Here is a 56,993-nt window from a genome sequence, read left to right on the forward strand (position 1 = left end):
CCACTATCGCGGTATCAGCTGCCAACTGTTGCATAACCTGAAACGGTCTGAAGGCTGAGGCTTGACCTTGGCCTCAGACGGACCAGAATGTAAAATCACGCCAGAATCAGAAACAGAAACACTTTAAATCAGCTTTATTCTTATTCATACAGGTTACATGTGCTCTCAATTACAAAAACACAGTATGTACAAGAATATACTAAAAGACAGAAAGACACAGGTATATATGAGAATAAAATGAACGGAAAAACAAAGATAAATATTTACCAACTATATATATTCTATGTTAATATTATTTATAAATACAACAACATTGTGTATATCGGAAGAAAGTGCACATGGTGGTCATAGTGCAACTTAGGGGCCTTCGATCTGCTTAGATGTTCATTAGAGAGAGGGCCTGAGGGAAGGAGTTGTTCCTGTGTCCGGTGCTTTTGGCCTGCAGTGCTCAGTAGCGCCTTCCAGGTGGGAGAAGTTGGAAAAGGTGGTGTCCTGGATGTGAAGGGTCTGCCGTGATCTTTCCCGGCTGTTTCCTGACCTCGGAGGTGGACAGATCCTGGAGGGAGGGCAGGCTGGAGCTAATGGTTCTCTCCGCAGACCTGATGATCGTGGTAATCTGTTCCCGTCCTCTTTACTGGCCGATCCAAACCACACAGGCCTGGAAGAACGGAGAACAGACTGTCTACTACATTGTCAGGAGCTACCTGGATTTTGAATTTCCCCTCGGGGATGAATAAAGTACTTCTATTCTATTCTATTCTATTCTCTATGATGGCGGAGTACAACAGGACTGGCAGCTTCTGAGGAAGGTTGAACTTAATGAGCTGGCGCAGAAGGTACAACCTTAGCTGGGCCTTTTCCCAGATGGTGTTGATCTTGGAGGTCCACTTCAGGTCCCGGGAGATTCCAGAAACCTGAAGGTCTCCACAGCACACAGTATCATTGAGTATAGTGAAGGGGGGCAGTGTTTTTTTTGGGGGGGGGGTTCATCCTTCACAGTTTTGAGCTTGTTCCCTGGAGGTGATTTTTCCCTGACTCACCACTCCTGTCTGTCAGGAAGTTAGTAATCCACCGTCAGGTCGAGGCTGGCACAGTGAGCCCACATGGACACCCCCAGGATGGGGTGTTAAAGTGGGCAAATCGAACCTGCAGTAAAAATCCCTTGTTGTCAGCTTGTTGGTGGTTCTCTACGAGATGATGGTCTGTAGTTAGTGGGTACTTGTCTACTACAGTACAATTGCAAGGAATTGAGCCAATGAAAAAAACAAACAATCAAATAAACTACAATATTGTATAAAACAATATGGCTAGTATTTCATAGTTCATTTTTTACTTAATAGAAAAGTTAAGACGTGAAGACACATTAAAAAAAGTCTACATATATGTATGTATATTTTATATATGCGTGGATACATTTGCCAACAGGAACATATATAATGCCTGGATTGGGAAACAGAAGACCGTGGGAGGTTATTGGACGGGATATAATCCGCCTCGTTGAAAAGTAGACTGTGGTTCTTCTTGAATTACCGTAAGTGACTACAAAAGCAAAGGGTGCGAGCAGGGCTCGGCCGTCAGACCTTCGCATCCACTTGTTGTGTTTGCAACATTTCACCGTCGCTCCATTTAAAGAGACAACAACATGGCACGCGCCGGTCTGGTCAGGCGGGAGTCAGTGGAAACCGAAATGCACAAGTCCGAAGACAAAGGCAAAACCTTCGTTTACACCAAGAAGAGGGGCTACGATGTCACCCGAAACCCCCTCTTGAACAAGGTCAGTGTGAGATTGCGTTGTGTGAGTTTCCGGTTTACTTGCATGAGACCCGAGCTGCTGCCTTCACGTGGTGTAGGAAATATTACAAGCGTCAACGTCTCCCCTCAATGTGCTTTTAGAAACAAAGTCATGAGGCTAACTCGGCTAACTTTAAAGACACGTAACAACATTTAGCTGTTAAGTTACTACAGTGGTAATGCTAAAGATTGACACATAGACACTAAAATGTCATTCTCTTTACAAATTGTAAAGTTCTTATCTTCTTCACCACAAAACCGGCAGCCATCAATATTGTTTGTGGGGTCTACCATATCTATGTCAATGATTTTTAAGCTGTACAAGTCGTATTTGTTATCGCCGTTAATTACACTCCAGAAGTAAGTGAACGCAACATTGGCGGGAGGTTTAGGTATTAGCTTAACACGCAGTTATATTTAGATTTAAAGAGACCGGTTACGGTGAGGGAGATCAACGGAGAATCAGGCAGTCCCCCAACAAATGACAGGCAAAATGTGATTCAGCACATATACTGTTACCAGCCGCTGTGTGCTCACTGTGGAAGCTAATATCTTTTCTTAAGTTCAGGCCAAATGCTTTAATATTAAAGGTTGATTTCACTTTATCTTCTTTAAAATGAGGAACAGAGTATGAAGTTTCTCAACACAAATAATGCTGAGTAGCTTCCTGGTGGTTCATGAGATATGAGGAAGACTCTGGGCTGCTGAGGTTTGCTACATTGAATCAGTCGGATGTGTATCTTTTTACCTTGCTAAACAATAAAGCGCTTCTAGCATTTCCAGTGTTTTCTCTTTGTGGGGCCCCCACGGGTCAAACTGTGGTGACGGCGTCTCTGTCCATGGTGCTGACTGACCATCCAACAACAACTGGCCACACTCGGGGGGGGCGCTCTTATCTTGTACCCAAACCGAGCCGGGTCTGACTGCTCTTTATCAAAGTCAGACTAATTTTAGAACACTTGAACTTTCTATTTCTTCCCTCTGGCATGTTTTTCTCTGTGCGCTCTCACCGGCCAAATGTGTTCCCCTCTCGGGAGCTACAGGAGAAGCCTCGGCCCCATCGACGCCTGATCTTTATTCTACTCTGGTTTATTTCACTGTGAGTTCACAGTCTGATCCCTACATATCTTCCAAGCTGCTCCACTGCAATAAAGGCCGTAGTCAGTTTTCCACAGTTGGGAGTTGTGTCGATTAGTGAGACAGTCGATTTTAAACAGGCCAGTGTCTGTGGAGCGAGGAGTGGCGAGCTGGTGGCGGCACAGAGACGTGCTTGTTAAGCAAGTTAATGACCCCTCTCTCTCGAGACTGCCACATGCTGCACTTCAACCCCGTGTGTTGGTTTTCACATGTGCGCATGCATTGTGAGGTGGTGTGTGTGTGTGTGTGTGTGTGTGCACCAATTGCTTTATGACTCATAAGACACAGGTTACGGCAGCCTTTGCATTCAATAAGTGACACTAATGTCACTTTTTGTTACTTTGAACATTGATATGAACGTGCTGTGAGAAGAAATATAACAAATAATCTGGAAGGAATTTACAAAAACAAAGTAGACTGACTGAAAATACTTAATGAGATGTCACTTAAGAGGAAGTCTTTTGTGTGCAGTAAAGTAACATTGTCTTTTTGACACAAGGTAATGGTTTTCGGGGAAACAGGACCCTAATCAGGAGACACACAAGCACTATGATTTATTACATAATGACACATCCTGAACAAGCTGATGATTACCAGCAGCAACACTTTTCCCCTGAGTGTTGGCGCTCGTCATCATGTGGAAACGTGGTGCTAGAGACACCACCACCACCACCGGTTTTCAATACTTTGCTAACAGCTCATATCTCTGTCTGTGGACAAATTTTGTTCACGTTTTAGCGTCATAGCCGTGCACAGTGTTACTGAATTGAATGTGTTGAGAGCACAAAGTTCAAAAATGGGTGTGGTCCGAGCAAGTGGGAAGAGGGAAATGGGGAATGACTTCACAATCCTTTCTGTATTTGTCGTGATTTGATTATCTGAACATCTGACAAAAGTCACCTAAAGAGAGATTGTGAAACAGATGATAGAATTTATTATTCGCAGTATTACTTAACCACAGTGTGTTGACATGACCCGACACTATTTGTTCTTAAGCGTCATTGATTAACTTGCCATTTTTGATTTTGTGCAGATTTATTTTCTTCAGAGCACTGTGTTTACCCAACTGAACTGATTTCAATTAGTTTCCTTTTTTCAAAAGGAACTCTGCAGGCTGAGGTGGTGGCGGCTGTTTGTTACAGAGGTCAAAGGGCCAATTAGGTTTACCTAAAATGTGACCGGCACTTGGGATACTTTGATTCATTTTGTGTTATTTTCTTTAAAGGTCTGTTGAGAACAGGGCGTCAGACATTCACATTTTGAGCCTTTACTAAAACAGTAAAGATAAATAGAGACACACGAAATATCATTTAACTCAGTTTTATGAGAAAAACTCCCTCATCTGTTGTACTCCCTGTTCTCTCTTTTGCTCTTTCCTCTCCCTCTTCATTTCCTTCATTTTTCTGTGAGTTCTGTTAAGAGTCAATGTTATGAGAGCCACAGTTCTTTGTTCCTCTGTTTAAAAGAAGGCTTAGTATGGCCAACTTTAAAAGGGAGGAGAACTCCCTTTTTAATGTTTGCCACACTAAATGAGCTCACAGTTTGTTACATTGTTCCGGAAAAATAAAAGTGGTATATTGCAATTAAACTGGGCTTGAAGCAACAAGAATTTGAGGAGCCAGTATTATTCATTTGGACTGGACTTGATATCTGGCTATACTGTTGATAGCATGCACCTTTGGCCAGTGGAGACACCAAAACACAAGTATTTCTACCTGCTGAGCAGGCATTTAGCCATTCTGGGTTGGTAGTTGTAATCAACCCAAGCCTCTCATCACTTGGTTAAAGTGACACCAAAACACAAGCTGGCTCAAACACACACACACACACACACACACACACAGGTTTGGGTCACAGGAAGGCGGGGGAAAAAGGGTTTCTTATGCAGCCAGGTGACTGTCCACTGTAGGCCCTGTGCATGAACCAGGGCGAGGAAATTGGAGGAGAAGCGAGGAAATGACTGCTGAGGAGAGTTAGTGGCTAGGCACAGGCAAGCCACTGTGGCTCAGGCAGTGGCACATTGTGCTCCCCCCCCCCCCCCCCACAGCCCCCTCTATAATTTCAGGGAGACCCTTAGGGACCCCACTTCACCCCTAACAGTAGCCAGTCACAGCTCAACCTGCAAATTGATGCTCTGGACGCGGCGCTGAAAGCAGCCTGTCCTCACATCTGCAGGCTTGGATGTCTTTTTAATCCCACCCACTCCCACGCTTGTATGTTTTTTGTTCTATGCTGATGTGGCTCACACAGCCACTCGCGCACGCGGCCTTAGCCTTGCTCTGTGGCCCGGCGCTCCCTACCCCCCCCCCCCCCCCTCTGGTAGCGGGGCCGGATACCATAGGTGTGTTTTGTGCGCGTTCACCGGGCAATAAAGAGATGAAGTGGGGCGCTAGATTGCAGAAAGAGTTCTCTGTGGGGAGGAGGAGAGCGCCGGCCACGATCCACAGAAGTCCTCTGTCTACCGGGCTCCATCTCGCGTTAATGAGCCGTCTGTGTGAATCCCGGCCCCTCAGCACGTCGCTCTGACGCTGGTTCCGCCTGCCAAGGCCTACCAAAAAAACAAAAACAACAACAACAACAACAACGACAACAGGCTCCTTAAATATGCTCTCAGCGCCCAATCACGGACACTGTTTCACCTCAAATGCTCGACTGAGCTGCCGGTGTGTCCAACCCGGCGGGCCAACAGATGCCCATTCACGTGCTCTCTAGGCGAAAGTCACCGTAAAAAGTGCAGTCGGTCATAAAGGTTTAGGAGAATGAGAACCGAGCCGCAAGCGGTGAATGAAACTGGGAGCTTGTGCCAAGACGGAGCTGCGATTAAACGCACCATTTGCAACCACAGGCTCCGCATGTCAACTTTGCCCAAGATGGCCCCCGAGATGAAAGGCTATGAGTTCTAATCTCTGTTCTTGGCGAGCACCGAACTGTCTGATTGGACATGGAGGATGTGCTGGTATGCCAAATGGCAACGGTCCTGCTGACCTTTTGCAGCAACTGGAAGTAATTAGGCTCTCATTAGATTTTTTCAGATACACTTTCTTTCTCCTCCCCAGGTTTGTATTTTCTTCTATCGCTAGGCCGAAATAAAAAGAATTAGCAACAAGAAATAAACGGCTTCAGATATGCTCAGCTTTTAATTCTAAAATGGAAATCTATAGTTTCTTCGGGGCTCTGAATCCCTTTTCCTTTGGTGTGAATCATGCTTTGTTGGTGGCTGCACAGCGTCTCCTCTGCAGAGTTTTCCATGGGAATCGTAATGCGCTCCAGCCGGTCTTTCTTTCTAGCAAGGGAAGGGTTTTATAAGGCTTCTGGCATGCCAACAGAATACTGTCAGGAATTGGTCAAAGGTGCCGGTGAGAGAAGAGCTGGATGACTCGACACTGACCTCAGCCGATGCAGTCTGGAGCTTTGATTCCCACTGTGTCGGCGTGACACAGGGAGATTGTTTGTTTTCTACCCAGTCAACACTTAAAGCTTGATGCTGAGAATTATTGCTGGTGAAGCATTACAGCAATGCTTTGTTTATGCCGATAGCCAAGGTTCCCATGGACCTTTGTAGTCTCTCAGCTTTCTGGACCCTATCCTTCATAAGATCAACCCTTCACATCTAAAGTAAAATCTTTTGATGGATCTGTGAAGAAATGAGCCCCAAATTATGCTAATTCTCTCTAGTTTTAACCCGTTGATGTTAAATATTTTGACATTTTGGAAAAAAAACAATTTACGGCTGTTTGGTGTTTATCACAAATATTTTGTTTAGTTTAGTTTCACAGTTTAAGTTAAATGCATCAATCTGGAGCACTTTCAGGCAAAACGAAGAGACTAGAGAGTGTCTGGATTTTGTTGTTTTCATTATAAGGAAATTTGACTCTTCAAAACTCAACCAAGAAGTGATTGTACATAGCTGCCTCTAAACCAGCAAATTCTTCTTTTGAACATTTTTAAGATATCACACATCCTTACTGATAATAAGAGAGGCAGGCCGAGAGACCTTTTCGGCCAAAATTTAGCCAACTTCTAAAATAATCCTCAAATTTTTATTAGTGCTAATTCACAAATGTTAGCATGTTAAATTTAAGACGTTGAACGTGGGAAACGTTATATCAGGTAAATACCCATATGTTAACATGTCACTATGACAACATTAGCATGCTGATGTTAGCATTTAGCTCAAAGAGCCACTGTGTCTTAAGTGTAGCCCTACAGAGAGTCGAGCATAGCAACTATGCAAAGCTACATTGCTACTCACATTTTTTAACTCGGTCAAGGTGGTGGTGGTTACGTTAAGGAGCAGGAATCTTTGTGTTTCCAGTTAGAAATGTCTCTGTGCCACTGCTCACAAACTCGAAATCAAAGATGGCTGCTCCCTGAATCCAGAGTAAAAAAGCTGCCAAAGCCGGATGTGAAGGTTGGAGCAAACCCCAGATTTTTTGACTTGTTTTACTGGAACGCAACCAATCCCTGGCGTGACGTCATTCACAACTCCTAATTCCAATTCACAGGTGCATGGAATTCAGGGTAAAAGTCACTTTTCCGAAGGCCACTGCGCGGGGGAATTCTGACATCACTACACTCCGGGTTGAGCAGAATTGAACTGAAAACGAGTGTGTGTGTGTGTGTGTGTGTTTGTGTGCGTGCGTGTGTATGTGTTACAGCGGTTGTGTGAGGTTCAACTCGATGTTGGCAGAGAGATTAGAGGCCTTCATTTAACTGAGCGGTATAAATTGAACAGACCTTTCTCTGTTCAGTTTCGTTGCAGAGCCGCTGCACTTGTCTATACTGTATATGAGTAAGTAAGTGAGTGAGTGAGTGGTCCCAGGTGTGGCCAGGTGTTCCAGTTTGACCGCACACATTACCGGTGACCAGACATTCCTTTGATGGACTGGACTGGATCGGCTAGACAGAATGAAAGTGCACCTTCGTTCCCCTTCAGTAGCCATCCCGAACTTGAGGCTTGCTCACACACACGCCAACGGGCACAAGTCGACACAAACACACACCAACATCTTCATAAACCACTTCATGGGGCTTAACCCGTAGTCCCATAAGTGCTTTTATCAGTTTTTTCTTCAGAGCTGCCTTCAATAAACTGAGTATAATGTGATCACACTGTCAATTCAGCTGTCTCTGCGCGCGCGCACACACACACACACACACACACACACACAAACAATTGCGATGCTGTGTTAAGCCACCAGCATGTCCCTCTAAATGGCCCTACCTCATCAGCTCACTTTTGTGTGATTCCTTTTTTTTTTTGTCAGGTGATCCTCATTCATGTGAGGACAACAGAGGGGCCATTAGCTTGTCCCAAACAGACAGAGAGGGAGAGAGTAGGAGACAGTCTGAGCCTCATCACCTTCACATGAAGCTCATCTCAAGCATCCCCCCCCCCCCCCCCCTTCTACTCTGCTCTTCAATGCTGCTTTTGTCTGTTATTTTAGAGCGAGGGTGCCGGAGGTCTTGTTGTGTCTTCAGCGGCAAGAAATTTAACAGTGGTGTTTGGTTTCGTTGAAACTGAGTGAATATATGGACGTGGTACAAATGCACAGAGGGGTAGCCATCATTGGACTGATGCTGTGTTGATTGACAGGTTTTGTGTGGATGTTCCAATCAAGGTGTTCCAATGACAGGATTTGCTCACCAGAGGTCCATGAAATAGATGAGTGCATATAGAGAAGAGGCTGCCAAGGGGGTGGTCATTTGTTCAGAATAAGTTTCTATTGTCACAGAAAGTAGCCATGACGACAGGAAAATACAGTGGGGCCCTCACGTTATGCTGGACCACCATTGGTGAAGTCACTGAGGTGAAAGGGGACACTGGCTCGCTGCTGTTTCACAAAACACTAAAAGCTGCTGCTTCTCCCAACCCAAAGAGGGCTGTAATTGACCTGTTTATTTATTTTTTGTGCCAAACTGTGAAATTGGATTTGCTCTGTGTGGGACCAAAAAGTGATCCATTTGATATTTTGTCTGTGAATAAGACCACTCACCCAGCGTCAACATCACTGTGCATGTACCAACATGTTTTTTTGTGCATGCGTTGTTTGAAGGAATTGAGCATAACGGTACAAATGGCATTTTACGAGGAGCGAGTGTGAAACACCTGTATAAAGTTACACATGGCTGCCGAGGCCAATACTGTCACTCGGACGTGACCGATGAATGCTGAAGCCCAAGGTGAATGGGCACTGAGGGCTTGGACGCTTTCCCGGCAACACTCAGGCTCCTAAGGGACCTGCACGGTGCAGCATAAAAGGGCTGCCTCAAGGGGATCGGTCTGCGTTTTGGAGAACCCTGCATGTCCGCTGCCTGCGCCCACTCGAGGCTGCCCTCCCTAAGTCAACATCGGCTCGGTTTCCAAGGCTGTTTGACCAAAGAGCGTGTCTGTACATTCACGAGTTGACACCTTCTGATTTAAGGAGCTGCTGTACTTTTATATTTGCTTAGGATGAGGAATATAAGACACTCCTTTCGGTCTCCCTCAGAGCGCAGCGCTTCTGCCTCGGGATCAGGACTCATGAAAGGGAAAAGTTAATTAGAGTGACTATTTGCTCTCTAATGGCAGATCAGAACAAGGCATGTTCAGCTTCATAATAGTATGTAACCTTTTTTGGACACTCTGGACTCCAAAGTTATTGTCACCATAGTTTTCTGCCTTATCCGTTGAAAGCTAAACAAAATAACAATGTCTTCAAAAATAGTCTAGATTCTCCAGAAGGAACTACCAAAAATGTAGTTGAAAACACTACTTATCCCTCCGTATAATGTAGTTGTCCCTTGCAAACAGAGTTTTGAGTGCCATAGTCAAAGGGCCTGGTAATGACCGATGATCTGTTAAGGAATAAGAGTGCACATGCCTTACACGGCACATTTGTTGAGAGGCATTCATTGGAAAGCTTAGTCAGGCAGTAAGATCCTGAGAGACGGGTCAACGCTGACATGGGCTCTTTCTGTCCCTCCTGAGAGGAAGGGATGGATTTAAAGAGCTTTACTCGCAGGGCGATCCTCTTGAATCCTGCAACGGCTGCCATAACGCTGATGGGGTGGGGCGGGGCATCTGGCCTTGGTATGTGGGGAAAAATATGATTTGGACACAATAAAGCCATTTGGTAATCAATACCGTTTGAATACAATTGTAGGCATAATTGAAAGCTTACATGCACTAAAAAATGACAGTGACCAGGCATCTAGCTTCAAATTCATATTTTAGAAGTCACAATATGGCAGTTCGTTGTCATGACTCTTGCTTCAAGTAATTTACTCTCAAACATTCAGTGACGCATTTCTGCTGAACTTTACTGGTATCTTTTCTCCAGAAGGAGATTGAGCCATTGTTAGATCTACTGTATCAAAGTACAAGTCCAGTCAATAATAAGTACAAAATGATAAGCATACTAACTTGTGTTTTAAGCGTTGTACAAATCACTAACAGGTTTTGTGTGACGTCTATTTTCTAATACCTTTCTGAACTTCTTCCTTTGTCTTTTTATGAAGGATGGATCAATAGCACATGTAAAGATTGGACACGGGCCATCAATTTGAACCTTCCTGTTGCAAACAACCTTTAACAGCCAACAGGCTATAGTCCTAGACGTATGATGATTTACTTAACTGGTTTTTAAGAAGAATTTAAAATGACATTTGTAAATAAATGCTGCTGAGGATCCTTACGTTCCTCATGTCATCACGGGACAACGTGGTGCTCAGACGTGATAAGTGCGCGACACAACGAATCGAGGAATCTGGGAATGAGCTGGCGATTGGACACAGGAAGAAACGGAGAGACGGCAGATAATCCCACTTTCAGGAGAAAACACACCAGAGCAGGAAGTAAACCCAAGGACACAAGGGGCAGGAAAATACAAAAATTAAACAGTAAATCAAACCAAAAACCGTTCAAATACATGATATTTTCCCTCTTCTCCTGGGATGATCAGCCTCAGTGCAGTTGTCTCGCACTGAATGACGCTGTTGTCTAGTGTTTCTCCCTCAGGCCGGTTTATTGGGCTCGGTGTGCAATCCCGTCTGTCACTGAACACTGACGGAGGAGAGATACAGGAGATAATGAGCAGTCTGGTTGGCTGTAAGAGTCCCTACAGCATACAGGAGAGTACAGTATGTTATTATGGAAAAGATATAGAATAAAACCCGAGCAAAACTCTTGAGACAGGAACTATACACGCATTAGCTAATCAGATTAAATATGTTGTGGGTAACTGATATCTTAGTGATTGTTTTTTTGAATAGTTAACTGCTTCTATTCATGCTGTAGGTTGAAGATTGTAAATGAATGGCAGCCTCAGAAAGGTCACGTCTCCCCTTTCATGTGCAGGTCTTTATTGCACTTTTTTACATTTGCTTTAACATGAAGTTGTTACAAGAGGTTCATTGTGGCTATTTGATATGGAATTTCTCTTTTTTAATACACCATAGACGGCGGACCTTGAGGTAGCTCTGGAGAGAACAAACTCTCTCCTTTACCGTCTCTGACACACACACACACACACACACACACGTGCACATGCAGTTACACATACATGTACACCACTATTTTTTCTATTCTTCAGTGCTACACCTGCAGCCAAAGCCCATAAATAAACCTCCCATTCAATCCCTGTGTGCAATTAGAATCCTTTAAGAAGATCTTCACTGTTGCTTCTCAATGACAGAGAATACGTGAAGTAGACTGCCATAAAATGTCAGTCGAGAGTTTTTGTAGGGAAACACTGTAGCACCTGTCATGTGTTGAACCGGAAAGCAGTACCATGCGTCAGAGGGCAGAGGCTGTCACAGTTTGGGCCCTCTGCTTGTCTTATTTTGTAGCTTTCTTGTGTCTCGTGTCTCTGGGTGAGCTTCACTTCCTGTCCTGTGATTGCCTGATTGCTTCCACCTGTGTCCAATCACCTGCACCTCCCTTGTGTATTTAAGCCCTGTGTGCCAGTTGTCCTTTGTCGCGTCATTGTCTTGTCAACCGTCCGTTGGAGCACGCCTCTGTCCCTGTTTCTGTGTGTTTAATAAAGAACACTTCTGTTGAGAATCCTGCGCCTGAGTCCTGCCTGCTTCCGCCCGCACCTCCAGCACCGATCCGTGACAGAGGCCACGACCCGCTGGATTCTCTGGAATGTGTTCCAAGCACTAAAAGGGTCATTTTAAGGCCTCTATCTCTGGAAATGAGCACTGACATCTCTGACCTCCATTGTCACATTGCTCCAGATCGCTTGACTGAAATACATTCAAGCAAATCACTATTGAAAAGAGACTTTTCTTACATTCTAGGCGCACTGTGATCCTTTCACCTTGTTTTTGACTTCCCGTGGAGATGTGCCAAGCATGTGCCTGCACCGCCGAATAAGTAAATGTGTTTTACCCGCCTCTGGTTTCAGAGGAATCCCTGATTGAGCGGTTTCCAAAGCAAAACCACATATGATTCTGTTTGTCATCCATGTCCCAAGTCTTAAACATGAGCAGATATCAGACCAGCTGTGACTAGGAGACTCTCATTTGTACGGGCAGTGGGTCAGAAGACTGGATGAGGAGGAGATACAAATAGATCCAAAGCTGGTTGAAAGCACAGATGGAAATAATGACAACTGTATATTGACGAATTGGTTGTTGAGGTCAGGTCGCGGCTGCAGGGCTCGGGTTACTGTTACTGCAATTGTCACCTCAGGAAATGAGTTAACCTCCACTCACTCCAGGGGCTCTACAACCTGAGTGCTGCTGCACTGTCAAACTGTGAATTCTCCTTCAGGAACCTCTATGAGGTTGTTATTGATGGCAAAAGGGTCAAAAGTCAAGATTCAACAATGTAACTCAATTAGTCAGTTTATAAGTTGACACAATGCACACAATCACTCTTGTTGCAGTAATGGATTTTGTGCAGTTTGAAATGTGGTCTCTGGTACGATTAAAGACATTTGTATAGTTTCTACTACAGTAAAATATTGTCAATCTTTCATTGATTTTATCAAGTATTTATTTTATCTAATATTTAATAACCTATTAAGCTATTGCTTTGTTCTTCTCCTCCATCATTCAGCAGGGCATTGTGGGAAAGTAGCATCATATGTTCTACAAGTAAGCTAATTTTTTTGGTGTAAAAATAGTAGATAAGGCCTGATTATTGTCCTTAAACTAATACAGCTACATTTATTAGATGAAAAGTTACATTGAATGAAATGACCAACCCTTCATTTTGGGTTTACTACAGGTTGCACGTCTGTGAGGCCATGCATTAGCTTGTCCGTAGCCACAGCATTTCCACCTGATCGCTGATGCTTATTATTCACTGTAGAATGCCCACTACGGCCATTCGGGACGAGTGCAGTGCATTCTTGTGCAGCGTGGGCCCAATAAAAAAAGACGGGGATTAAGGGTTACCATAAGACATGTAGAAATGTTTGTAACCCAAGAATACCTCTGGACTGACTCCATATGGATGTATTACTTGATTGATTTGCCACAGGAATTGATCCCAGGACCCCCCCCATTGTATGAGACACGTCCCATTATCTATTGCAAAAGAAAAATGTGGTTAGTCTGTAGTGTTAAAGGGGACGGGTCAAAGGGTTCGCCAAAAGGCACTTTTTATGATCGAAGAAGCTAAATGCATATTCACTTAAGATCCTTTTCTAATAAAAAAATTTATGGAAAAACATTGCAAAAATCAAGGTTTGGTGACTTGGTGCCCTGTGGTTTGATAATGATGTATATATTGGAGCGTTGTTCTCACTGATTTCAACTTAACTGAGTGTTTCCACTTCCCATTCCCACTGTTGTGTGTGTTATCCATGGTGGATATTTCATGACCTACTCTGTATAAAGGTCTGTGAATGTCTTTAACCAAACACCACTCGTCTCCACTGGGGTATCAGTGTTCCAAATCAAATTAGGCGTCTCTCATCGAATTAGAATATTGTTTTCTTTGGATGAATTTGACACCGCTTGCACGATGAAGACAAGCCGTTGTGATGACATGATTCTGATGTGACAGACGTGGATTGTGCACATGGACAACTGAAACAAGTGTGATTATACCACACAATCTTTCCTTGTGCAGCTTTGAATCCCTCCTCTGCTTACGGCTCAAACCTTGCCACAGCATCTGTCTCCCCACGTGGCAGCGCCGCACAGGGGCTGAGGGGAGCATGCTGGTGGCGACTGGTCCGGTGCTTTTGTAGTTATGTAACTGGCCTGATCACAAGCCCGAAAGAGCTCCGAATCCTGGTCCCCGGCCTGGACGGTCTGCTTCTGTCCAGTCACACCAGCAGCCAGGCTCATTCCGTTTTGTCATTCTCTCTCTCATTGAGAAGGCTCCGCCTCTTTATTTCCCGCTCCTTTCTTTGCTTTTCTTTCTCTCACCCCGCTATATTGCTCATTTTTTAAATTCAATGCTCTAATCCCAACTATGATAACTCGGCGAGGAATCTGTCGTTCCACTGGGCCGGCCGCTCTCTTTCCCCCACCAGCTGTTTTCACAGCGTCTAGACACACACGCCGTTGTTGTGTAGTTGTGTGGTGCGGGGTCTTCTCCTGCGCTAGGACGAGGCACACACACACTCTCTGTTTGTGTGCTCAATCAGAACGGAGCAGATTGTCCACCTGTGTTTGCATGAACAAGTACAAGGCTGTGTGTTTACAAAGAATTGTCCTAAATGTGCATTAACGTCATGCTTTTTGCACGGCGTGCATACGTGTGTGTTTGCATGTACATGTGGGTGTTTATAAACACTGGAGCCAGGGATGCGTGTGACTCAGTCTTTCCTCCCTCCGTTGGCCAGCTCGGGTCGTGAACTCATCAGGCGGCTTCCTCCGATAGCGTGCTTTTAATTCCGCTTCTGCTGACCATATTTAAAGGCTAGATGTATAAGTATAGAGTGTCCGCACATGGCGGCCATCTTGGTAGGGGCAACTCGCTCACCGATAACATTGTGTTGTAGTTTAAATAGCTATAACTTGCTCCTTTTGTAACCCAATTTTTCAACGGTTTGGTTTGTTATAAACGTCAGAGATGTAGTTATGACACTGCATACTAATGAATAATGTTCTGTTTAATGTAATTTTCGTATGAAAACCCATGGTTACAATTATTCATCCAGATCAGGCTGGTAATGCAGATGAGACATCTAGCCTTTATGTATATATTTATACTGCAGACTTCCAACTTTCAGAGGTCTGTGCTGCTTTGAAAACCTTTTTCACGTTCAGGCCACGTCCAAACCTGCGTCTCGTTCCTTTTTCTCTGGGAATGACGACATTCTTTTCTGCAAATGCCAGCCATTGACCAAGTGAGATGCAACTGCGCCGTATACTGCACACACATCCAAAAATCCAACAAAACTGTGTTCTGCCGGAGTCCCGGAGCACTGTGTGGCGAACACGTGGCGATAATGGTGGGGTAGAGGGGAAGGCGGCGTTTAATGGGTAGTACCTCCGCAGCTCTCCGGCTCTCTGTTTGGTCAGCTGCGGAGAGGTCGTCATCACCAGCACAAGTGGATCCAGCAGCGTGGGCGGGCTCGATCGCTGCAGGTCACTTTCTCACAGTCCTGTTTAATGTTGCGCAAATGCTCCCCTGCGGTTTTCCAAATTTCCAAATCAACTTTTAAAAGGGCCCCTGCAGAGGAGGTTCTAAATTGAACTGCCTGCAGGGAGGTCACCAATCGGTGACACATGATTAGAAAATATATATATATATTACATGGATCTTTTAATTAAGCAGATTTTGAAGCTGTTGGCATGACGGCGATATCTCCTTCCTTCAAAATGTGCTCATAGAGCTCTCTGTCCTAAAATGTTTTTTATACATTTGTGTTCCCGAAACACCCACGCTGCAATTTTATTCTTGGCCTTTCCATTACCATGCCAGTAACTGAAAGCAGAACTGTAAGCTTGCAATGCAATCGACACCCGTTGTACTTTCACCTTTTCCGCTCCCAAAGGTCAAAGATTGAAAACTGTTATAAAATAAACTTGTGCAGCCAATCGAGTCTCTCTTTTTCCTGCCACTAAGCAGAAACCAATCTTGTAGGAAATGATGTAGGAAATGTGTGTTTGGGATTGCCACCCATTAAACATGTGATACTGACTCATTTAATCTGAGTAAAGACTTTGCTTGTGGAAAAACAACACTGTGAAATTCCGAAGTCTTTATTCCATTGGCTCTGTTTTATTTAAACACACTTAGGCAGAAAAGCATGTTCCTTGTGTAATTAGTAGTTTCCTGTATTCAAAGTGTTAACTCGTTTTTTTTTAAACCTCATTTGCAACCTTGGGATTGATGTGGTTCACCTACTTCTTTTTTAATAGGCTTTCTCTTTTGTTCTGTCTTAACATCATGGAAACACCCGCACATTTAGATGCCTCATTAATGTAGTTACCCGAATCATTAGGTCGAACACTTGAGGAAACGCCGCGGTGGTGCCGATGCAGCTTGATTCGGAGAAGCTACACATCACTTTCAGAAAGTTGTTTTTTTTTTTACTGATGAACAAGTCGTACAAGAAGGGCCATCTCTTGTAGCACTTTGGCTCTGCCTCTGTATGACAAGAAAACCCTGCCTCCCCCACACAGCGTTAAAGACAGAAGGGCTCTTCGGCCGCACACGTCTGTGCCGGGCTCCATCGCGGTGCCAAACATTTGAACCCGCTCCCTGTTGAAGGCCGGTGGGATTTTGTCGCTGTGTGCGATCTGCCACTCCAGAGGGCCTCAATAAGGGAAAGGGCTCCCTGTCGTTTGAGGCTCGGGTCTCAATAGAGGCAGTTTCTCCTGGAGCATGGGGGCCTTTCCATTGAAGATGCAGCGGAGTGAGGCGTTTCTTTATTTGGAAGTGGGAGTTGCGGAGGGGAGAGAGGACTGTGAGGGAAGAGGGAGATCCCCCTCCTCGTCTCTTATCTGGAGGTCTCACGAGCTGAATCATTCCCGGCTTTGTTGTGGAAATACATAATCTTGAAGTTTTCCCCATGAAAAGGGGAGCTGGCTTCATAGGGTTTAAGATTTGGGTTTTGAATTTTTTCTTGTAAGCACATTATCCATCTAAACCAGTAATTTAGTACCCACTAAGGGAGGGGACGATTTAAACACATTTTAATTAATGTTCCTTGCTTTATCAAACATTTGACATGATCTGCCATATCCCTAAATGTACTGCAAACATTGTTGGACCATGCATTGAGACGAGGCTGTAGTGGAGAAGAGCTGCATGCATCAGGGAGATGTTGCATATGAATCCATAGGCCTTTCTAATTAATTTCTTTTTTAATTTTTACTAAGATACTCACTCAACATTTTCTCAATGGGATAAAACCTATCAACCTGTTACCCACCAGGTAGAATAAACTACCGATGGTACCACGTACGCACCATCTGCACATGTGAACAAGGCCGCCAGCGAGATCTTCTGTAATGTCTCACGACGCAGTGGAGGAAGTTGAGATCAGATTGAGAAAACCAACTTTTTTTTATGACTAGTTTTGTGTGTTTCAGGGCAGTGTTGGTGTTGAGATAAGGAGCCTTCTCTTGTGGGCGAGCTAAAACCAAGAATCCCCCCGGATCAAGGGGAAGTCCTACTGTAATGGAGGGAGTGGCTCTGCTGTTAGACCGAGCCCAGTGCGGTTGTGGCGGATGGAAATGAAAATGTTGATGTGGCAGAAATTCTCTAAACCATTACGCAGGAGAGTTGCAATGGACCCGCCCTTTGAACTGCCTTGGAAGCGGAGCGAAGCATTTTTTATCAGATTCAAAGAAACTTGCGCTTTCATCTTTCTTGTTTGGACATCTGGGGGACTAATTGGCTCTTTCCTCTCCGCTGAGTGTTTTGGGGCTGGGCATGGCAGCAGTCCGGGGGTCAAGGGTTGGCACTGGCCGACGGGTAGATTACAGGTTTCGGGTTGTGACCGCGGGCTTCTGGAACATGGAGCTGCGGGCGTCACATGTGTTGGCACAGGGGTGCGGGCACTTCAGATGTGGTCGGGGACATGTGGAAGCTCTCTGGGGTTTATCCGGCCCGGCCCAGTGTAGGGCTCCTGAGGGGAGAGAGGGCGGGCATTACAGCAGTCAAACATCCAAAACCTGTATTCAGACAAACAAACACAAGGGTGCTGTATCTGTGTGTGTGTGTGTGTGTGTGTGCGCGTGTTGGCTCCCGCACTTTTTTTTGTGAGAGTGGGAACAAAAACGTGTTCTATTAACGATCAATACATCTTAGTCTCTTCTGTGGGTACTGTAGGTTGCAGAGCTTTGCTTCTCAGGGACCCCAACAAAAAAACATTTTAGGGGTAATTTTCTGCCTCACAGCATTCTGACGCACACCTTTTTAGAGGACACGGGGCTCAGGAGATTGGCAGCTCTATAAGCTACAAGCGATGGTCAAGGGCGGTGCAAAAGCAACACATCAAGTCAAAGAGGCAAAGAGATGCCAGAACTGGCATCAACCGTTCCAACGCATTCCCCCAGCCGAAGGCCGTGCGTCGCTAATCTCTATTGTATATATGTTTTCTCCTGCAGACAACTTGACAGTAAGTAAATGCAACGATGGATTGATAGAAAATAACAGATTTTGATGAGTTAATTTATGGATGAGACTAACATTGGTTGTCAACGTTTTTTATTCAAAACAAAAGGGACCTAAAAAGTGTAAGTAAGGAGGAGTGAAAACATGTCCTAAAAGTATCAAACCTGTCTGCAAGTAGTTTTGGGGACAGAGGAGAATTGAAGTATTGCTCTGACCTACTTATGTCAATTAAATATATACATTTCAGTACACTACAGGTAATACAGTCATTGAATCTCGTTTCATAGCCTTGTAATTTTAGCTGTGGAAGAGCAGGAGAGCCACTGCTTCTCTCTCATTTTTGGTGAAGGTTGTAATTCTGAGCTGCTTTTGCCCATTTTGAGGTCCGTTAAATACAGACTGCGTCGGGCCGCGGCGACCTAAAGACGGATCGGGACTCGTACTTTGGGGTCCCACTTGCCACTTTCTCAGTCATGCTCCCATGATCTACCACTGACATCGTTTTTGTGAGGATTAATGCGTGCATGTTCTGCTTAAAATCATATAATTCATCATCATTTTGAGCAAACGCAATCTGTTTCGTCAGATGCTCCGCCGTGAAATGAACTGGCGTTTTCTTTTCTCCTCTTCCCCTCCTTCTTTGCATCCCTCCATTAAAAAAATAACTGCGATTAGGAAGCAATCTGCTCTATATAACAAAATGTTAAACTACTAAGATCTGGTAGTGTGCCGGCAGTCAGTCTGCCTCACTCCTTATCCCGCACCTTTTTTTTTTTCTTTTGACACACAGAGAGTGCCGGTGGCTTGGAAACCCTGCCAAGGAGCCGAGCTAAGCGTATCGTGGACGTGGTTTACAGAGCAGCATTGCTTCCGTCACAGCAGTCAGCAACAGTGGCTGGCGTGTTGGGGCTGAGGTTTCCCCTGGGCGCTGCACTTTTATGGGCTTAGAGGAGATGGAAATGCCCACCCTTGCATCACAGAGAATGTGCACTCAATACTTGTACCTCGTTCTCACCCATTCCCTGATTTTCGCATTGACACGCATGTCTCTGCCGCACGCCTCGAAGGTCAGAGGTCAGATTATGGAGGCTAACAGGCTTGACACTGAACGTGTGCATGTTATTCAATATTCCGGGTCGGGGGGTCAGGGATGAGAGCGATGAAAGCCAGAGTAAAAAGATCAGAGTAAAGCAAGTGGTTGGCCTTGACCTCGTTGTGTGTGTTTTCGAGGATGTGCACTGGTGTCAACGGACATCGCACCAGAATGCGAGCCCCCCAGAGCGCAGGTTGGTGCAGAGGGAGCCCCTCGGAGAGCAAACACACAGGACAGGTTTGACACGGCACCTCTCTCATCACGCTGGACTGTTTGAACAGAAACCATTGGTGAATATTTTCCCTCAACATACAATTCATCAGAGTTCAAACGGCATGTGAGTTTCCACATGTGGGTAAATACCAAGAGTGCAAAAAGATCCCCCTTTGGGAGGAGATAATATCAAGGAATGCATAATTTAATTATATTTCAGTGGCAGAGGCCAAGGGAAGCCAGGCTTCAGAATATAATTTATAATAATCATTTAATAAAAACACTTTTAACAGTTTACATAATCGTGTTGTCGTGTCCTCCTTGTCTCTCTTTATTCGTTATTGTTTTATGATGTGTAAAACAGCAAGAGAGAGAGAGCGCGTCGGTGCTCGGTTGGATAAGCGTGTGTAAGTCCTGGTTAAATGATGCTGGGCTGTAATAGTTCACCCGACTACATCAAATAGCAGCATATAAATTGCAACATACGATTTTCTGCCCCCACCTCCGTAAAAACAGCTTAGCGGTTGTGCCTCCCGTGGCTTCCTTTGAAATGTTCCTCACGCCACGCCACTGTTATAATTCTAAATGATTTCATCATATTTCTTTGACCACAGTATTCTACTATCAGTTTTGTATTTTAGCACATTTACAATAAGGGATAAGTATGTAGGCAATATTTTCAAATAATTTGGTGATCACTTTGAAATTCTGGCATTATACTTGTTTTGTCAAAGTAATTATGAAAATACTATTTAGTAATCTAGAAGTCTTAGAGAATAAAATGATGAGGTGAATTTATTTCCCATTGGCTTTCTCCTTTACATGGTTGTGAACTTCAACCGAGTTTTGGTGCTTGCATGCAACCTCGAGTTGTGGTTATTCTTATTAAATCTATAAAGTCTATTAATGTAATACACAAAAACTTTATTTAAGCTCATAATTAGAAGAAGGGCAGCCACATTCATTCAAACCCTACTGGTGTCTGCTGGTTGCCTGGCAGTAATGGTACGGCTGTGGGAAGTGACATGCCCTCAGCCAAGAATCTATTCATTCAAGACCATTTTTGACGACATGACGACACCGCTGGCCCGGTTGGAGGATAATGGCAGTGGTTTGTGTGTGTGTCCACAGGGCATGGCGTTCTCCCTGGAGGAGCGTCTCCAGCTGGGGATCCACGGCCTGCTGCCTCCTTGCTTCAACAGCCAGGACGTCCAGCTGCAGCGGGTGCTCAGGAACTACGACATGAAGAGGGATGAGCTGGACAGGTGAGGCTTGCACAAAAGAAAAAAAAAAGGTTGATGGATTCCACAGGGGATTACCCCGTGCACGCTGGGTGTCCCCACATCTGGAAAGCCTTCAAAAGCACAAAAGGCCGATTACCCATCAGCCCTCAGAGATCTACATCCACCTCCCAACACCGTGTATCTTACTGAACAAATCTCTCCAGCCCCCCTTTCCTCCATCTCCTCCATGTACTCCTTCACAAGTGTTTTTCTAACCTCCGCGGAGAGCAAATGAAAACTTCAGCTCAGTTTTGCACGCCTCATTAGTGTCTTCGAAGTGCCGTTGGCATTGTGTAATGAATCAGCCTCATGCTAACATACTCTTACCCAGCCCCGGGCTCTTTGGGCACTCAAACCGGGCCGGTTTTACTGTTTTGAATTCTTTGCAGATTGCTGAACATTAAACAGCTTCTTACTCCCGTCTGCCCAGCTCACACGGAGTCAACCGTTCCATCAGCTGTCGCTCCCAATGTCCAAGATAAGCCAGAAAAGATTTCCGGGTCAACGGTTACTCCAAACTTTCCATAAAACATTTCCATTTTCCACCGTGGCAACATGGCAGCATCAAGAGCTAGTCATCATGAGCTTGTGACTGGCGTTCCCATGCCCCATCGATGTCAGTGTCGCTCCTTCTCCTTCCAGCGTCAGGCTGTGGTCCCGCGGATCAAGGGCTGCTATTTGTCTGCTATTGCTCAAGCGCGGCGTGTTTACATGCAGAATGTAATCCCACGCTGAATCCTTCTTTGGTGCTGGCTGCTGGACGCCGCCATTTATTCTCTCTGACCACGATGCATTCTATTTTAATCAAATTTCTAGATTTTTTTTTTGTTTCTTCTTTTAGTGGAATTTGTTGTGTTATGGTAAAGAGGAGACAGCTGTAAGCACATACGTTTATGATCAGAGGTGATGGAGGGACTTGAGCACCTAATGTGACTGTCGTCAACAGAGGGAATGGATAACAAAGGCTTTGCCAAGCGAAACAGTGGAGAATGTGAAACGCTTCAGCTGAGGGGGAAGGCTTGTATCCAGTAAAGGTGTTAGAAGGCGGGAACGGGCTTAAAGAAAATGAGCCCACTGATCACTCTGAAATATATTAAGATAGATTATGTCCTGGCTGGGTGCGGGCTGGGTGCGGGCGGTGCGCACGCCTTTTACGGTTAAGTATGGAGAAAAATCTTCCTTAATGATCTGCCAGCATAAGACCAAGCAATAGCACACTGAGGTTGAATGTTCGGGTTTGGTGTGGGGATTTAATCATAGTTGTGTTTGTTGAGTCAGCTAGATGAGATCACACTTTGTGACTTTTGTTTCTTAAAGGTACAATGTCTAAAATATACGTGCTATTACCAATTCTACATGCTCAAAACCAAAAGATTCACTTTTCACCTCTACCTCTGAGTCTTTATCCCAATTTAAAGTTGGCAGTGAATTAACAAAAAAACATACTAATTACCAGCTTTTTCTACTATGACACTAAACAGGTGGAAAGGCCTGTGCATTATTTGATAGGCCACAGGACATGAATCCCAAATGTTCGAAACAAGGGGCGAGCACCCGACTGGGAGTTGAGAGAGCACGTCTTAGGGAAACAAACCCCCTGCAGCATCCACATCAAACCCCAGCAGCAGAAGTCATGGTGGGCTGCTGCTGACCGTGTGGCATCAACAGGCCAATACGACGGAACCAACGCCGCCAAAAACAAAATGTAAATGCACAAGAAACGCTGTACTTTCAACGTGATGGAAAAGCTCTCTGAGCAGCTCAACTCCTCCATCTTCTAAGATGTTCAAGTGACTAACTATCGTCTCAGGTGGTGTTAGACAGAATAGGCCGGGGGCCAGATGGTTAGCACACTCATTTCAGGAGATATCTCTGCGACACAATACAAGGGTGTCTTCGACCAGATGTCTGGACTTATAACCTCTCCACTGTCTGTTGATAGTTTTAGTTCATTTTCTTGCATTGTTTCGTCCAAATAAGATCAGAAAATAATCCAAGGAAGCCTCAAAGGATTGAGTTGAATGTAATGTAAGACAAGGAAAAATATGAAATTCTTAGAAGATGTTTGGCATTTTCTCCTCCGCCCAGTTGTTTGACATGTGGTTGAAAGTTCTGGAAAAAGATACTAAACGTAAACCGTTCAGAACAGGAAACAAATCCAACTGCAGACTGAAAGTCACGTGAGGAAATGCTGGTGGCACAAGCTAATTCGGTTCACCGTTATGAAAACAAATGCGGCCGCCACCTCCGTGTATGCTGCAGCTGCAGCGGCCTAACCTATAGCAGGGAGTGCGTGCATGCTTTTTATCCCCTCAACAAGAGGCACCTTGTGCTCCTGACTTTATGGAAACCTCTCTTGATTAGTAGAGCCCGTTCTTGCGTGCTCCGCTTAATTGGTTTTATATGCAAACCCTCAGTTCCTGTGGAATCTACAGAACACAGAGCCTGCGTAAGCTTTCTGAAGAGCTTTCTTTCCTATCTTTTATTTGCTATTTTGCAATGTTGCTATTTTTGCTGTTTTCACAGTGTTTTTCTCAGACAAAAATTGTTGTTCTAATATCCTGCCTGGTAGACATCACACAACGCACAGATGTAGCATTCTGACTTTCCTAAACCTCTCCTCAGTCCTCAAGATCTTAAAGACTAACTGGCTCTTTTCTCCTCCTTGTCACTCCCAGATATGTGTTTCTGATGGGCCTTCAGGACCGCAACGAGAAGCTGTTTTACCGGGTGCTATTGTCGGACATCGAGAGGTTCATGCCCATCATTTACACCCCCACTGTGGGCCTGGCCTGCCAGAAATATGGGCTGATATTCAGAAGACCAAGGTACGACACACTCACAACATTGTCTTATAAGGGGACAGTTGCGGCGCAGAACACATTCTCTTGTAACGCTTAAAATGTAAAAAAGAAGGCTGGTGAGCCTGTTTTCCATTTTTCTTTTTCCAAACACGTCAGTCTTCAACTAATTCGTTATTAAGTGTTTTAAGATGTGGGTGCTTTTTTGCGTTGTGACACTTGGTATCAGCCAGCGTTGTCCTATTCTGCTGGCTGTGCGGTTTCAACGTTTTATTGCTTCTGACTTTTCACCAATCACGTCTCACTTGTTGCAATCTGAATGTTTGGAGATAAGGAATGTGAGTTAAAGGCGGGCAACAGACCAAGCCTCCATTACTGTCGCTGGCCAATGCTGCAGCAAGCTGCATGATATTCTGCGAGTCCCCCTTATGGCTGCATGCACCTCTCGTGTTTTTGGGGACTTACACACACACACACACACTTTCTCTAATCAGCTTTTATTGGCTGTTTTTTACTGCCGTTGACGGCCTGCCTTCTACTAACTCAACACTTTAACCGGCCACAACCGGTAGGTGGTTGACCATTTCTGGCTTGTATTCATTAAATCTCACAATACAGCAATGCCAACTGCATAGAACACAGATCTGCAAGAAATAGTGGTTGGTTGTGTTCAATAGCTACACAAAACCTCAACATACAGACTATTGGGGCCGGACTAAAAGCAGTTTTAAAAAAGTAAAAACGTTTTTAATACGGAAATGACTGAGCTACCTTTAATCACCTGCTAAATCGGGTGTCAGATTTAGTTATAAAAGGAACATATGGACAGTTAACCAGACAGGAGTTATATAATATAAACCTTGTGGGGCATTATTTTGCAGAAGGCTCTATCAAATGGCAACTTAAAAGATTACAAGCATATTTACTGAAGCTACAGCAAATGGTCAAAAGATTCGATGCGTTGCATTGAAACTAGAAGGTCAAGGCCTCTTAAAGCGTATGTACGCTAAGTTGGAAACGGCCTATGAAGTTCTCAAACGTGAACCACATTTGCAGGGTACGGTCGGCCTTTCAGCTGCAGTTTGGTCAGACCGCTGTAAGCTGTAGAAATCTGTTTCTGGGCTCACCTTGAGTTGATCTGGCTCTGCTCTCAGTAGACAAGCTTTCATTGGGTTGCTCCCCTCTTCTACTGTAAACACACTTCCACCGTCTGTCTCACGCACGCACCTTCCCGCTGGCGTCTGTTTTCTTATGAATAGGTTCACCGAGTTCACGTCTTTCGCTATCTGACAGCAACACTCCCTTAGCAGCTCCTAATCGATCTCTAGTTTTTGTTTGTTCTGGGCCTCAATCTGTTTGACTTGGCAAATGCCCACAATGGGTGTCCACCAGCTACCTGTTTCCCCAACACTGCAGAACTATTTGGGAAATATTCCTAGCATGCTCCCCTTCCTCTCACACTGAGCTGACTGGAGGCATCATTTTATACACTGCCTCAAAAATCCCAGCGCAGTGAGCCAGGGCCTGCTGCCAGAGGCCCACGGGTTGGAAGCTCCTCTAGGAAACGTGCAGCAGGGGGGCACTTAGCAGAATACACCGGGGGCACAGCCAACCGTGTTTGACAGGTAATGTAATATCCAAAGAATTTCCAAAATTGATGGTTCCCCAGAGGATTATTCCACAATTTACTAGCTCCCCTTACTTTGCATCTACCGGCACATCACAGACACCATCTGTATCGAATCGACTGACTATTGGCTGATCATCACGATGCCTTTTCTTTGAATGGTTCAGTATTTTCCCTTTGCCGCATTTGGTTTTTGCCCGTTTCCGTCTTGGTTTTTAGCTTGGCAACCAGGAGGGATGCAAGAGGGTGGAGCTAATGCTAAATAAAACATGTTCAGGTGACAAATATGTTAACATCCATGAACGGAGAATGCAAGATTAAGGCACTTCATTGCACATTGGCTTCATTTTGCAAACTAGTTGCCGGCTGATCTTTCAAATCGGTCTGTAATCCGCGTGTGTGAATATAAAATATTATTCCGTTTCTATCAAGCACAATGCTCAAGGAATTTTACTCACTAGTATCCTTTAGTAATATGTGTGTGTGTGTGTGTGTGTGTGTGTGTGTGTGTTGCAGTCAGACCACTATAGAAGCAGATTAGGTCTCTACTCAGTGGCTTTCAGGTACAAAGAGTTTCTGTGTGGAAGCAGCAGTGTCTCCTTGTCTTGCCTGACAGCTAATCGGCTTCTACAAGACTAAACACTGCAATTCCCGGGCTCTGTGCGGAGGCCAAAGGTCAAGCCCAAGCCCACTGTCAAAACAGAGCTGATTCATTGATCTTGGATGGAACAGAGGCAGGAAGCAGACCTGTAAAAAGGAACACATTCACATCATCATGTGATTAGCAGACATCCTTACTTTTATTGGTTTTTAAGATCATAAGCACAAGCAGTGTTTAGCTTAGTCTTCCCCACACATTTTTTTTTCCTGTTTTCCCCATAAATTGTGGGTTGTGTACTCAGTTTGACAGCTGAAAGTGTCAGTTGTGATAGGTATTGCATGAGACATGTCTAGTGTCCCTGTGGCCTATGTGGTGCACTGCTGCCAAGAGTCTAAATCCTTTTTGTCTAAGTCCTTTTTTTAAAGAAACACTCGCTTGTTTAAGGTGACACAAACCAATCCATCTTACTGACGGAGATGGATGATGTTCAGTAGCCCATTAGTGGAATCCTCCTTAAAGGGGTTAAGGGTCACCTACTCTACTCGCTAAGTAATAGAGATGCGTTTAACTTTAAGGTGAAGACCAGCTGCTCTCTCTTTATCTTCTGCCATTTCTAGTCCATATTAGCCTTATTACACTTAGAGATCAATCATACACTTAATATTATCTAGTAAAGAGTCTCCATTTAACAATGAATGGGATTAGATAACTTTAAACATAAAGATACATTGTTTTAGATAAAAAAATAAAGTAGTATATAGCAAGCTCTTTCTTTAAACTGGGAGCCATAAAGTACAACCTCCAAATTACTGGCTAATTTAACCGCTCAGATATCTACAAAAATGTTGTGTGGACACAATGAGTAATATTTGTAGCGTTCCCAGAATGTCCACTAAACGAGAACACCTTTAAAGTTTTATTGTATAAATCAGGCTGTATTTGAGGGTAATAAGGTGTGACATAATTAAAGAGCTATTTCATTCACTATCCACTAAACTGTACTGCAATGTGTTTTTATGGTAAATAGACCGTATTTGTATTTCCAATCTTCCAACCACATCCTTTATCCATGCACACACTGATGACAGCAGGTACCATACCCAGTGCCACATGGCCATCAGTAACTATCATTCATATTCACAAACCGCAGTTACAGCTACAGGATGGTGCAATATCTTTTTAGAATGGTGGGGTCAAGCGTCTTGGTTTCCATGGTCATCCTGGAATCAAACCACCAGTCCTCTGGCCGTGCTCTCCACTCACCCACAAGGGCGACTGTGGGTGAGTGGAGAAGGTTATAAAGGCTTGATGAGGCCTGATGAGAGGCATCAGCCCTAGCTTCCTGGGCCACCTCTGAAGTGGCACATGCCAGATGATGAAGTGTTCCAGCTTTGCAGATTAGGGGGTTTTGAAGCTGTGATTTCATCCCGTTCGGCCCACACACAGGGTTGCACTGTGAGAGAAACTATTTTCTTTGGATTGATGAGCGTCCGGGTGAGGTAGAAAATAAACTTGTCTTCTGGATCATTAATCCGCAGATGGTTGCTAAACCAAAGAAACAACTATCTATTCCACATAACACGATTCCAGAGAGGATTTTTTTCCTCTTAACGACTGATTGCATGAAATCCGCTGCTGTAATTCATCACCGCAATTTCGCCCTATGGTTTACAATGAGAGAACCTCAGAACGGTCCGTGCTCAACGGCATAAGTATTACAGAAGTAGGGAGGAGAGAAAAGGTCTGGAATTATACTGACCTCATGAGGGACGTGGCAAACATTTGGGATTAATTCCACCCTGCACTTATCTCGAGTCCGAGGACATTTCAGAGCCAGTGAAAGCAAAGACACTTTATGGCACAGTAGACTGCACAGTTTCCCTGCAGTACACCTCGATGTGATTGGTTAAAACCCAGGGCAGTGAACTTATACAGACATGGAAAGTAATCGACCTACAATGTTTTGTATCTCTGTGTACACGAGTCACTCTCTTGCTCAATTGTCTGTAACCTGCATTAGCAGACGCTATCAATTAAAACTCTAAAGCAACAACTCTCCGTAACTTGGTATGGTGGAGAGCAAGCTGGGTGGGTTTGGAACCTGTTTTTCTTTATCCAAGTAGACAAGACGACCAGACCTTCACGAAATGAAAACACACTCAACGGGTCAAACCCCCTGACCAGACGACGCAGCAGTGGCCATATGTCAATCACCATGCAACTACGCCCTAATACAAGCCGTGGCTTGCTATTTTACTCCCGATGGGACCATCATTTACTAAATGAACCTTGCGTTATGTTGAAAGACTTGAAACTAGCAACTGAGACCATAAACACAAAACTGAAGGAATAAATTGTGACTCACAGTTTGTCAAATGCCAAGTTAGTCAAGTGACTGACCAATATGTCATTTTCACAATAATAATAGAATAATAGAAAGAAAGTTTAATTTACTTCAGCATTGGTTTCACTTTTCGGGTCTAGAGGTTGCTGGCCGACTGCAACACACATATCGGAAAAATAAGATAAAGCCTGTTGAAATAATCATAAAATTCCTCGACCAACGTCAAAATTAAAGAGCACAGTTGTGTTTGGCTGCCGTCCCCTCACCATCAACCACCGGTCACATTTTGGTGTGCAGTAATACTATTTTCACCAGCCACCACACGTCCCAAAAGTTGGCAGCAAGCTTGGATCCTCTGTAATCGATGTAGTGCGAATTTAGAATAAGTGAGAAGAAACGCGTGTGGATTGACCAAAGGGTTACACGAGGACATGAAGTGGAACAATTGCCAAAGCAACGTGGCGAGTAATGAAATAAGCTGGTGTGAATATATACCATTTTCTTCCTGCCTTGTGGCAGAACCATAACACTCAGAAGTGTGAAGAAGTTGTTGAGTTAAATACGACGCCTCGTGGAATATCCGTGATGAACTGTGATGTTTGAAAGCGTTGGCCACTTCCACCACTTTGTACACACAAGCTCTGTAGCTTTTAAACAATGTTATTTTTTTCTTCACAGCCGCTTCTCCCGGGACCCTTTATAAACGCTCAAAAAGAGTTAAAATCAAAATACTACATCAAGTCTTTATCACACCTGTCAGGGCTGCAATGTGGGCCTGTTGCTCGGGTGCCAAGGGCATGCGCTTGTGTAGGAGGGTTTCCAGCTTTCTAGCAGAGTCTCTGCACGCTGCTGCCGTCATTCCTACGGCCAGAAAGGGTACGGGCCAAGTAACGCAGCGCACGCGTCTCATGGGAATCTGTAATCATGCAGGGTAAATGGAGAGTCACACACACTGTGAGAGGGGAGATCTTCGAACACGTGCAGACAGATTTGCTGTAGCTGGATATTTCCAGCCATGTCATTCATCATACATCAATCTCATCATGTCTTGATGTATTTATTCATTCATTCATTTCGTTATTTTCTTTCAATAAATCCACCTTCCCTGTCGCTGGCCAGTCCTTTCTTCTAACCTGGTTTTAAAAAAAATGTTGAAGGAATGGGTTTTCCTTACCTTTACGTTAAAATGTGATTACACAGTTATTAATATTTCATAGTAACACAAGTATAGTCACTTGAAATGAATATATTCATTTATTTTGCACTCATAATCCATCATTTTATCATTTTTAATCATACCGTCTTTCATAAAGAGAAGTATGTTAATGTGCAAAAGCCCCAGAGGCCACATTTAGCTGTCGCTGATGTAACACAGAGATCAAAGCGAATGGTCGGGATGCCAGGGGAGCGGTCAAGTCTCACGTAACAAAAACAGATCAAAGGGATTCAAACCCTGGGGTCAGATCCCATTCCTGTAGGTCAAAGGTCAGAGAGAGTCGGTCTACAACACAACTAAAACCAACCGTCTCGGAGGGAGACCATCATTAATATCAATAACATCCCTAAACTCTCTGTGGAATTAAGAGAAAAACTCTTAGCATTCCAGATAGATATGAGATTTTCAATGAGTGTGGACAGTGCATCATACATGGGGGGAAATGTGAATGCCATCAAACAGGAGGATGGTTTCAGAGATCCAACTTCAAATTCAGGGTGTTCTGTCAATACTGTTCACATTAATATATGTTTAATATTATTACAATTCATTGGCTAGGTTCAAAGAGGCTTCTGCCAGACCAAGTTATCAAGTTATTTTTTTTATTGCTTGAATGTTTAACATTCTTATGAGCTAACGATTGTTATTCTGCAGACTGATCGAAGTATGCAATAGATTTGCTTTTGTCAGTCCTTCCCTGTCATTTCCACCTGTCACTCCAACTAATTGGTTCATTCTGTGCACCTGCTACTCACATTCACCCCGTCAGCCCGTCAATCACGCTGTCTACCCTACTCGCTTCTGCTCACTTCTACTCACCTACCCTTCAGTATTTAGTCAAACTGTGGGTTTGCATTGAAGATAATACAATCCTCTGTTGAACTTCAACTGCTGTCTGTGGTACTGCATCTAGAGCCGTACCTCACCTGTTACAGCTTTAACAAGTGTGATACACGGGGCAATTAATGTATTGCGTATTTCAACAATTACAAAGCCTACAGAAATCTTAATGAATTACCGGTTAATACCAATATTATATTCTAATACTACGAAAAAAAAGGAGTTCAATGCATCAGATAAATGTTAAAGAACAGACTGATTTAAAATGGAAAAATAAAAAAATATATATTTTGTGTATGGTGTTATTGGTTTTAATGGTAAAAACGGTTTCTTTTGCCCTAAATAAGAAAATATATTGCTCACAGTAAAGTAAATTCCACAGCTCCCTTGAGTGCGGATGGATATCTTCAAGTTTTCAGTTTATACATTCGGGCCAAATGAATGACTGTTTACAGTCAAAAATGAGCTGAGAGCAGATATAGCTGTCAAAACAAAACAAAAAGACAACTTTCAGAGCTTTCTTACCACATCTATTAACTATAGTGGGATGTTTTTCCAAAAAGAAGCGTCTCTCTTATGAGATATCAGTGTCAGATACGGTGTTGGCCTTATACCACTGTTAGAATGATGGGGGTTTTTTTGTGCAGATCTTTGGTAGAAACTCAAAATTTGATCCTTTTTTTTTTATCCTTAATCTAACCAACTACCACATGCATCGTATGCCTGTTCTAAAAGACAAAATATTACTCCTCGTTATATAGTAATAAAATGACAAAATATTATTAGAAATGTGAAGACCGTTTGGATCATCTTGCAACAAAGGTCATGAGAGCCCAAATTGGACAGTAAAGTACAGTTGTATTGATATTGCATTGTAAAATTTGAGGGTTATAGCCTCTCACTTATATTGTAGGTGAATCTTGCTCTCAAAGCTGAAGAATTGGAAACGCTTAAAGCTTTTCTCCATCTGTTCTTCAGTGGACACCAGCGGCTCGCCTGCCACCAACCCAGACGTGCCTGGAATTTAATACACATTTTTCTGTGAGCATAAACGAGAAATCAATGAGCCGTATATTATTTTCATCCATACAGTTCTCTTTGAGCCTCCGATCGTCTGTTATTCACTTAGGCTTCATAAGGTAGTCTTGCATATGCATTATGCAATCTGTCCTGAGCATTGTTGCTAACACAAGGCAGCATCTACGGTTTTTTGGCACAAGCAAAACCCAATTGCTTTTGAATGTGCCTTTGCAACCCACACACAAGCTCATTGCCATTGGAAAACCTGGTTGCAGGCGAACTGGAACTAATAGCCATCTGGGTTCATCAGGTCCGGGGGCCTCTGATGCCTTTAGCAGGGCCGTTTGCCTGGAACGGCTTTCTGCCGTTTCTCGCCGCCTCGTGGAGCGCAACAGGAGCTTTATTTTCACAGCCCTCGTCTCTCCTTCCGCCGCACGGCAACGCAGACGACGGAGTTTTGAAAGCCCCACATCCTCGCGCTGTCTGGCTGCCATTGTCGTCACCCGCAGGTTGTCCTGTGTAAAAGATCCCGGGGCCTTCTTGTGTTTTGCCTCAGCGCGTTGCCCGACGCGATGAAAGGCCCATCAGATTGGCTAAACTGTGTTCATTTTGGCCGCAAATTCTTTGAGAGTTTCGCCCCTCCTCCAAGACTGGAAAAGCTTAAGGAGGGAAGATTAGTTGCTCTGTGGAAGCCCGGCCTGATTTCAGTGGGCCGCGGTGGAATGAAGCGGGGGGGGGGGGGGGGGTGGTTATGGTTTTCCGAGGCCAGTGACTGGAATTGTTTCTTTATTGTGATTGAATACTCTTAATGTCATGGCTCAGAGTCAGAGCGTGCCATGTAGGGTGAGAGGCCGAGGGAAGAAGAAGAAGAAGAAGAAGAAGAGTATATATTGTCTTCAGAGAGGCGTGCTGGATGGAGAGAGGAAAGTGAAGGCCTGAAAAGAGACGTCCCGCTCGTCACGTTTCATTTCCAAGTGATGAAAGCTGTGTGTTGAACGAAAATGACTGGGTACAGTTGCGCTATTGCTGCTTAAATAACTCCCAGCAGAAAAATCTCCCTTGGTCATCCAACAAGAGATTAAACAAACACAGGAACAGGTTTCTGTTTTCGTGTTAACTTGAGCTCTTTTTTTTCCCCTTTTCCCTGAGGTCTGTTGAATATTTAGTCTCTTTGAACATCATCTTTTCCATTGGATTGAGTTATTTTTAAAATGGCCCTTTCCGTTCACCTCGGGCTCAGGCTGCACCATGAACATGGTTATGGACCAGCAGGAGTGTGTCACAGCTTCACTCCTTCTGTTTCACCGACTTAACGTGCTTGGAAATCCTCGGTATGAACAACCTCAACGCTAAGTAAAATAAACATGCATCTATCTGGATATGTGGAGGTAACTTACAGTTTGTGTCCAAACTGAAGAGACATCTCACTTTGTAGTGATGATTCATTATTTCTGTTTACAACAATGCTTGAAAGGGAAAAACAATTTTCCCTTTCCATGGATAGCCATTAACTTATTAAATTACACTCAAGGAAGGACGCAGGAAAGTTGAAACCGGCCCTCTCATCGCTGCTTAAGTATTGTGCTGTCAGTCCTTTTCTCCAGCATGTGGTCGGATACCACATCCAGTCGTAGAAATGACTCTTGTCTCCTTTTGAGTGCGCATGTATGTCTGAGTGAGTGTGCTGGGTGGTTTAATATGATGCTGTGCTGCTCCTCAGAGGATACGCCACTCACCTGATATGATGGCAGACAGATGTGTGTCGGACTGTAATGGACTGTTGACATTCCTTACAAATTAAAACATGGCGTCAAACAGAAGATGATGTTTATTTTACCTAAACACCCTCGCCTCCCTGAAAGCAAATAAAAAAACACTTCAGTAATGTAGAAACAAACTACATTAAGCTAGTTTTACACCACTCACTCGATTCAACAGCAAGGAACAAGTTATGATATCATTTTGTTGTGCAATTTATTACTTTAATAACATGTCCAGTCTGTTGGTTAGTTTGATGCTTTACTGAGAAATCATTTACACCATTATCAAGTCATGTTTTTGATTAAAAACATGTAGTGATGCATTCACCCGAGGAGGAAACCCGTGCGTCCAAAAAGTGAAAATACATATAGGAGTGCCATGAACTTTCCACTGGACATCAGGAGGCGTCTCACTTGATTACCTCTGTTTATGGTTTCAGGTCTTCTTTAATACAGCATGATGTTCATTTAGTAAATGAAGTTCTGGTGCGACACACCGTAAGGAATGTTAAGCTTTTGGATGTGTCTGCCAGTTGTAATGTTTATGTTTGACTCTAAGAACTTTAGCCTTTCACACTGTGTTTTCATTTCTTTTTACAATTGATGGGATGCACGGCCAGCGCATGAAGCGTAACGAGTAGTAAATCAAAATCTAGACGTTTTTATATTTTTTTTAAACTTTCAGTTTCTTTCAACTGGCCATAGTTCAGTTGGTCAACTTGGGTTTATGTAAATACACAGTAGAATGTGTACGGTATTGTGTTTACTTTGCTATTTTCTGTCCATGCTCTAACCTCATGAGTTGAACCTCAAGTGCTTAATTATTACCTATTATTTTAAATGTTTTTTATGGCTTTGTTTCAAAGAAATTTGTTTGAAATTCCCAGCCTTCTTAACAGGATTTCTCCCAGCGTTTGGTCTGGCAGAGGGATCCTGTGTGTTCACTTTGGAGCGATGCTTCTGTTTGAACTGGTTTTGAAAGGCCATGTATCTCCACGAGGGACTTCTCCCGCCGTATAGACGTGTTTCTTTTTCCAGCCAACACACCGTACACTTTAATATACCATAAGTTCCACCCTGTGCTAGAAGTTACAGGTCGTTGCTTTTTCAGTTTGAGTTCGCAGAACAAGTTCTCTTTCTGTTGAGGATCTCAGGAAGCTGCAGGTTGTTGCTGTTTGGCACCACTGCGTGACACCAGCTGAATGTGTCACACTATCTCTACATGTGCTCAGCGTCACATGACGTAAGGCGCTGTGTCCAGATTCTCGGACTCTGTCGGAGGTCTGAGGGAATGAGAAGGTAACACAGGAGTTTGATTTCTTATATGATGTACCCATTTGACGTCGCGCTGGCTACAAAGCTGCAGCGCATTTTCTGGACATAAACTGTGGTGAAGGGTCTCAGGTAGTTATTGTTCCATCTCGATACAATCCTGGTTCATTAATCACATCCTGAAAGGACGATTTTACTGGGTGAGGTCAAGCAGAAACCCTAACCTGTCAAAATTAATATTTACTTTCAATGTCACATTACCTCTGGCCAGAGTCAAACATCGGTTCTATTTAGACTCTTTTCCAACACATTTTGAAAATCATAAGTTTCTCAAAGCGTTTCTGTCACGACCCACTTTGAAGAATGCGTCACACCCAACCAAAACTCTACATGTTGATTTTGATTGAAATAACATCTTGTGACTCCTCCATCTATGTTTTATTTTTTTTTTAAATGGACATACATTGCAATCATTTTCAATGAGACCAACTCAGACAAAAATAAATTCTTCTATTTGTATTGTTCTTACACCAATACAAATAAAGTTCTATCTGTGCAAAAAGAAGTTTGGTTTTATCAATAGCAGTGGCTGCAATGAGCCTGTTTTCGACTACAAATCTTCTCAAAAGGGTTGCAGACTTGATACGGCCTCTCAATTCATGCTCAATGTTGAGCTTGGACCTGTGATTCGTTTAGAGAGAGAGAGGCAACAGCAGTGCACTTTTGTAATGTGGAAAGTTATAAATTTCCCCACGCGACCCACTAGAGGGTCTCGCCCCGCAGTTTGAGAAACGGGACTTTGACCTCTCCACCGTCTTTTCTCAATGATCCGTGTCCTCTGTGTCAGTTGAACCGCATGTGGCTTCGCTATCCGAAGGTGTCCAGCGGCGTGGAGATTAACCTGATGCTTTTGGGGGTGAAGAATGGTGACCGGCGGTGTTTAGTGTGGACACACGGGTCAACGGCCGGAAGCCGTCTTCCTCCATGGGCTCAGGGTGTGTTTTGGGGGTCACGGTGTGTGGAAAGCAGCTTGTCCTCCCGCCGGCCCCCGGCAGCCTTTCCACACTCCCAGCGTGTGTTTTGCGTTGGCCTGCAGGTCAGCGAAGCTGCTGTTTCAGGCCATCACGTTGTTTTCTTTTCCCTCTCTGTTCTCGCCACGCTCTCTTAGTGGAAGAGACAGACACGGGAGATCAATGCTTTTGTGGACCTCCCCTCATCTAGAAAATAAGGCGACCGCTATTCGTTGTGGTATTTCAGCAGCAGTGGCCTTACACACACAAATGTCAGCTCTACAAGCATCAATATGAGGAGAAATACAGTACCAGGCAAAGGTTTGGACTCATTGAAACGAATGAGAAAATGTGCCCCAACTTTTGACTGGTACTGTATTTATTCCAAAACCAGAGGGCTACGTGGAAATTAGAGAATTTCAACTCATCGGCTGAGTCAAATTTAGTCAGGTTTTTCACCAAAAAAGTACCATACCATGTATAGATTAGCTTGTTCCTGCTCTGGGTTGTGTGTGTGTGTGTGTGTGTGTGTGTTTGGACTGCTGCAAAGGCATGACCGCCACTGGCCTCAGGTAGACACACATAGCAGGCTTCGCACACATGCAGTGCATGTGCATTGTCCTCTCTGCACATATACACACCTGCAGCAGCAGTATGCAGTATGCGCTTCGTGGTATTTCCAGAAACGTGTTGATTTCTGTGACTTTTATGGGACCTCAAGAGTTCTTTGCAGAGGGAGGACCATGTAGCCAGTGAGCCTCAGTTGTGTCTCCTTTGTGTTCCATGCAGCACTCCGACCAATAATCAAATGTAAGAGGATGTCCTTTCTAAAGGCCGAGGTGATCTGATCTGTTTTTGTTAGACCAGCAGGTTTAAGTCCCAAAGATATTTAGTTTTAACAAATCCTGGCATTGGGGAAGTTGCTTATATTAAAAAGATCAATTAATTATTAAGAAGTTTTAGTTTTGGCATGGTGTATGATACAATCGTTGCCCTGTTTTGTTTTAGAATTGGGTCAGAATGACCTAAACCAACGATTACAGGTGTTTGTATGGTAAATAAACATGTAAATTATGTATGGAAAAATAGGTTGAACATTCAGTTGTCTCAGTTCATGAAGTTAATACTAAAATATATATATTATTATACTATTGTATCGACTACGCTTGGATTTCCGGCTGATTGATGATCTTGGCTCCAGGGATGTCGAAGTCACTCAGTCGGTTAGTCAAACACTTTAGTCCAGACTGAAATGTCTCAACAGGCTGTTTAATGGACCAGCATGACATTTCTTGCAGACATTCATGGTAACTCGACGACGAGGCATTTTGACTTAGTTGATCCCATATGGCTCCACCACGAGGCTTGAAATTTGAGATGTTTACGGAAAAATCCCAAACTTGGATGTATTGTCACAGAATTTGTGAATCCCCCAACATTTGCTCTGGCCCTCACCTCAGGTCAGAATGGACTTCGACCAACGCTTTGGTTAACGACAGAATAAATAAAATTTGACTTTGTGTTTAATGCTGTTTAATCAGCCAATTATAGTATCCTGGAAAAAAAAAAGACTTGCATAACAACACTATTTAGCCCAAAACCCCATCTGTCTCCGGCCTCACAAAGCTGCCTGTGTGGGTGCAGACTGTTTTTTAACCATCACGGTAACTAAGTGAAAACGTGCTGTCCCCCCTTCCGGTTCTTATGTGAGAAGCAATGTGTCATGCCGTTTTGAGTCTAACATGTCTCCACTGTCTTCTTCTGCAAGCATTGGCCTGTGATGGGTCTTCACTTTATGAGCATAGTGAGGCGTTGCCCCCTCAATCCTATAACCAGACGGGGGTGTTGGGTAAGAAAGACCCCGCAGCTGGACCCCACGCATTCAGATTATCTCTTCATCTGGGGATTATCCTGGAGAGAGGCACGCTCATTCCAAGGGGCAAAAGAGGGAGGAGAGCGGGGGGGGGGGGGGGGGTTTAGCGGGTGGGGGTGATACTAACACAAATTCATACCTGGGGAATCTGAAGGGTCAAAGTAAACTCCACGCAGAGGCCCTGAGCTTTGGGCTCAACATTAAAGTCCCAGGTGCCAATGGTACTCAATAAAGTTGTGGTCAGATGAAAGAGAGGCCGAAAAAAAAACGTCTACCTTCTAAGTCCCTTAAGCACAGCTCAAAGCTTTCCCCTCAAAACTTGGAAATGTTGTTAGTTTAAAGTGCAAAGTTGGTGTCTTGACCACAGTATTGCAGTTTCGTGACATTCTGTCACTCAGCATGAGGCGTGAGAAAGAGGGATCCAGACCGGTGGTCTCATTCACTCTGTTCTTCCATCTGATTTTCTCTGTTCCAGGGGGCTGTTCATCACTATACATGACCATGGCCACATTTCTACACTGCTCCAGAACTGGCCAGAGAAGGACATCAGGGTAATCTACACTACTCAAACAGTCGCGTGAAGTCTTAATGAATCATGTCCGCGTTGTTCCAGCGCTGCGACATTACAAAGCCAGTGGACAGAGGTCTTGTTCTGTCGGACTGTATCGATAAAGCAGAGCCCAACAATATTTGTGTGTGTGAAATTGGGAACTATGTATGAAAGCATATATGTACGTTACCTGCCCATGCATTTAGCATACAGCTTGATTTTACTGTTATAACATTACAGTAAAACATGGTATACACAAGTGGAAAAGCCACAAAACACAACCGACACACATCAGTCATGTTTTTTCACACCGGCCTGCACAACAACAAATGCAGTAAATTCATTGACCCACTGGGGGTCTGTTGGTGATTTTGATATTGGTCCTTTCGCTTTATTGGCCAATTTACCAGAAGCCTGTAATTTGTCTTTTAACCATCTCTCTGCATCAAGAAACTATTTGCTAAGTCACAATCAAGTCATATTGAGAATGACCAAACCATTGGACATTCCTGGCACGTCAAATAAACCTGCGGCTGAGCCACCTGTTCAAAGCTGTCAACAGCAGGGCATATAGCTCAGCGCTTTCTCATTGTCAGGGTGGTCTTATCGTAAACCCACCTGATATGGCCAACTTTTAATATTTCCATAGAGCGCGGGCACACAGGAGCAGGGGTAGTCTGCTGAGTCACACATTAAACGGTGGTAATTGGGCGGGGGGCTGTAATAGCATTCGTTATTGTCATTTTAGATTTTAAGTCTTTATGGAAAACATAATGTGTAACACAATGTATTGATTTATGCTAACGCGACTAGTGAGTGGAAAGCCAGCAAGGTGACCTGTAGCAGGGCCTGGGTTACAACATGCTGCTGGACGATTCATCAGGCAAGGAGGCGAAACTACTGCTTCTTTTATGTTCTCATAAAACAGTGTATAAATGTGAGGTCAACTGTGTTTTAATAGCACCCTGCATGGAGCAGCATTAGACAAAGATCCTTTAAAAACCTGCCATTTGTGTCGTTTGGCAGGCGGTGTGCGTGACGGACGGGGAGAGGATCCTGGGGCTGGGGGACCTGGGCTGCTGTGGTATGGGCATCCCTGTGGGCAAGCTGGCGCTCTACACAGCCTGTGGAGGGGTGCCACCCCACCAGTGCCTGCCTGTCATGCTGGATGTGGGCACAGACAATGAGGTGAGAGACTGACTTCTGTACTTTACAATGTGCACCGTACATTACATAAGTACATTTTTCAATGCATCTACCTGTGTTTTCATTCTGTTTGGAATAAATAAGTCTAGGGCCATGCTCGCTGCTCGGTGAGGCTGCAGTTGATGTGCTGATATTGAGCAGGTTTAATGCATACCATGTTCATAATGTTACTTTAGCACATTGGCCTTACAACATTGGCTAATTGGCAAAGTACGGATTAAACAAGCATTAGATGAACATAAGATCAATAAGTGAGCTTTGAATGTGCTGGCAGGCAGATTGTGTCTTCACATGAGAGTTTCTATTCTTTATGCTAAGCTAAGCTACCCAGCTCCTCCTAGCATCATATGTACTGTACAAACAAGAGATTGGTGACAACCTTCTCCTCTAAACCCTGACAAGTGCACAAGTTCACTTCCCTAAACGTCAAACTCACCTAAAGTAGATTTGGGGTGTGGGACTACCACCTCTAACTATTTTTAGTGGGGTGTTGCAACTTTTTTGGAAACCTTTACTGACTACCACATCTGTTATAAGCTTTATTTTATTTATATAAAACGTGAACATAAGACTGCGCCAGGAAAATGGTTTACCTCCCACACAGAGGCCAGTAATAAAGGCTTCAGCGCAGCAAGGGCTGGTTTACAATCATTCAAATTAGATGTAACTCTAATCATCCATGTAGAGAAATTAGGTCACTAAAGCCTAAAAAGTAAAGATCAAATGTGCTTTGTCCTTTATTCTCATTGGCCCTGACTCTTAAATTTAAAATATTATTTATGAGTACATTATGGTTGATGCCAGAAGGGAAATGTTCCTTATCCTCCGTAGCCCCGTTGGCCTTAGAAACCTGCCAAGAAAAACAAACTAATCTCACATTCAACACGCTGGAAAAACCTTTAATATAAAGTGAGGTAAGCGGCTCCATCGATGGATGCCAGATGGGAAAACACCTCTTCCCTCAGAGTTACCCACCTAGGGTCACCACTGTCTCTTAACACATGATTAAAACTCTGGGCAGGGCAGCATGTGCTCCTGCAGCCTTAGACAGACTATGAATAGTCCGTGTGAAACTTCTAAATATACACAACCCTCGGGCCAAAGGCGGGGCCGCCTCGGATCGCTCCGTCCCCCTCGATCCAAGCCAATGTCCCGAATGGATTAAGGATGAGAGACATTGCTGAGGACGGATGAGTCGGCAAATGAAACTGAACTTCAATTGTTATTCGCATAAAGTGTATTCAAGATCGGTTTGCCCCAAAAAAGAGAAAGAATAGGAGAACGCTTCTTGATTTGCAATATAACCACAGAAATAAGTGTGTAGCATGAGCCGTGCAGCTAACGATGTAGTGTAAACAGCCAGCTTGGTTTGATCCAATATATCAAAAGTCAATGAGGTCACTAATGAACATATTGTAAACTATTTTGTGAAGCGCTGGCTGGAGCCCTGCAACACGCAGACAAGTAGCTATTCCTTACGCTCGTTAGAAGCAGGACCGAAGGTGGGCGAGAAACATAAAGAAATAAATGCAACCCCAAAGTTATGAGAAGAATTACAATTTAAAAAAACTGTTTAGCCTTTTTAGCCTCACCTGGTTTTGTTTAGTGTTGAAGGTTATGTGAAATACATTTCAGCTGAAAATCAGGCTAGCTGATACGTAAATGATGAGAAAATATCTAATATTGGGTTTGGAGTTTTTTAAAGGCCTCTTGGACCGATATCAAAAGAAGTCTAATAAGCAATGTAGCAAATTCATTTTGTTATATCTTTTAAAAAATAATACTTTTTTTCATTCCACCTTTTGGAAAGAAATGTATTATTTAGCATTAACTAGTGATCCATCAGCACAACGGTACAAAGTATACTGTAAATGAGAAACCTCGTCTCTAAGCACATAAACAAACACACATTGTAGGCGTATGCAGAAATACCTATAAAAGAGATGTAGATGTTGTTTGCCCGACCACAGACGACTTTTCCATTTTTCTCTTATTCTTAAGAGATGACAGGCTAAATGAGTTGTAATGGGATAAATGTTGTGTCTGCGGGGACTATGAGGTAGTGGTAGCTCCAGCAAATTATTAAAATGACTGTTATTATGGGATTGTATTTGTCTCTGAGGAGAGAGAGAGAGAGAGAGAACTTGGACAGATCTACTCACCGTCTTACGTAGAGTACGGACAGGAATGAGTCCAGTTTTTACTGCATCACCCATTTATCTGCCTGGACTTTATCAGTGCCTGAGGTCTCTTGGTGTAACTGCAACATACACACACACACACACACATATTCTTATGCCGAAATTAGAGTCCCTGGTCGGCTTTCACTTTTGTAAAACAAATCCAATTTCAAACATTGCTTGTCTAACTACTTATGCTCCCTGATTAAAAGTCCAGTAGTCATCAGTTTGGAAACATTTTGCAAGTGAAAGTGACAGTGGAGCTTCTGTGTGTCAAGCATGGCCTGAACTGTAAAGCCACACATGGGGACTGATCCCTCCGACACAAAGGACAGTTTATCTAATCAACAGTAAAACAAAGTAAAATAAAGTCGGCACACTTGAACGTTAAACGTGATTCCTCTATTTTACCTTTTTAAATACAGTCTCGCTCCATTAACCGCATGGCAATAACCAATCCTAAACTTCCCCCATGATGCACTCAAGGAGAGATGGTCATTTATGAGTCTCTCCTTGCATGCTCTTGCATCATCTTGAAGCGCCCTCCCTTATGAACCCTGCTCTCAGCGGGATCCCATGAAAGGGATTTCGGAATTCGGCCAACTCAGTCTGTTACTGTCCATTATAGACTTGTCCGGAAAACAGGTTGTTGCCGTCACATAAATCTTGCCCTTTACATAAACCTTTTTGACCCGTTCTTGGAACGTGGCATCTCCGAACCCTGCCCTGGAAAGGCGGCTGTCGCGCTGGTCTCCGTGGCTCCCTCTAATTATCCATCTCCACAAGTAACGTTTGCCTGTCCCAACGAGGCTCGACGGCGCTCTGGATCGATTCCCTGGCTGCTGGCGCCCAAAAAAAAAGCTTTTGGCAGATTGAAGCTATGAGTCTATCCTCCGCGATGTGTCGGCGCGGCGTATGTTCGGACACAGCCATGTTGTGTCAGGCGGGTGCAGCCTGTCCAACATCTGATGGACTGTGTGCCGATACCGCCGAGCAAAGTCTGCAAGCAATCTGTCACCGCTTTGACAGGTGACATTTAATTCCAATTCGTTCATCGTTCTCTCTCTCTCTCTCTCTTTTATTGACTGTGTCATTTTGTGGCTCTCGCACACGGCTTCCTGTCCCACTCTGCTCTTAAATTAAAACGTTCCTGCCGTTTTCTTTTTATCTGTCAAAAAATAAGATGCCAATGTCAGGGCTCCCTCTCCTTGCTCCAATGTTACACATTTTCAATCGTTTTTATTTCTCCAGCAACTAATTTAACACACATTAATTATTCAAAGTGTTCTCTCTTGGCAGTGGAGTCATTTTAAATTACGTATTTCAAAATGGGATGGCTGAAACATTTTGCTTATCTTTCTCTCTAAATGGATAGTGAAATCTCTGGATGGGACCACTCTGATGCAGGCTGAACTGGCTGTTCGGATAAACCATTTCCATGAAATGACATGTAATGCCATGCACAGTAATTCATGGTCCCCAGAGGATGAAGCCTACTTGCTTTAGCATTCTTCTGGCGTATCCTCTAGCTGAAAATATTTCCACACAGATACTGATTACAGTGATGTAAATTAATAGTTTGTACTATTCATCCACATTCAGTGCATTATAGCAGATGACAGATGGCTTGCTCAAAGATTGCAGAAACAAACTGTATATATTAAGAATATTTTATCTTTTCACCTGTGAAAAATAATGGCATGCCCATCAGTTTAAATGTATGGTATTAGCATGCTAAAATGCTGAAATTAAAGAGAGAATACGGTGTAAATAAATACAAACTGCATCACTAGAATTACAGGGCCTTGGACATTGAACGTCTTTAATGCAAAGCTTCTGTTACAAGCTTCAGCCATCATGTTTGAAAGGCCGGTGGACATTTACACGGCACCATGAATTAGCCTTTTTGGAAGTGTAGGATCCTCCGTGTTTGGGACTTGGTAAACACTTGGCAGTAAGGGAATGTTTTCACTTCTGTATTCTCAGGTATTTTATAGGTGTTTTTAAAAGCCTCCCAACTTTATGGATATCCGGCACTCAGTCAATTAGTTTTTTACAGGATTTTAATTTTGTAATGATTTACTTTGCTGAAGAAAATTCTGCATTTTGGTTCTAACTCTAGTGGAAATAGGAGCAAACCAATGCAATGCAATGCAATGTGTAATGCAATGCATTACGGTTTAATAAAGGAGTGGGCCTACTTCATAATTTACCCCTATCACATTACAGACTTGCTTGGAGTCAAAGAAAGGGGAACTGTGTGGATTTTACAGATCAAAAGCATTTTTCAAGGTTTTGGACTATCTGAAAATGTGTGGAATTAGAAAAAAGTTAGTTTTCAAACAGCCTCCTAATCTCTGCTGGAGGCTAGCAGCTACATGTGGAGCTTCCTACTGGCATACGTTTTACCTAGTGCAACTTTAGAGACAAACGTATTAAGTTGAGAACATTAAAAAGTCTTCCCTTTATTTTCACATGGTCTCCTCTCACCTCCCATGCGTTCCTCTACCTCTATGGGCTTTTGCAGGTGCTGCTGAAGGACCCTCTCTACATTGGGCTGAGACATAAGAGGGTGCGAGGACAGGCCTACGATGACCTTCTGGATGAATTCATGACGGCTGTCTCAGACAGGTATGATGGTGTTGGCCTCATGCAGAAGGAGAGATGTCCAGCAGCTCTGCACTGTGCACGCACTGTGACGTAGAAAGAGCTTCTGGTATTCATTCGCACATGATTTGGTTTTTACATTCTTTGAACTGGGTTTTTGTTACTTAGCAACGGCAATACAAAACCTTGCATACTGGCTAAAAGGCAGAATGAGCTTATTGAAAAGCGATCAGGTGGTCACCATCAGTGCTTTCACTTTCAGTGGCTCCATCTTCTTCAGCACAGCTAACCAAAGATAACAGTTGAGCTCGACCCTTGAATGGTTTTGACTTTTACCGGCGGAACGTAACATATTTTGATGATGAAGATGATTGCTTGTGCTTATCAGTCCACACAAACTTTTTCAGTGGTTTCTACTTGTTGGGAACAACATATTTAGAAGTGAAATGCATGATCATTCTAATAAGCAAAGCATTCAGGAATCTCTGAGTGGACTCCAGTGGTGGCAGCTCATGAAACATCTCACCACATGTTCAACCGAGTACTGAGGGTAGATAGCTCACATTGAGGGGTTAGCTTTGTCTTGTCTGACTCGCAGTGTTAAATGCTTTGTGCTGTCATTCATTTGGATTTCACTCAATCATCATATCTTTATTTTGCTGAGGTGCTTGTATGCAGTCATATGAGACGTGTGTATAGTTTGCGGTTTGCATGCATGACACATCCGCGCATCTCTGCGTAGATGTGTCGGCATGAAGCTGTCACAGCCAAACACACACACACACACACACACATATGGGCACACACTAAAGTCCACTAGAAGACGTCTGGGCCCCCTCCAGCTGGTAACAAGAAGCCAGGACTCTAATAACCGGGTGGCTTCTCAACTACAGCGAAGCCTTTTCCCGAAAAGAGCCAGATTGGCGGAAAATGAGTAATTATGGGTTTAGAGATCGAACAAATGATTACAGCTCTGCACTCTTTTAAGTAATATTCCTATTTGGTTTTCTAACAAACTAAACGTGAACTGAAATCCTAGATTGACTCATCATCAATAAACAGCGTATAAAAGTAGGGGACTGCTCCTGTTGCATAATCAGGTGTTTACTCATGCTCTTTTCTTCAGGCTAAAGCTTATGATCCCTTAATGTCATTTCTCCCGGAAACACCCACAACACAAGGCTCAGCAAAAGTTTAAAGTCTGTATTTTTTGTGAAGAAAATACTAATCTTTTTCATCATCTTTAAGCCCTCCTGTGTTTTGTTTGTCAGAACCCCGCCGGGTAAAGCTGACGAGATGAAACTGGAAGGATGGGCTTTTAGTTCCAAGGCGATAACATTTATACTAAATGTATCTATAACATCTGGAACTCCTGTGGTCACTTCACCTGGCCAAGACATAGTTCAGGTCATACCACTTATCTTTTTAGAAAAAAAATGTTATATATATGTTATACCTTGTTATGAATGAGTTCATTATCTTGAGAGGTGCTGGTAGGGAAATCTGTGTAAGTAGCATGTAGAATCTACAAAAACACCTTTAAGTATTTCAATTTCTTGGCACAGAAAAGCAAAAAGAACACAGACGAAATGGTCTGATGGCTGGAGGAAAGGAGACGAGAAAGAATGCAGAATCCGTCTTTGTCTTCAATAAAGGCTCTGGGATTTGAGAAATAACGTGTTGCTGAGAGATGCTAGTTCTGAGGAGAGTGAGAGAGGGCTTGGTTTTTAATAAGCCTTAGCCTTGAAGCCCTGTAGGGACCGCAGTAACATACGGCTTGTGTGTGTGTGTGTGTGTGTACATACACGTGCACACACATTGGACAGCTGTGTTTGGACAGAGCAGCCTTGTGTGTGACCTTCTTTGCAAAGAAGCCGACTCAAAGAATCACTTCCCCCCCCCACCCCCCCGCCCACAAGTCCATGCAACTTCCACCGGCTTCCTGTTATTCAGATTTGATCACGTCTCAGGTAAAGTCCTACCGATCGGCTCAGACGCGATGCCAAAGTCGGAGTGATTCAACACATGCGTCTCATGATATTTCTCATAATGTCAGACATTAATAATAACATCCCCAAGCAGGTATTCTCCAAAAATGTAGTGGTTTTGCAGTAAGTATTAAGACACCTTGAAAGTGCTCCGTCTGAAAAACATTGAGTGCAGGCTTCTCTTTCATGCTGCGACCCGTATTCTTGTGGCACGTCATAAATCACGGCAGTGAATACGTTTCAAGCACAAAGGAGCTCTGTTTTGTCCTGCCAGCATTTTGCAAATAGCTTAAGCGGCCCAGTGGCAGGAGAGGTTTAGCCTCTCGTCTGCAGTGTCTTGTCTGCCCCGTCTGCTTGTTTTCTGTTTCCCAGATGTCTGCATCGGGGGAAAATGCAATAAGTCAAAACACCTACCCTCATATACTCTAGTTTATGCAATGCAAATTAACCCCAAATGTCACTCACTCTGCTCGAATGGGGTAGAGGCAAACCAACAAGGTGCCGATGGTGCTGTTGGGAAAAGTATTTAGGAGTACTTGTCGCGGTTCGGGTTCATGTCTTGTTTTATTTTGTTATTTCATGTCTCTAGTGTCACTTCCTGCCTTGTCCTGGCATCCCCTGGGATTGTCTGCAGTGTCGATGATTGTTTCCACCTGTGTCCAATCACCTGCACCTGTGTATTTAATCCATGACAGTCTCGTGTCGCGTGTCGCGTCATTACATGTTGTAGGTGAATGTCCCTGGTCCCTGTCGGCATTTTGTCCTCTTTTTTGGATTAATTAAAAAATACTTTTTTGGAAGTCTGCGTTTGAGTCCTGCCTCTGTCTGCACCAGCTTGTGACAGAATGACGTGACCAACAGAGGACTCCGCAGCCCTTTTGTATGAGTACGGAAAACCAACTTTGTGTTTGGCCCCAGAAGCTACCAGAAAGTGTGTCTGGAGCTCCGGGACCTCCTCAACCCTAGGAGAAGGAGCCCTGGAATGAGGAAGCCACACACCCCCTTCCCGTCCCCGCTGGGCCGCAGTGCCCCCCAATCCCGGCCCCAAGGCTCGCGCCCCCGACTCTGTTAGCCCCGGACCCCCGGAGACCCCCATGCCTGGCCGCCGTCCCGGCCGCACCCCAGAGGGTGATCTCACTGCCGGATCTCAACAACAGAGATAAACCGTCTCTAGTTTTTTTTTTTCATAAGAGTGGAAACAAAATCACAGCCAGACTCTGATGGATCCTGATAAAGTTCTGAAGGCCCCTCGAGGGAGATCCCACCACGATGAATCTAACGAGTTACCTGGCTCGAATTTTAAACATCAAAGTATTTTACAACTAAACAAAGTGATAAGGTATACAATTTACAATGTGAAACACAATGTGAAATATTTTGCGAAATTGAGAATTCTCTGACCAAGTAAAAGGTGACTTATCAAGGCGGCTGCAGGAAAATTCTACCAGTTCTTCTCCCGGTTCGGTCCTTTGAAAACTGCCTCAATGAGTGAATATAACACAGCATGCATAGTTAGGGTGAATCTCATTTCTCTGTCTTACCCCTTCCCCTTCCCCTACCCCTTCGTCTGTGTCTTCCCCTTGCCCCTCGATACCGAGAGAAAGGGGGTAGGGGTGAGAACGTTCCTTTAAGAAATGAGACACCACTCGATAACTGGTTGCGTCATCATCCCTTGCCGCTAGCTGGCTGCTACGTCAACAGAGGCGACAAGTGTTGACATAAACGAAGATGCCGTCGTCTCAGGTTGTGATATCGATTGCCTGGGATCATAAAACACGAGTGTCATAATTATAATATCAATTAAACTGCTGAAAATACTTACATTTGTGCGACTCCTTCACAGTTCGACGTTCAGCCATAAAAAAAACTTGATGCCGGCACTTTTGAGAAATTCCTACGTTGTTAACTGTTACCCCTCTGTTTCAAGTGTGGTCCTCCGCAAACTTCGTTTCAAGGGCTATGTAGCCCTACGCCTTGGCCCTAGCCCTTAATCAAAATGAGAATTGAGACACCACTTCCCCTCACATGAACGCGCAAAACCGAGGGGGAGGGGTAAGGGGAAGGGGTAAGACAGAGAAATGAGACGCAGCCTTAGTCTTCATCTTCTAACTAGTACACTTCAATTCCAACACAACATATAAGATCACAGTTCTTCATGGTTAATCACAGTTCATGTGGTGCAATACTCTGCCTCATTCGGCTGTCTTGCATCCAGTTGCTCATCTAATACCTGACAGGAGAAAAAACTCCCAAAAAAACCTCTTCGGTGGAGAAAGTTGGGAGAAATCCATAAAGGACGGCAATTAGCGTCCATTGTGACAGGATGTTAATGTGTACAGTATTTATATGATTTACATGTCTATAAATTGTTATTGATTATAATGCATTCACTTCATCCAACATACAAATGTAATATCTTTTCTCTAACATCACACAAACTACAATTCTACATGTAATATACTTCCCACCGCTAGGGGTGCACTTCTACTTAAATCCTTAACAATCCACACCATGACGTAATGTTGAAGTACAATTTATAATGGTGCAATGTAATTAATGATACCATAGGTTTCACTGCACATTGTGCCCCTTTACCACATTTATTTCCAGTTTTTCTGTGTTGTTACCTGGCAACAACAATCCTGCTGTTCAGATAGCGAAAGGGGTCTTTTGTCCCGTTTTGGCGTTCCTTTTGGAAGGGTCGTCAAGGACAGACCTTCAGGGACAACAATAGGGAACACAAATGGCGAAAGAGGAGTCTTCTAGGCAACGCTTTCTCTCTCTCTCTCTCTCTCTCTCTCTCCCCCTCACACATTGTCAAAAACACTGCCCCTATCTGTATGACTCAGGCTAGGGAGCAAAGAGCTTTCTGCATCGGTACCACAACCTCAGATACTCTGTAGTAGTTAATGGTCATAAATCTGCATATCTCAGTTGTTCTCAGCTCTTTGTCAGAAACCTCTGATCTTACTTGGCTTTAACATAAAAAATGTTTCACTCTTATATGTAAACTTTATATGTAAACTCAACTATTCTTCCGTAAGTATCAACTTGTGCTAAGATCTACACTCCCCGATGCGTCTCTTTTGGCTTTTCTTGTTCGGGCAGGTTGGTTCTGCTCGAACTGGTGTGACCTCGCTAACCGGGCGGGTTGCACCAAACCATACCGGAGGGCGCTGGTCTCCGTCTCCAAAAGCCCCGACACAATGAAAAGTTTACAGCTCCCTTCTCCTGCCTCATTATGCCTCCCCTGCTCACAGGCTCTTAGTGCTTTAGTGCTGCTCTCTGCTTGATAGAAAACACATTTCTCTCCCCGTCGTCACTGCCGTGTTGGCGTTGGTAAGTCAGCCATGCTGTCAGTCTCCGTGTCAGGAAGCGGTGTCTTGCAGTGTGGCGGATTGGAGGCGGTAGGGCTCTCTCTCTCTCTCTCTCTCATCGTGAAATTACATTTTGTTGCAGTTGAACTCGGGTCACTTCACATCCTGCGATTCTTTCTCCTCCCCGCCTCCTCTCAGCCTCCTCCACCTCCTGCTGAAGGTTTAAGCCGTTGAGCAGCCGCTGCAACAAGTGGCAAACAGCTCTAGTGAATTTGATATTAACCTCCTCCTCCTCATGCGCTACGGGTTTCATGAAAGGAACAAAGGTTTATAGGCAGAATGGAGAAAAGAGAGTATGACAGTATGTAAGTGAAAAACAAACCTCCCCCCCCCCTCCTAACTGACAGGCCAGCAGGTGTTGGGGGAGGGGTCCCGGGCCCGTTAGCGTAGCCTGTCCCTAATTTCCCCACACTCGCTGAGACATGATCCCTTTGTGTTTTTAATGCAGGTTTTAGGACACCTCTGTATTGAGATGGAAAGCACAGGCACGCTAAGTATTGCACACGGAACTAGGAATCTATCCTTCTGCAGACATTAACATGTACGGCTAACTCACTGACCGGGGGTAGCTTAGCATCATTTCCATGTCATTTCCGGTTATAATATTCAGTCGTTTCTAGATTCTAGGAAGTCTATACACTCCACATAGTAGGCTCAAATCTTTTTACAGTAATTGAGTACAGCATCTGTAGAGCTATTCCCACGTAATGTTACCCTGCACACCTTAAACAGGTCGCTTTGCTTTTCTTGGCTTTCGTCACGTGGAGAAGCTCTGCACACATCCAGTAAAGTCCCCTGAACAAAAGCTCCATCTGTTGAAAGGCACGGGAACTCGGGGGTTCCTCTTTGTTGCTGCTAAATCTAATTTACAGACTCATAACGCCGTCCAGCTGGTTTTTGTTGTGTGATGTTTTTGGGCAGCATCTTGTAAACACACACTGCTGCTTCACTGGGACACTGTGCCTTTGTGATTCAGACTCTTTGTGGAGGTTTGGCTTCCTCTCATTGTGGAGACAGGTGGAACAAGTGTCCACTTGATGTCTAACATGAAAGGATTTCTCATTATTTATTGAAATATTTCACATATAACCGGCCATAGTCAGAAAACTAAATTTGATCTTTTGTTATAATTTTGCGCAGTGAAAAGCCCAAACCGCTTCCATTTCTGACCCTGTGGTGTAATGTGGTGGGAGAGCGCCCCCCTCAGGACTGAAACAGACTGCTCTTCCTTCCTTATGTGTGTCAAATAAAGGTGATCTCCTTTACTTTTCTTTTTTCGTCAGGTATGGAATGGATTGTCTGATTCAATTTGAGGACTTTGCAAACGTAAATGCTTTCCGGCTGCTGAGCAAGTACCGCAACAAGTACTGCACATTCAACGACGACATCCAAGGTAACGCAAAGACACACAAACGGACACCCTTCTCAGCAGAGCCAACCCAATCGTTCGCTTTTCTTTCATAAAACTTAACTTTTGACTTTTTTTTTAGGCTATTCATTTATTAGTTTTTTAGCTGGTTTGTTTGTGCCATCAGTAGGTGCAGCAGTAACATGAATGTCACACATCCTGTGAAGAGTACCAGTGGGACTATATTAAATAAAGCGTTTTCAGGTGTCGCTCTCTTACACTCCGTACAGGTACAGCTGCAGTGGCCGTGGCCGGACTCCTGGCCGCTCTCCGCATCACCAAGACCAAAATGTGCGACCATACCATTGTGTTCCAGGGTGCAGGAGAGGTTTGTGCAGCGCACAATGACACAAACTCACGTTTCATTTCATTCCATCCTTTAAGGTTGAAGAGTTCATTATTGGGTTATCAAACGAAGGGTTGTAGCATCTAGGCTATACAGGGGGGGGGGGCTGATTTTACACAAATGAGATCTTAAAATAGATCATATTACATTTCATTTTTCCATTTAACTATTGGCCCTTTAATAATAATAATTGACCATTGTGAAAACAAAAATCTTGTTGACCTTACTCAAATTCACGTGGCGTGATTTCTGTCCCTGGTAGGATGTGTATGTAGTTGTGTACTTAATGGTGGTTTTCAATGGGTGTTTGTGTTTGGAGTGACTGCAGGAAAATGGGTCTTCTGTTGAATGTGACATTGTTCTCGCTGGACCGTGGCTGGCTTGGAGACTTGGAGTCGTGATGCAGCTCCTCCCCCTCCCCTCTTGTCTCGCCCCCAGGCAGCGATGGGGATTGCTGAGCTGATCGCCATGGCCATGGAAAAGGAGGGACTCGCTAAGGACCAGTGTTTAAAAAAGATCTGGATGGTCGATTCCAAGGGTCTCATTGTCAAGGTCTCTGGATAAAATGCTGCAAATGCACATGGAGTAAATGCCAGAACCCAATCAAATGTAACCAGAATTAACGGTCCATTTAGACAGTAGATCTGGAGAAAAAAAATACACAGCAACACAAATTGATGTAATCACAGGTTATAAAACTCCAGCCGAGAATTTTCCTAAGCAGTTTGACATCAGTTACCTCTACAACTAAACATTTCCAACGGTTTATTAATTTACATGGCAGGTTTGTCCTTGGAATAACTGCAAAACATCAACATCTGTTACACATCTGTTTTGTCCACCATATCCATGTGATTCATTCCTCCTCTTCACTCGCCTCAACTATTCCATCTCTTCACTAGAAGAGCTGGAAAGTACAACGATTCCTTCTTTTCCAACAGCAGTGTTAGGGAGTCATGACTCCAAGTATTAAACAGTTTTTTGGTACTATTTTTCTACCGGTTTAGTATCTTTAATGTCCTGCTCCTCTCCAAATCCTTAGGGTCGGGACCAGCTGACTCACGAGAAGGAGGTGTTTGCTCATAAGCACCCACAGATGGAGAAACTGGAGGACGTGGTTCGGGAACTGAAACCTACAGCCATTATTGGTAAAGTAGCTTTATGTTTTCCTGAGCCAGCTAGTTACAAAATATGGGATTGGATTCAAGGGTATATTGAAGAAAGGATTGATAGTAACCTCACATTGTAGACCTAAATGTATGGAAAATGTGTTTAAAGTTGGAAGACTGAATATTAAATGTTATGCTGCACATCAATGGCTTTCTGTCTCAGGTGCAGCGGCCATCGCCGGGGCCTTCACCCAGCAGATCATCAAAGACATGGCTTCCTTCAATGAACGGCCAATCATCTTTGCCCTCAGCAACCCGACCAGCAAAGCAGAATGCACTGCCGAGCAGTGTTACACCCTCACAGAGGTACTGCCATGCATCGCAATAATACTGACACACATGTCTCCGGATGATGTCCTTGTTGGTCCGTAATGAATGGGTGGATGTGCTATACCTCGTTGCGTTGCAGGGGCGGGGCATCTTCGCCAGTGGCAGCCCATTTGACCCGGTCACCCTGTCCGATGGGAGGACCTTCTTCCCCGGCCAGGGGAACAACGCCTACATCTTCCCCGGTGTGGGCCTGGCTGTCACCGCCTGCGCCGTCCGACACATCAATGAGGAGATCTTCCTCACCGCAGCAGAGGTACAGGACATGCACACCTTTTTACACAACTTTTACCCTCATTGTTTATTGTTCAATAAATGCATTCGTTCATACCTTGTCTTGTAAAACCACCCCCCTTGTGAGCTCATTTCTATTTTGTTTGTAGTACTGAATTATTACTGCCGATGCACAAATGTGAACGCAGCTTACAGGAGAAGCTAATTGTGCCTACTTAATGCATGGTTTTCTTTTCGGACAATGTAGAATGTAATATAGGCTCCTTAACTTAAACCTTCAAACCACTCCTGGATAATTACAGACATTAAGAAACAGAGAGGAGCTCGAGGTAATGCAATGTTCTAATTATACAGCAAAACATTCCTAATTAGCAAAAACTTTTCACCCCCCAAATCTCTGTCTGTCCCTTCAGTTAGCTGAGAGTATTCACATGCAACACAAGTTGGCTTATGTTGATGATTTTCTTTCATCTCTAATAACATGAGCTGTGTGTTTTACCTTTTTAACAGGCTCTCGCACACCAGGTGACAGAGAAGGACCTGGCGGAGGGACGGCTGTATCCTCCTCTCAGCTCCATCAGGGACGTCTCTCTCAAGCTGGCTGTCAAGGTCAGAGCTCGGCGTGCGCGTACAATGAGAAGTAGATGCACCGAATGAAAGGGTTCATAGTCGTCTATCCGAACCAGGCGACACTTCATCGGCTCGGTGTTTGGGTGCCGGCAGTGCAGCAAACTGAGCCTTTGTTGAAAGTCCATTATGGTGCGATAAGCATCAAATGAGATAAACATGCATCGATAGATAAAGAAAACTGCTTCTAAATGCAACCAATGTGGGCTCAGGATAAAAAGGGCTGAGCGGGAACCTTGAGTCACCTGTTGTCTGAATTTCATCTTTTTCTTTACGTAAAAAACAAATCATTCCCACCATAAGTTAGTGAATAAACCTTCTCCAATGTTACAGCGGACAAACAGTATCTCCAGCTCAGACAGGCATGCTGGATTCATTCCAGTCCTAATGTCAGACATTGTATAAGCCTTTACTGCTTGTGTTTGAGACCAATTTGATGAGCATTGTCATTGTGTAAAGAAAGGACCTCACCGTGATTCAGCGGGTGATCCGGCTCAAAGTGACTCCCCAATCGATTGGCAATGTGTGCTGCTGTGGGCTCCATTGGATGGTTTTCTTTGTTGATCGATATTTTTCTTAACCTCCATGGGCATGGATGCTCAGGTGGGCCTCGGCCCCCCAAGAAGCACCAGGTTACAGCACACAGAAAATAGGAAACTCTTCTCACAGGGTGAAACTCTCAGTGTTCCAGATCGCTCCAGCCCACTTTGACCTTTGTTATCGTCTCTCTTTGGGTCCAGCTGTCTAAGGGCATGCGAAATGTCAAAACAATTCTCCAACGTTGTGCATTGCAGGTCATGGAGTACGCCTACGAGCGCAACGTGGCGACACTCCGCCCCGAGCCGTCCGACAAAGAAGCCTACGTGCGGTCCCTCACCTACAGCACTGACTATGACGAGTTCGCTGTGGACTCGTACCGCTGGCCAGAGGACAGCGTGGCTGTGCAGACATGCAAACTTTGATGCAGATACAGAGACCCAACGGGCCCTGGAGGGGAAGGCTAACTAAATCATCACAACAAATCACATTGGGACGTAAAAGGGGCCGTCTGCAGATGCTCCTTATTTCATGTGGTATTTCTGTCATGTGAATTTCTGTCATGTGAAAACAGAAAGAAATTTAAAGAATGAAGGAAATATTGGTTATCACTTCAAAATTTACGATGATATATTCAAGGGAAGTCCTTCACAAGATACTTTTAATTCAGCTGTAAGAGCTACTTTATGACTGAACAGTGAAAACACTTGTCAAATAAAACGGGATTTGATTAATGTCTGACTGAAATTTGTAATGACCCAATGTAATGACAGGTGCGTTGAGTTCGATTTGTATGTAAAAGGTACTTTTGATAAAGAATATAAAGAGTAGCCTCAATGGAGAAATGCTCTGAACAGAGGTTATATATTTTTTTATCTTCCTATAGCTTTATCAACAGACAAGTGAGAATGTACGGACTGTTTGTTCTTTAGCGTCATCTGTGAAAATGTGTTTGACAGTCCTCTGTCTCCCCCTAGAGGCCGATTTCTACCATTGCAATGCCATTAGCAGTGTGACTTATCCAATCAGGAATGAGGAGCTTTTATTGACAAAAATGTTAAGAATTTGACATATGGACAAATAACAAATGGCATGTTCAGTTTAAACTCTACAGTATAAGGCTATGGGGTTGTATAGAAAACAAATAAAAAAAGAAAAAAGAAAATTAAATTAAATGTACATGTGGAGTGTGAAGGTCCCATTATCAACTTGTTGTACTTTTATTGGATTGATTTTGACAGGACTCTAAAAAACCTAGAATCGGTAAATATGGTTGTATATAACGTCATGTGACTATTAAGTGTCATCCACAAAACATACACTTGAGTGGTGTGTACATGCAAGAAGCCATAAAAGCAACAGCAGGGTCAATCTGGTTTATGGTCCGTCGGCGTGTTCTGTGTCTGCCCACTGTCTAATTTAAAGTGGAGATGGTTTTACATTAATGAATCAATCACTAGCCAGACAGTCAGTACCAGAGGCCTCGGGCTGGCCTGCTGCCCAACACGGTCAGAAATCAATAGATAAGCAAACCGAACCGGTCAGCGTTCAGAGTCGGGCGTCTGGCCCCCGGCGCGAGCAGAGAGACTAACATTAACTTTCCCTCCTTGCCTCACCCACCCTCTTTCATTCAGCCCCGGGCCCCCACCACTCTGACATGGAGATCAATATGTCTCAATGTCAACAGCATCCAGCAGTCAGCTGCCTACCGCCAATCAAATCAAAACGTATACGTATACAGCATTAGCCGTTAAAACCAATCTTTGGTCCAAGTTGTCTTTCAAACAAATCCATAACTTTGAGCTTGGTTTAAATGTTTTAATCAATTATTTGTTTCTTTTAGGCATCTTTGTGAACTTCTAATTTATCAATATAGACATATTTCCATCTGTTACCTCTAGCTATTTCACTGTGTACTTTGCCCCCCCCCCCCACCTCATATCGCTATCCTCTCTCTCTGTGCTGCGGCCCTCACCCTGCAGCCCTCTGTGGCACCTTGCTGGTCACAGACAGGCCGGGTGATTAGCAGCTGTAACTCGACATCCTTTTGACCTTGTTTACAGTCTCACATGAAATGGCACCTTGCAGAGACCTTGTGATCAGTGCCAATCAGCACGGCCCCCGGGGGGGGGGGGGTGTCGCCTGTCTACCCATCCTCCCGGTCGCCTGTCTGGCTTTCAGCCCGAATAGAAAAAACCTTTCCCAGCTGCACGGCCACCAACGAACTCTCAGCATGTCCTGCTTGGATTCGTGTGTGACCACAGAGCAGAACAGAGGGCATCGTTTCACTTCCTCTTCGGGTCCATTGGGTGTTTGTCCGTTCACTTTGTGGGATTTACTTTGCTTCTCCGTGAAGAAACATTGCAGATCTACTTATTTATTGACTATTCTGACAGCAATATGTCATCTCCGAGTGTGTTTCACGTAGTGGGGGGAATGTGGAGCTGTCTAAAAGAGCATCCTCCAAAAAAGACCAGCAGAGGGCGCTCTAACATGTTTTTAGCAGTAAAAAGCACATACATGTAACATTTATGAAATGAATGATTGGAATAAACCTATGTGTCTATTTTCTCCTCTCATCCCCTTCTCCTTTAAGTGTACTACAGCCGGTTTTGCTAATGAATTCAAATAATGAGCCAAGATAATTACTAAAAACGCATTAATGTAGAAAAATAGAAATCACTGCTGGCTATTTTCTCCAGATACATCTTCATGTACATATAATAGTTCAGGCTATTATAATGTTCCTGGTCTTTGTGTGAGCCAGTGAGTGGACGTTATAACTTGAGAGGATGAGGATGATGATGGGTAAATTGGACAAAATTGTCAAGGATATAACTATAATTGGCAAGATGAAATGAATTACATTATAGTGACATGACTCACTGCTGCTCTGTTCACTACGGAACGTGTCATTTCTTATGATCGTGTGCTTCCTGGGAAAGATTCCCTTTCAATAACATCAGATGCGTGCATTTTGACAATTTACGAAACCATGATGTTTAACACAGCAACATGTTTACAGTCACCACTTTTCAAACA

General features: G+C 43.9%; 1 protein-coding gene across 1 annotated transcript; it reads left to right on the forward strand.

Annotated features, from left to right (window-relative positions):
- Positions 1 to 1,526: 1,526 nt before the first annotated feature.
- On the forward strand, positions 1,527 to 56,609 carry me1 (malic enzyme 1, NADP(+)-dependent, cytosolic). The gene is made up of 14 exons (XM_037454514.2): positions 1,527 to 1,774; positions 20,880 to 21,013; positions 23,710 to 23,859; positions 37,871 to 37,946; positions 38,972 to 39,133; positions 43,859 to 43,962; positions 50,587 to 50,696; positions 50,942 to 51,039; positions 51,496 to 51,609; positions 52,100 to 52,205; positions 52,390 to 52,532; positions 52,636 to 52,809; positions 53,298 to 53,396; positions 54,209 to 56,609. Exons 1-14 carry the CDS (start codon positions 1,643 to 1,645, stop codon positions 54,374 to 54,376), a joined length of 1,770 nt encoding a protein of 589 aa, XP_037310411.2. The 5' UTR covers positions 1,527 to 1,642; the 3' UTR covers positions 54,377 to 56,609.
- Positions 56,610 to 56,993: the final 384 nt, after the last annotated feature.

The sequence above is a fragment of the Pungitius pungitius genome, chromosome 11 (assembly GCF_949316345.1).
Source record: "Pungitius pungitius chromosome 11, fPunPun2.1, whole genome shotgun sequence".
Taxonomy (NCBI): Eukaryota; Metazoa; Chordata; class Actinopteri; order Perciformes; family Gasterosteidae; genus Pungitius; species Pungitius pungitius.

What these genes read in the sequence shown, in the direction of transcription:
- me1 (XM_037454514.2), top strand. Translation starts at nt 1,643, where the DNA reads ATGGCACGCGCCGGTCTGGTCAGGCGGGAGTCAGTGGAAACCGAAATG. An exon ending in ATGTGGGCACAGACAATGAG is followed by an intron (nt 39,134 to 43,858) that starts GTGAGAGACTGA and finishes GGGCTTTTGCAG; the next exon opens with GTGCTGCTGAAGGACCCTCT. An exon ending in CCAAGGGTCTCATTGTCAAG is followed by an intron (nt 51,610 to 52,099) that starts GTCTCTGGATAA and finishes CCAAATCCTTAG; the next exon opens with GGTCGGGACCAGCTGACTCA.